Source organism: Hyla sarda, chromosome 3 (assembly GCF_029499605.1).
Source record: "Hyla sarda isolate aHylSar1 chromosome 3, aHylSar1.hap1, whole genome shotgun sequence".
Taxonomy (NCBI): Eukaryota; Metazoa; Chordata; class Amphibia; order Anura; family Hylidae; genus Hyla; species Hyla sarda.
Window position 1 is genome coordinate 118,942,653 of NC_079191.1, and position 72,089 is coordinate 119,014,741.

Below are 72,089 nucleotides of genomic sequence, written 5' to 3' on the forward strand. Positions count from 1 at the left end.
TATGCAATTACCCACCAATAATCCAAGTCATGAAACAATGTTTCTTTCTATGCTAAAGCATTTGATAAAATTATGCTAACTATGGGCCTCATCAAACATTATTGGTTTTAGACCAGTTTTTATTTCTTGGTATTTCTTAGTGTAAATAAATGCCTACCTCTTTTGTCAAAAAAATTAGGCAGAAAGAATCTAGACAAATATATAAATAGATTGATACCAGAAAATATTTATATATCAATATCACACTAAACAGCAAAATCTTCATTTCCCAACGTACAGTTTTACTTTGTTCATTTAGTAGGTAAACTCAACGGTTTATACTACTTTTAACCAAACAGACTTAATCAGATCTACAATGACAATAATGCCTCCCTTTTAATAATGCCTTCAACACTTTCATGTTTTGGCACGTAACAATATCCAAGAGGAGCTTTGTCAGTGAACTTTGTGCAGTTTATCTGGGGTTTGCCCTTAACAGCAACATAATCTAACAGGGCAATAACACTTCAAATGAGCAGAGACAATGGCCTCATTCCTCTGTAATCTCTTCTAATTGAAGTGACCTTGTATGAGGTCTGAGCTCTGCTTACCAAGACCTTTTTTTTTTTTTTTTTACTTTCCTTAAATTCTCTAATCAGCATTCTATTTTTGTAACCAGCGGTGAAACTTTTTCATTGACAGAGCTCAGGATAAACACCTTGTATATAACACAATAACTTATCTACAATGCATCCATAAAATGTGCTCTTTCTTATATAAATAAAACTATTTTTAAAGTAGAACTATCCAGCCCCTTATTGTAAAGATCTTTATATGAGCTTTATTTACATACTTACCGTATTTATCGGGGTATACCATGCACCGGCCTATAACACGCACCCTCATTTTACCAAGGATATTTGGGTAAAAAAAGTTTTTTACCCAAATATCCATGGTAAAATGAGGGTGCGTGTGTGCGCGTGTATACCCCGATCCGATACATCCCCAGGAAAGGCAGGGGGAGAGAGGCCGTCGCTGCCCGCTTCTCTCCCCCTGCCTTTCCTGGGGTCTAGAGCCCTGCTGCCGGCCCTTCTCTCCCCCTGGTTATCAGTGCCGCTGCCCGTTCTGTCCCCCATCCCCGGTGGCATAATTACCTGGGTCGGGTCCGCGCTGCTCCAGGCCTCCGGCGTGCGTCCCCTGCGTCATTGCTATGCACGGCGCGGCGCACTGACGTCATGCGCCACGCCGTGCAGCGCATAGCAACGACGAAGGGGACGCACGCCGGAGGCCTACAGCAGCGCGGACCCGACCCAGGTAATTATGCCACCGGGGATGGGGAGAGGCAACGGGGCAGCGGCGCCGGCAATGGGTGCCGCTGCCCCTTCTCTCCCCCTGGCTATCGGCGCCGGCAATGGGGCGCCGGCACCGATAGTCAGGGGGACAGAACGGGCAGCGGCGCCGATAGCCAGGGGGTGAGAAGGGCCGGCAGCAGGGCTCTAGACCCCAGGGAAGGCAGGGGGAGAGAAGCGGGCAGCGACGGCCTCTCTCCCCCTGCCTTTCCTGGGGCGGTATCGGCGTATAACACGCACATAGACTTTAGGCTAAAAATTTTAGCCTAAAAAGTGCGTGTTATACGCCGATAAATACGTAAATTCTTTATTTACACCTAAACCAGATTTGTAGTTGTAACTTTTCCCGACTTTCTAAGCTGCTATTCAATGGGTTTTCCCATCTAGCAGTCCATTCCCACTACGATTTGGGCATATGGCTGCCTAAACAGAACAGAAAAATGAACCTGCACCAGTGTTGTGTCCTGTTGTAACATGTCTTGTTTTAATGGTAAATTTGCCAAACAAAAAAAAACAGAACATTTTATCCAAATAAAAAAACATGATGTGAACCCAGAATTATACTGTTAGGGGATCACGGTAAAATCAATTTCCTACAGGATATGCCAACAGAAAGGGGGGGGGGGGGGGTTAAATGGAGGATTGCAACAAACATGCACTGCCACTCCTCTAATAATTTGCCCCTGGATGTAACCTCTGAAGACCATCTCTCCTAGGGACCTCAACCTCTCAGATATTTAAAGCATATGCCCAGCAAATTATTATAAACTTTTAAGGCTACATTTTCACTATGATTTAGGCATACGGCTGCCGGAGCCAGTAGGGAAATGTAAAAACCGTCCGCTGCCATATCCCTGCCAGGCCCGCACCACATCCCATTCATAAGAATAAGCCGATAGTTACTCCGGTCGGCTTATTTTGCACTGTATCAGTTTCATTGGCGAACTAAAAACCGTGGCATCCCATGGTTTTCACTCGAGTAAAAAAAAACTGTAAACGGTCTTAAAATTAGCCCCCCAGAGTCTCGATCTGACTCTCTTCGGCTCATTCAAATGAAAGGGATGGGGTGCGGGTCTGGCAGCAGACGGTTTTTAACCCCTTAAAGACTCAAAAGGAGATTTATCAAGCTCCATAGTAGATTTTGTTTACATGCTGCAACATTTCTTTTTACATGCTGCAACTTTTAGATTTTTGCTTATTCCAAAGCACATTTCCGAAATCTGTTCACGTAATCATTTTTTTTTTTACTTTGCAGTGGCCATGTATTCTTCAAATGCGATAGTAGCTATTTATGAAGAAAAAAAGTTGCATCTCCATTTAAAAGTTGCACATGTATTCCAGGTCCAACCTGGCTTGCAAAAAGTGCATATGTCCGCAGAAAAGGACATTTACACCCACTTTAACAACTGTTCTCGTTCTGCATCATGAAACAAAGCTACTAGATTATTGTTAATGTTATAGAATAAATGTATTAATAACTCTATTAATTGTATGGTTGAAAATACACAGTGCAGACCTTCTTAATTGCAGGACACGTATATGCTGGCGTACCCACTAAGTTTTAAAATTAATGTTGTGTTAAAATAGAATAAGGCACAAAATAATTGTTTAATAATTTTTACAGACTTAGTCTTTAACCCAAAAGTGGCACTAAAATTTTTCCTTAACCCGTTAACGACCGTGGACGTCCATGCTCGTCCAATGGCCGTTAATGGGGTATGACGGTAAATGTCCTAACTATAAAAATATATAAATTAAACCGTACGGTCAATGGCATATGCGTCCAAAATAGCGTATTCTTGGACACTTTTTATACCATAAAAAAGGAAAAAAAAGCGATCAAAAAGTCCAATAAAAAAAAGGATACCGATTAAAACTTCAGATGACGGCGCAAAAAATGAGCCCTCATACCCCCCTGTAGGCAGAAAATAAAAAAATTATAGGGGTCAGAAGAGGACAATTTTAAATGTATTACCGTATTTATCGGCGTATAACACGCACTTTTTAGGCTAAAATTTTTAGCCTAAAGTCTACCTGCGTGTTATACGCTGATAAGCCGCTGCAGTTCAATGATTTAAAGCGGGCGCTTTAAATCATTGAACTGCAGCGGCTTTGCAGGTGCAGAGACCTGCCGTCGCTGCTGGCTTCTCTGCCCCTGCCTGTCCTGGAATCTAGAGCCCTGCTGCCGGCCCTTCTCTCCCCCTGGCTATTGCTGCCGCTGCCCGTTCTCTCCCCCTGGCTATCGGGGGGCGTCCCCTGCGTCGTTGCTATGCGCTGCGAGACGCAATGACGTCACTCGTCATTGCGCCGTGCAGTGCATAGCAACGTCGCAGGGGACGCACACCGGAGGCCTGAAGCAGCGCGGACCCAACCCCGGCAACAAGTAATTATACAACCGGGGATGGGGGAGGCAACAAGGCAGCGGCGCCGGCAATGGGTGCCGCTGCTCCTTCTCTCCCCCTGGCTATCGGTGCTGCTGCCCCATTGCCAGCGCCGCTTCTCTCCCCCTGGCTATCGGCGCCGGCAATGGGGCGCCGGCACCGATAGTCAGGGGGAGAGAACGGGCAACGGCACAGATAGCCAGCAGGAGAGAAGGGTCGGCAGCAGGAATCTAGACCCCAGGAAAGGCAGGGGGAGAGAAGCGGACAGTGACGGCCTCTCTCCCCCTGCCTTTTCTGGGGGTGTATCGGGGTATACGCATGCACACACACGCACCCTCATTTTATCAAGGATATTTAGGTAAAAAACTTTTTTTACCCAAATATCCTTGGTAAAATGAGGGTGCGTGTTATAGGCCGGTGCGTGGTATACCCAGATAAATACGGTAATTTTCGTGCATGTAGTTATGATTTTTTCCAAAAGTAAAACAAAATCTAAACTATATAAGTAGGGTATCATTTTAGCCATATGGACCTAGAGAATAAAGATAAAGTGTCATTCTTACTGAAAAATTTAGGACGTAGAAATGGAAGCCCCCAAAATTTACAAAATTGTGCTTTTTCTTTAATTTTGTCGCACAATGATTTTTTTCCCCGTTTTGCCATAGATTTTTGGGTAAAATGACTTATGTCATTACAAATTAGGATTGGTGGCGCAAACAATAAGCCCTCATATGGATTTTTAGGTGCAAAATTTAAAGGGTTATGATTTTTAAAGGAGGAAAAAATGAAAGTGCAAAAGCAGAAAAACGCTTGGTCCTTAAGGGGTTAAAAAAGGAAACATCCATATCACATTTTGTGGTAGGTAACGTACTGAGCCGTTTTTTTTTTTTTTTTCTTGTGACTTCACTATTGTTTATGTGCCTGTTGGTGCTGCACTGTCTTCTTTCCTGATGTAAAATCCAGCCTCAACACAGCGACGCAAGACTCCGCCCACCAATGTCACAATATGCGGGCTCAAAATTAAACAAAAAAGCCTCCAGAGTACGGATATTCATGGTGTGGCATAGTATGTTTTTAATATTTTTTTTTATTTCTGAGGAGGGTGGATGGGTTGTTGCAGGATAGTTGGAGGGCAGCTATTTAGTGCCAGGCAGGCCAGTCAGGGTGTCACCAGATGCAGTACACCCACCTCCTCGTCACTCTCTAGCAACACTACTGGTAATAAAGGGTAGATAAAGAACTTTGGCTATTAACATAAAACTTTTCTGCTTTAAAAAATGCTTTTGTAAGTGGGTTTCCCTGGTTTTGTTTGCGTGTAATTTATTTATAAAGGTCGTGCGACTATTTGATAAATAGGTTGCACATAAGCAAAAGTAAGGTAAAAAAAATTGTCATATAAAAGCCATACATTTGAAAAGAATGATAAATCTCCTCAGTGTTTTTTCATTTTTGCCCCTTCGTTTTTTCTTTTTGTGTGTTTTTCCCCAAAAAACGCCAAAACGGCCCCATATGTGATCAGATGATAGCTGTAAGTCAATGAGAAATTGCAAAATTCTTTTTTCACTTTGTGTTTTTCTGTTTGGCTTTTTTTTTTTTTTATCCTTTTGGCGTTTTTTCACTCTTTTTTGGCGCTTTTCAACTCCTTGGCGCTTTTGCAAAGTCACAGCATGTTGAGCTTATGGTGTTTTTTTTCCCCCTGAAAACGTGGGAGTCTATGGGAGAAAAAAAAAACCCAAGAAAAACGACTTGTGGGTTTTAATTTTGGCATTTTTACAGTTGTTTTTTATTCTTTTTTGGACCTTAGTGATCCAAAAATAGAGATACATTTTTGAATAAAATTTCGTAGGGTACCATTAAAAATAATAAAGATACAGTAGTGATGGAAAAAATAGTATTTAACAAAATTTATCTTTTTTATAACAACATTTTTATTAATTTTTAAAACTAGTAGTGCCTGTACTAATTAACCGATCGCCCCGGGTCCGTTGCGATCCTTCTGTATAATTTATAGATGCGGCTGGCCCCTCTTCTATGGTCCCCTGCACTGCCGTATATATATATATATATATATATATATATATATATACACCTATTCATATTTCCCGCAGAGAGCTGTGATGGGCCAGATGGTTCCAGCCAATCCAACTCTCTTTGTGAAATATGAATAGGTGTACAGTGACCCCTCGACTTATGATGGCCTCGACATATGATCATTTAAACATATGATGGCCTCTCAGAGCCTATCGTATGTTAAAGGCAGCCTCGACATATGATGCTGCTGTCTGTCGGGGCCATCGTACAAACAGCTATCTGACAGCGCTGACAACTTCAGCATCTGACAGATAGTTGTTTAATGTGCCCCGTGTGCCCCGTTCTGCCTCCTGTTACTCACATGCTGTCCTGCTAACTCACGCAGGCTTCCACTGTGAGCTCCGTGTAAGCCCCCCCCCCCCCCCCAGTGCCGCCATAGCCAATAGCCTGCAGCATCTTGCTGCAGGCATCCAATGAGCTGCTGGCTGCCCTCCCCTTCCCTTATTAAGGAGCTGTGGTCGGCAGGATCGTAATGGAGGACATTCTGTCCCCCCTGAAGGTATTTAAAGAACTGTACAGTACTGTATGCGATGTCACACATCACATACAATACATATACACACTATACACCCCATACATCAATGTTTCCCTATCAGTTTGCCTCCAGCTGTTGCAAAACTATAACTCCCAGCATGCCCAGACAGTCAATGGCTGTACATGCATGCTGGGAGTTGTAGTTGTGCAACAGCTGGAGGCACCCTGGTTTGTTAAACACTCCCCATACACTCCACATACAATGGCCATCCCAGAACCAATTGGCAGTTTTCCATAGAGATATGTATTCAACATACAATGGTTCCGAGGCCCCAGAACCAATTACCATTTTTACATAGACATATGTACTCGACATATGATGGTTTCAACATATGATGGTTCTCCTGGAACCAATTAATATCATATGTTGAGGGACCACTGTATTTATATACGTCAGGGCAGGGGACCATAGAAGAGCAGCCGGCCGCATCTATACATTATACAGCAGGATCAGAGCTGGTGTAAGGTGTGACATCCGCAGTGATCTTTCCTTAACTGCAGGTACTACTACTCCCAACATGGAGTACACTCTGCTCAATGCTGGGAGCTGTAGTGTTGCATTAATAGACAAATCGCAACAGGTGTCAGAAGTTACACTCGCTGCAATCTGTCTATTAATGCAGGTACAACAGCTCCCAACATGGAGCAGAGTGTGCCTCATGTTGGCAGTAGTAGTACCCGCAGTTAAGGACAGATCATAGCGGGTATCACTCCTGACACCTGATGCGATCTTTCTTTCTATTGCAGAGATGCGGAGGGGCTCTATACAACGCTCACATCTCTGTACTATACTCTGGCCAGTGATATGAATAGAACATCACTCATTCATATTTCCCTCTTAGAGCTGTGATTGGCTGCAACCATCCGGCCAATCCCCCCTCTGGGCGCAAAATATGAATGTGTGATGTTCTATTCACATCACTGGCCAGAGTATAGTACAGAGATGCACGCTCTGTAAAGAGCCGCTCCGCATCTCTGCTCTATTATGGACGATCACATTGGGTGTCAGGAGTGACACCCGGGGCAATATGTCTATTAGTTCAGGTAATATTACTCCAATCATGGAACAGCCTGTTCCATACTGGGAGTAGTACTACTACCTAAAAAATGTAAAAAATAGAAAAAAGTGAAACACACATACTTTATTAAAAATTTATTAAAATGTTGTTATAAAAAATAAATTTTGTTAAATAAATTTTTTTCCATCACTAATGCATCCTTTGTTTTTTTATTTTATTTTTTTATTTTTTGGTACTCAGCAAATTTTAAAAAAATGTCAAAGGGGACAAAAATGCAATTTCCACCCAAAGGCAAAAAACACCAGAATTTTTTTTTTCTACTTTGGCTACCATTAATGTCCGTTATTGTAACGGAGCATAACGGGAGTTATAATGGGAAAAGAGGATCCTATTCACTTGAATGGGAATCCTCTAATGTCCGTTATAAGTCCCGTTATTGCGGGCAAAGATAGCGGGAAAAAAAGACGTGTCATGCACAAAGTTTTCTTCGCTATCTTCCTAACGGACGTCACCTACCGGACAAAAACGGTAGTGTGAAAGAAGCCTAAATTGGTTAATAGCGTATAAGTAATTTGGTCATGAGTATGAAAGAGGACAGTTATTTAGCAACTGTGACAGAGTGTCTGGAGAAGTAGTGGATGGAGTCTATGTGTGCCCGAGGTTCCTCACTTATGTAATTTAAAGCAACCAGGGAAATGTTCAGCAGAGGTCTATGCAGACATCTCTGCAATTTGGGTTTGTATAAAACCTGTGTGTTTTTAGGGCCTGTGTTGCTGGAGTGGGGAGAGAAGGGTGGGCCCCCACTCCATCCGGACAGTCCGGGTTTTGGGCTGTCAGGTAATCACTCCTCAGGTGTGCTGGCCTGATATAAGGCTGAGAATTCAGACACATCTCTCTCTCAGCCTGGGAACAGGTTATCTGCATGGAGCCTGTGAGAGCACTACAAGTGGTATGGACTTTGCTATATTGTTTGGTGCCCGGTATTAGGCCGGCACTTGGTTAGTGAGGTTTCCTGTTGTTAGTTAGAGCCGGACAGGCTTAGGATTTTGTTTTTTATATTTTATGTTCTGTACCTCAACCTGTCAATAAAACTGGCTGAGGTCAGTTAAACGAATCCCCTGCTGTTTGGACTGCAATTTATACAGTGTTCCTGCAAAACTGTGCCTGTCTACCCAGGAGACGTTATCCCCGTTACCTAATCCCTTACACAACATATATGACAACTGTACTGTAATGTGGAACATCTGGAGTTGCAAATATATACCGTATTTTTCACCGTATAAGACGCACTTCTGGGGGGAAAAAGTCGGTGCGTCTTATACGGCGAATACACCCCTATCGCGGCGGTCTCTGCGGCCATCAACGGCCAGGACCCGCGGCTAATACAGGACATCACCAATCGCGGTGATGCCCTGTATTACCCTTCAGACGCGGCGATCAAACTGACCGCCGCATCTGAAGGGAAAGTAACTCTAATCCGGCTGTTCAGTCGGGCTGTTCGGGACCGCCGCGATTTCACCGTGGCGGTCCCGAACAGCCCGACTGAATAGCCGAGTTAGTGCTTACAGGACACCGGGGGGGGGGGACCTTACCTGCCTCCTCGGTGTCTTCTCCGTTCAGGGATCCCCTGTATGCCGGCACTCTCCTTCCTCGTCATCACGTCGTCGCGTACGTGCGTCGGTGTGCGTAACGACGTGATGGCGGCGACGGAGAGCGAGGATACCCGGCCGGCAGCAGAGACGTTCCAGAGCGACGGGGACACGGCGACAGCGATGGAGCGACATCCAGGGCAGCGGTGACGGGTCCGGAGCGGCGGGGACACGTGAGTATTACCATCTCCTGCAGTGGTCTTCAATCTGCGGACCTCCAGATGTTGCAAAACTACAACTCCCAGCATGCCCGGACAGCCAACGGCTGTCCGGGCATGCTGGGAGTTGTAGTTTTGCAACATCTGGTGGTCCGCACGTTGAAGACCACTATCGGGTTCAAAATCTTTATTTTTTTAGATTTTGCCCCTAAAAATTGGGTGCGTCTTATACGCCGGTGCGTCCCATAGGACGAAAAATACGGTAGATTTTTGTTTTAGAGCAATGCATGCCAGCCACAGGATTTCTTCCCTATGCTTCTGCCATCTGTAGCTATACATGAATGATTTTATGAAGTACCTTAGTAATGTCATGAGTGTACTTGCAAACCAGAAAGTGTGACAGTACTTTATGTGCACCTTGGTTTCTGTGATAACTATATTCCAAGCTGCCTCTGAACTGCACATTCCAGGAGATAAGAATTTTGTATTGTACTGTTGTGGTTTTATATGTAAGTGCATTCCCACAACTAAACCTTAGGCGTTATAAAGTTTATTACAGAAATTTTGCATCCAGTATTTGGTTCCTGAAAAAAAACAACTTACTCACAAAAGCATAGCCTTGAGCAAACTCTAAAAATGAGTTTTCCCACCTGCCTACAGTTTTGCTTTGCTTTTGTCCGGAGTTAGAATATTACCGGAAGAGTCCCACACTTTAATATCTCTTGACCCCCATTACTGCCCTTTGCCTGTAGCTGAAGGCTGTAATTACCACTTGCAGTAGCAGACATGGATGTGATTAGTTAAATTGTCGAAAGAATCTCTGAACATTCAGGGAATGGCTGACAATGTTGTCTTCCATTTACAGAAATATTTTGCATAGTTTATTTTTATACTGCCCTTATTATAATTCTTTGTGATTCTTCGTTTTTTTTTTTTTTTTTTTTGGTCTCGAGTATATATAAGAATAGCTATCGAGTGTTTATTTTTCTTTTCGCAACCAGACATCATACTGACATTACCATCAGGGATTAAAGAAATCTAAAAAGTTCAACAGGCCATGGCACCTCATAGAAAGATATTGCATTTCTGATTCGTGATTTTAAAGGGAAACAGGCGGACACGGGAGAACAACTTCACTGAATAATAGAAGATGATATCCTGTGACCTGGGAGTGCCAGATTTAGCTCCTGTGTGATAGGTCATCATCTTACACAACTGCCATAAGGTCACTTGCATATCCAGTACCAAATGGTCTGCAGATTGTTTTTGGCAGACAAGGGCTGGTGTCAACCGCAGAAGTTTGTGATTCCAGGTGCGGCAGGAGTTTGCAATTCTGGTGCATTCTGGATAGGAATATCCAACCTGCGGCTTGCCAGCTGTTGTGAAACTAGCTTTGAAACAGCTGGGGAGCTATAGGTTGGAGACCCTGCCCGAGAGAATATCTCTGATATGTATTTGTAGGAAATAGCAAATTCCTCATCTTATGTAACAAAAATAGCTACCTTAAAGGGGTATTCCGGCCCTGAGACATCTTATCTCATATCCATCTTATCTCCTATAAGATGTCTCACCTGTTAAAAGGGATATTCCGGCTTTATACATCTTATCGCCTATCCAAAGAATAGGGAATAAGATGTATGATCCCAGGGGTCCCGCAGCTGGGGACCCCCGCGATCTCAGTGCAGCCCCCCGGCATTCCCTGCCGGGTGCTCCCTCCAAGATGGGACCCCTCCCAGCGATCATACATCTTATCTCCTATCCTTTGGATAACATGTAAAAAGGCGGAATAACCCTTGAAGGTTCCAATACCCATAAGAGCAAAGTTGTCCTAACCTGCCAGTTTTGACTATCTCATATGAGTGCGCTGACTTGGATTTCCACCTACCCAATCTTTTGTTCACGCGTTAGATAAGCCATCGCTAGAGGATCTGCCAGTAATTTATTTCCTTCTCCCAATTGAGAATATATGCATTGTCACGATTCGGCAGGCTGGAGGTGGATCCTCTGTGTCAGAGAGGGATTGGCGTGGACCGTGTCGGTGGACCGGTTCTAAGTAGCTACTGGTTTTCACCAGAGCCCGCCGCAAAGCGGGAGGGTCTTGCAGCGGCGGTAGCAACCAGGTCGTATCCACCGGCAACGGCTCAACCTCTCTGACTGCTGAGATAGGCGCGGTACAAGGGATAAGGCAAGAGCAAGGTCGGACGTAGCAGAAGGTCAGGGCAGGCAGCAAGAATCGTAGTCAGGGGCAACGGCAGGAGGTCTGGAACACAGGCTAGGAACACTCAAGGAAAGGCTTTCTCTGGCACAAGGGCAACAAGATCCGGCAAGGGAGTGCAGGGGAAGTGAGGTATAAATAGGGAGTGCACAGGTGGAAACTAATCAGGGAGATTGGGCCAGGCACCATCATTGGTGCACTGGCCCTTTAAATTGCAGAGACCCGGCGCGCGCGCGCCCTAAGGAGCGGGGCCGCGCGCACAGGGACAACACAGACGGGAAACGGGTCAAGTACGGGAGCCGAGATGCGCATCGCGAGCGGGCGCGTCCCGCATCGCGAATCGCATCCCGGCTGGGAGCAATATCGCAGCGCACCCGGTCAGCAGGTCTGACCGGAGCGCTGCGAATAAGAGAATGCTGCGAGCGCTTCGGGGAGGAGCGGGGACCCGGAGCGCTCGGCGTAACATGCATGTTTATAGGAAGGAATCCTTGGCTGGGTAAGAATTCAGACAACAGCTATTGAGGGTACATGTCATTGGCCCTCATTTACTATTGCAAACCCGACATGTTTTGTCGGGTTGTGTGCCAGATTCTGGCGCATTGTGCCCGAAATTCTGTCTGCGCCAGAATTTACATCAAAAATTAGAAAAACCCGACTAACTCTCCATTTTACTGAGAAAAACCGCAAAAAAGGATGTGGTCACAGAAAAGGGGCATGTTCCTGACATTTTCACAAAAAAAAATAACATATTTACTATGGTTTCCACAGAAAATGTCGTGGATTTGAGCTGAGGAAAACCCGACAGATCTGAGCATGTGTAAAAAAAAACATTAAATATATATATATATATATATATATATATATATATATATATATATATATATAGGGAAAAGTGCAAAATGTAGGGAAACCTTAGTAAATACCGTGAAAAAACAATTTAGGGAATTAAAACCCACAAGAAAACTCCACTCCACTCTTAGTAAATCAGGGCTAGTTTCTACCTTTAGAAATGGGAGTGAAAATGCATTGCTCACAGAACCAACAATACTCAAGGCCTTAGATTTAATCCACTAATATTAATCTTCCCTGTAGTTTTTTTCTACAGACTTGCATGTCTTTTTTACATTTCGCTACAGAAGCGTTTAACATAATTTAAATTATGCAATGTTCTTTTTATAATAAGGAGCAAAGCATCTCATAAGATAAGGATGAGAGCAACTTAACAATGTAATTATTTGTCTTTAAATAGCTTAATCATTCCGACCTGACAACTGCTCAGTGCAGCATATTATTATCATTGAAGGGTTTTTTCAGATTAAATAAATTAATTCTTTCCGCTATCAGGCATTTTCTTACAAATTTATTAATCTGCTTGATATAGACGCTGGACTGTAAGTATGAAAGTAGAAGGAATTAATCCATCTGAGGGAAGCCCTTGTGAACATTCCTTATCATCACTCGGCTGCTAAATAAACCCGTAATAGGGTCAGTGCACATTGCATTCGAGCCAGAAGTTAAAAGTATATGCCGGAAAAAGCTCCCAAAGATATATTCATAGGGCTCCATTTAGTCAGGCTGAAAGAGTGTCCTTGTGGTCCATTGGTGGGCCAATGTGCATATTTTTTTAATTTATATAGAAAATTCCAGCAGGTTGTGCCTTTATACTGTTGACTGGTTGGGTTTTATGTAGCTAGTGTTGTGTTTTTTATATTTGTTTTTACCATATTGTATACTGTAACTGCATTGTGCCAGGCTTGCCTGGGAGCTGGAGAGTAAATATGTGCTTAGCCATAAAGGAAAGGTGGAAACTAGCTCTTAGCCAGCCTCTCTGCTGAGAGGAACAGTAAGCTAGAAGTAATTTATTGTAAAGTGTACATGCGAGAACAGCACAGTAACCTTTCTCCTTGTGAGACTTTGCCAGAAATCTAGGATATCTAGGGGCAAAATCTGCTTCCATAGAACACGGTCTTGAACATTGCCATAGCCTGGTTTCAAGAGGAAAAGAGAAGCAGAGAGAGTAAAGCAGTGGAAGGAGTCTCAGCTTCTGAGATAAAGCTGCATAGCAACCCCATAGCATTAGATCTCAGTGGACTTCCAACCAGGTCTAGGATCCTGTGGCTGCCAAGCTCCAAACCCTTGCACCTTGCCGTTGGGTCCAAAGTGCATGCTTTTTTTTTATTTATTTATTTTTATAGAAAAGCATACCATATCACATGTAACTCACAAATATAGAAAAAAGAGCATGGCTGTACATCCACAACTTGTACTATGATCTAATTGCTTCTCAGCATAATTTCAAAATGTGCAAGCCCACTTGCCACGTCAAAGCCACCAGATAAGTGATAAAAGTAAGTCATTGAACTAAAATTAGCATAGTGTTGGGTGGTGACCACTGTCGCTGTGACTCCAAGCCCAAGTAAAACCCATAATCAGCAGGAGACTGTATAAGGGTTTCCTCCTAGCATTTTCCCAGCCCCCAGGCAGGGAGCACATGGTAGGTGTTCACACTGGTGTGGTGCTTTGTGGCTGCAATTGTTGCTGTGAGGCTTTATCTGTGGAGTGGTGTGGCCCAGAGCCAAGGGTTTGGTCGAGCAATGATGGGGCTGCCTGGCCACTGGGTCGTTTCCCCTGTAGGCCTGGTGTCGCAGAGGTGGTGGTCACCACTTGGCACTACCCCAGTGTTAGTTTAAGGACCTACACTTATCAGGTGGTCTTAATGTGGCGAGTGGGCTTGCTCATTTTGATCAAAAGTTAGGTTGGTCTTTTAAATTGTGCTGAGAAGCAATTAGATCATAATACAAGTTGTGGATGTGCGGCCATGTTCTGTTTCTCTATTTGCGAGTTACATACCACATCACACTTTTATGTCCTTCAGAAAAAAAAGTATATATAAGTCATTTTTTTTATACATTTCAGACAATGGTAAATGCTTGGAACCATAAAGCCTTATGTTTCCATGTGTTTAAAATATCTGTTTTTCATTGTCAGCCATGCACAGTTAGAGGGAAACCAACTTTATTTACAAGATATAATTTTTAATGAAAAAATATACGCTTTTATAAAAAAAAATATAACAACTTTACAAATGTATAATGATACGTTTAACAATTCATTGTAAAAAAAAATATATATTTGTGTGCAGAAAATAACAATCCTCATACACTTGTCTATGTTTTTAAAGGGGTACTCCGTTACTCAGCGTTTGGAACAAACTGTTCGGAACTCTGGAGTCGGCAGTTCGTGACGTCACAGCCCTGATGACATAATTCCCCGCCCCCTCAATGCAAGTCTATGGGAGGGGGCGTGACGCCCCCTCCCATAGACTTGCATTGAGAGGGTGGGGCGTGATGTCATCAGGGGGCGAGGCTGTGATGTCACGAGCTCCCGGCTCCAGCGTTCGGAACAGTTTGTTCATAACGCTGAGCAGTGGGGTATCCCTATAAGGTACTGCCATATGAGCCCAGCCTAAAAATAATGACATGTTTTCTTCTTCAATCTGTAAAACGTAATGGGTTGTTCGTAATATGGGATTATTGTTCCTGCTGTCTATATTTTCGGGTGAAGGTTGGGGCTGCGAATATTCAGAAGGGGTTAATTCGTTGCTGTCCAGGCTATGACATAGAGCAGCAACTTAATAAAACTTCAGTAGATCTTAGGAAAGCAATTTAGTTCACTGTCATAGTCTGCTCTAACTGAATGACTTCAGACAAGGCATCTTCACAAAGTGGCCGCCACACAGACCCCCTGTGCACGGACGGCATAATCTGATCAGCACTCCTTCTGTTCCCTTTAACAGGTGAACTTTCCATTCTGCATATCACTTCACGGTGGCACCAGGGATCAGCGATTCTCTATCGCTATATAGGCCAGTTGAAAGGGATACCTGTAATAACAGAGTGACATCCCATTGTTTTCTGATAAGAGCAATAATTGCCTCTGTTACAAAGAGACCTTTGAGCCAAACCTGCAGAGGACAAGGCTGAGTAATTAAAAAGCTCTGGACTGTTCAGATCCCTGCACGCTTTACTGAGCTTCCTGTGACCACCGCTCCTCCAAAATAACCTGTACGCAGCACCTGAGGGGAAGTCCAGACAGGAGTGTAATATCGGCTCTCTGAAAAGAAGAGCTGGGAGGACACAAGACAATCAGTGGGAGCAGGTTAGGGGATCAGGCAGTGTAACTGATGCCTCATTGTACAAGTCCGCATTCTTTACAATAGGGTTCCAGCCATTCATGGGCACAAAGCTGACACCGCAAGTGAGATCACCGCAGGACTCTTTTCTATGATATGCTAAAAATGTGCGTAACTGTTATTACAAGGTGTATTTACAAATAAAATGACCCATAGGAAGCAGGAATCTAGCTTTGCTTATTTGCGGATCATGTTACCTATAATATTTGGTTTTTCTAATTTTGGGATAAAGCACGTTTGCCACATTTTAAGCTTCATTGAAAAGGTATCATTAAAGTCATACAAACACGGATCCAGTGTTACTCATACTATTTAAATCGAGCACAGTGTAGACCAGTGTTTCCCAACCAGGATGCCTCCAGCTGTTGCAGAACTACAACACCAAGCATTTTGGCTGTCTGGGCATGCTGGGAGTTGTAGGTTTCCAACAGCTGGAGGCACCCTGGTAGGAAAACACTGCTGTAGACTAAGGGCTTGTTCACACTAGGTGAATTCAGTGCAGATTCTGTTTCCAGCATTGCTCCCATTGATCTTAAAGGGGTACTCCGTTGAAAACATCTTATCCTCTATCCAAAAGATCTCCTATCCAAAGGATAGGGGATAAGATGTTAGATCATGGGGGTCCCACCACTGGGGACTCCCGCGATCTCCGCTGCGGCACCCCTGTCATTTGATGCACGGAGCGACTCCGTGCCCGATAACTGGCGATGCCAGCCGCCATGCCCAATCCATTCATGTCTATGGGAGGAGGCGTGATAGCTGTGCACTAGCCGCCGCTGCCGGCCTGGAGATCCTGGGGGTCCCTAGTGGGGGGGAGACCGCCACGATCTAATATCTTATCCCTTATCCTTTGGATAGGGGATAAGATGTTTTCAGCAGAGTACCCCTTTAACGAGATTCTGCTGCTCTGTTCATGTCAGAAGTTCTGCGACAGAACACCTGATGAGGAAATGTTCAATCTTCCGCTGAAATCTACCGTGGCATGGGACAGATTGCAGCAGACATAAATGCCGAATTCAGATAATTTCTGCTCTATGCTGGAAGATCGCATATCCGCTATGGGAATGTTGTAATGTGAACATACCCTAAGACAAGACAGTCTAAAATACTGATAGAATTTTCACAGTGGCTCAGGCTGTTTACTAAATGTGTTTATGAAATACATTTTCTGATAAGTTCAGATCACTTTTTTTTTTCTTACTTTATGCAAAAAAATCGCAAGCCACAATTTTGGTATATTTTTGGCTTACATGTCACATTTTAAGCCATGCCCCTTTTCCGATAAACCTCATCCTTTGTTGAGCATTTTTTCATTGCTCGATGATTATCATGCACCACACTTCTGTCGGAGATGGAGCTACATTTTATAGATGCTAAGCAAAGTAAAATGAGGAACATGAAGTTCTAAGTCTTCCTTTTGGTCAGACTGTATAGGCCCACTTGTCACTTCATGGTGACCCCTTTTAGGGTGGGCCACATCAAGGTTTGTCCCCACTGTTTTCTATCAGGTTCTCAAGTCAAAACCATATTCCTCAAAACTGGACAATACTGCATGTAACCATATGCATAAAAAGAACATGTAAACGGTTATTAACCGTATATGGTTTGAATATTTTTTGTCCGGTTGCATACGGTTTTTAACACCTTAAGGACCAAGCCCATTTTAACCTTAAGGAGCAGGCCAATTTTATTTTTGCATTTTCGTTTTTTCCTCCTCGTCTTCTAAAAATCGTAACTCTTTTATATTTTCATCCACAAACTAGTATGAGGGCTTGTTTTTTGTGTGACCAGTTGTCCTGCATAATTAAATCACTAATTTTACCATAAAATTTATGGTGCAACCAAAAAATACTATTTGTGTGGGGAAATTAAAAAGAAAACCGCAATTTTGGAAATTTTGGAAGGTTTCGTTTTCACGCCGTACAATTTACAGTAAAAATGACTTGTGTTATTTATTCTGTGGGTCAATACGATTAAAATGATATCCATGACTATATACTTTTCTATTATTGTTGCGCTTAAAAAAAATCGCAAACTTTTTAACCGAATTAGTATGTTTAAAATCCTTCTATTTTGACTACTTATAACTTGTTCATTTTTCTGTATAAGCAGCAGTATGAGGGCTCATTTTTTGCACCATGATCAGAACTTTTTATTGATATCACATTTGTGGTTATAAAACTTGTATTCATTTTTTTATTAATAAAAATGTGACAAAAAAGTAGAAATTTGCGCTTTTTTATTTTTACGTTCACGCCTTTCACCGTACAGGATAAATAACATTATATTTTAATATTTTGGACATTTACGCACGCGGTGATACTAAATATGTGTATTATTATATTTTTTTTTTACACTTTATGGGGGTAAAATGGGAAAAAGTTTAAATTTTTATTGGGGGAGGGGATTTTTCACATTTTTTTAATTTTTTTAAACTTTTTTTACTTTTATTTTTACACTTTAATAGTCCCCATAGGGGACTATCTATAGCAATCCTTTGATTGCTAATACTGTGCAGTGCTATGCATAGGACATAGCACTGATCACTATTATCGGTGATCTTCTGCTCGGGTCTGCTTGGTCTCAAACCAGAGCAGAAGACCCTGGGAAACGGCCGGAGCCAGGTGAGGGGACCTCCGGCCGCCATGCTGGATGATTGGATTGCCGCGGCAGCGCTGCGGGCGATCCGATCATCCATTGAAAGTACCGCACTGCCGCAGATGCCATGCTCTGTATTGATCACGGCATCTGAGGGGTTAATGGCAGACATCCGTGCCATCGTGCTGATAGCTGCCGGGACCTGCCGTGCATGACGCGTGCACCCGCCCGATGCTCGCAGTAATGGTGGCACGTAAATGTACGTCATGGTGCGTTAAGTACCACGTCATTATGATGTACATTTACGTCCATTGTCGTTAAGGGGATAACAATTACATCAAATCCGGTTTTAAGATTTTTGTTCTTTTTTAAATAATGTTTTAATTGTTCGGTGGGTGGGATTTTAGAATCGCAAAGTGCATGTGCAAAGTTAAAAACCGTATAGAGAAAACCGTATTGAACCGTAGACACATACGGTTCACTACGTTTCTCATTGACTTCCATGTTCCAAGAACCGTATACGGTTACAATACAGTTTTTCACCCGGACCAAAATCCGTGGTAGAACCGTACATGAAAACCTTGGGGACCAACCGTGATGTGAACCCACCCTTAAGTTGGTCACTACTCTAGAAGTACTTAACAAAAGACCAATATATGATGGGTATAATTGACAATTGAACCTATAGATCACCAAAGGCGAACCGAAAGTACCCAATTTTCCATACACATAACCCTATAACTTTATTAATTTTTCACACCAAAAACAAAAGATTAAAAAGCCAGTGTTATTCACTCCATTATGTAGCCCTAAATGTCATGTGGTGTTAATCAGGCTTCCTACCACTTTTTGACTATATTTTGCATGCAACTGCAGTGTGCAGTGCGGACAGGAGTGAACACTGTGTTTAAAATCAATTCCCATCCCCCCTCGACATGTCTCGCTGCAACACGCAACTTTGTCAAGAGAGCAATGGGGACTGAGAGCAATAACGCCAGTCTGGGGGTTTTGAAACCTCCCTTGATGACATCATAGGAAAGGAAGTTCTGGGTGCGGATTGGCTACCACACTATCCATCCAATCCACATCCCATCAATCAAGCTGACATTAGAACTTACCTATCATGAAGTCCGTATTCCAGCGAATCAAATCTGACCTAATGTAAACATCCAGTGATACGTACACGTGTCCTCTTACGTGTCTGCGGAGTAACCCCTGCGCTGGCACTTAAAATAATTTGCCGGCTTTTCCCCTCCGTACATTCACTGCCCAGTGACCCCTGCGCTAACACTTAGGGAAAATACTAACGTGCTCGATAGTATCATACTACTTGCTGTGCATATCAAGATGCGCCGACACTTTGTCTCATAAGGTAGGTATCGGATTTAGTATAATGTGAAGATCAAGATGCGCCAACACTTAGTCTCATAAAGTAGGTATCGGATCTAGTATGATATAGTTCCCATATGCATATATACTGAATAATCTTATTGTAGAACACTTATATAGAAATAAAAATGCTTTGCTGTGAACATTAATGTAACTACATATTTCAACGTGAAAATCACCATCACCTGCATCAGTTACTAATGATTGATATCTAGAACCTCATGAAATTAGTTGGGTTAACTCTTAACTACCCCTCTCTTAATTCATTTACTTCAGCATTTCATTAACACTTCAAGGTGCATATATATTGATAATCTTTCCTTACATATCTGAGTAGTGTTGCTCGCGAATATTCGCAATGCGAATATTATTCGCGAATATCGCATATTCGCGAATTCGCGAATTTCGCGAATATAGCGCTATATATTCGTAATTACGAATATTCGTTTTTTTTTTTTTTTTTTTTTTTTTTTTCTTCACAGTACACATCACAGTGATCATCCCTCTCTGCTTCCAGCTTATGTGGTGTAAAGAAGGCTGTAATACCACTGTATGAGACTGGCGTGCGAAAATCCGCATATGCGAAAATTAGTACATGTTAATTTACGCATATGCGAATTTTCATATACACTAATTTTCGCATGCGCGTATTTTCGCATATGCGAAAATAAAGCGAGAATATAACGAATATGCGAATATTCGCGAATATATGGCGAATATTCGTCCATATATTCGCGAATATTCGCGAATTCGAATATGGCCTATGCCGCTCAACACTATATCTGAGTCATCACTGGTTAGCTACATGTGAGTATCAACATAACATCTTAACAATTAACACAGTATTTCCTGCAGGAAATTTCTTATTATATGAATGCAGAGAAGGTAAATCCCTCATTCAGCCCCAAAGAACTCAAACTTTTCAACCGCTGAATCCACTTAGCTTTTTCCTGAAGCACTTTTTTTTCCAAATTTCCTTATCAGGGGCCTAATGTCCTTTTAATAAGCCCCCAGAATTTGAGGGTTGTGGCATCTCCGCCATGTATTTCATGAATATGTCTCGCCAGGGGGGTATCTGCTCCAGTGCGGATAGTCCTCAAATGCCTGGAGATCTTTCTCCTAAGTTGTTGTGTGGTTTTCCCCTCATACAATTTGGTACATCCGCACAAGTTCAAACAACAACAAAGACGTGGTCTCAAATGGCTGGAGGTGCTCAACCCCAACTGCGGTTGTGCATTTATACTGGGGGAGCAGATCCTGCCCTTGTAGTCCGTTGCTAGGGGCGATCCCCAGCATAAAAATTCATACAATGGAGGATTCCTGCAACAGACTACAAGTGCCACAATAGAATCCTACACCAGATAAACGGTGTGGATGTGTAACAATTAGAATAATACAATACATAAATTTAGGTGCACTACTGTGGTAGATGTATACAATGACATTGGCTATCCCTTAACACTGATGTTAAAATTGAGACATTCGCCAGTATATCCTAATATGAAGGACATACCAGAGCCTGCACACCAACAATTAGAATAATACAAATTCTAAATTCTTGCACCTAAATTCTTGTATTACATCCGCACTAGGCAATATATACGACTCATACCGTCTAACAGTTGAAAAGATCTCTGATCACATAGTTGTGATTATCAACAGGGTTTACAAATTCTTTAACTCTTGGTAGGAATCTGCAAAAATTACAATTACCACAGGGATGAGATCTCTTAACCATAGATTGTAATCAGGTACCCTCCTGCTTTTCATGGAATAAGCCGTGAACCAGATGATCTTGTATATTTTTCCCTCTTCTGTATGTGGCAGATGGAAGAGGCATGATTACTTCTTTAAGATCCCCATCTGCCTGGAATAAAGGCCAATACTGGCCCAAGATGTTCATCACTTGTCTGTTGTTCTCAGCAAATGTGCCATACAGCATACCATTTTTGAGTGTTAAATTTGAGGAGGATTGTTTCACAACAATTCCTGCCTCGGGGTATCTCTTGCCCTCGCAACAGCTCTGGGAAGGACCTTTTTAGGATATCCTCTCTTAATGAATCATTGGTATAATAGTTGGCTCTCCTGTGTGAATTCCTAGTGAATTACTAGAGCAATTTTCTTCGCTCTAAGATATTGACCAACAGGGATTCCTCTCTTGAGGGGGGCCAGGATAGTAACTGCTCCACTCAAAGAAACTGTTGGTGGAGGTAGGCTTTCAGTATATATAGGTTTTGACACTGCCCCCAGGTTCCAATGCAGGGCTCTCTTATACCCCTACACCCCTTTACGGCTCATTAAAATGAATCAAAGATGTAAATCTTTTAGAGAGGAAGCTCGCATTACATAAAGTTCACAAGCAGATCGAATCTAATTCCAATCAGATATCTAGACACGACGTCCAGGTGCTGACTGACTTACATATTCTTATGAGGAAAACGAAAGTGGGGTTAGTAGACCCGTTCCTCCCTTTTCAAATCTAAAACTGAGATCTCGGACCACCCCTAACTTTAGTCAGTTTGACAATATAAACATCTTTGTTCAGATGGTGAGTGCACAATTGGTGGATTTGAGACCTAAAAGAAAGTGTAATAATCTCTCTCCTGATGAGAATCGTGTTCTCATGGAATTACAAAACAACAAGCAAATTATTATACAGCCCTCCAATAAGGATTGCAATATTGTATTAATGGATAAAATGTGAGCATGGTTCAGAGATTATTACAGGATTCAACTACTTGCCAGCATCTAGACTCAAATCCAACAGTTTATAACTCACAAAGGCGAAAATGATGAATTAATCACAGAGGATTAGTTTACATTATGTTCTCAAAACCTACATTGGCAACAATTGCCCAAGATTCACAAAAGGAAAATCCCTATCCCAGGGCGCCCCATTATATCTGAGAACTAAAACCTTACAAAAGGTATCAGTCTATATGTGAACCAGATGCTCTCCCCGTTTGTTTCTACATTGCCATCCTACATCAGAGATACAGGTGATGCTGTCTCCAAGTTACAGGAAATCTCCTTTCAGCCCTCCACATACATTGCAAGCCTCGATGTTGAGGTATTGTACACTAATACAAGACATGGTTTAGATTTGAGGGCGGTTGAACACTTTTTATGCACCAGAGGCACACAGTTCACAGAGCACAACAATTTTATATTACTTTTAATCACTTTTATTTACAACACAAAGGCACAGCAATGGGCATGACATTTGCACCTAATTTTGCAAACGTATTTCTTAGGTGTGGGAAGTCACTATAGTTTTCACAGATACCTACAACAAGTACACTTGGCACATTTTATTTTGGGGGCGATTTATTGACAATGTTTTGTTATTCTCGGATGGCACAGTTGCACTTTTTAATGAATTTGTTTCGGCACTCACCACAAACACTATTGGCATGTTATTTACTTTTGAAATACATAAGAGTACATTACATTTTCTGAACTTGTAGATTGCATTGGAACCTTGGGGCAGTGTCAAAACCTGTATATACAGAAAGCCTACCTCCACCAACAGTTTCCTTGAGTGGAGCAGTTACCATCCTGGCTCCCTCAAGAGAAGAATCCCTGTTGGTCAATACCTTAGAGCTAAGAGAAATTGCTCAAGTAATGAGGCATTCATACAGGAGAGCCAACTATTATACCAATGATTCATTAAGAGAGGATATCCTAAAAAGGTCCTTCACCGGGCTTTTGCGAGGGCAAGAGATAATTTTTGCGAAACAAACCTCTTCAAATTCAACATTCAAAAATGGTATGCTGTATTGGCACATTTGGTGAGAACAACAGACAAGTGATGAACATCTTGCACCAGTATTGGCCTATATTGCAGACGGATGGGGATCTTAAAAAGATAATCACGCCTCTTCCATCGGTCACGTACAGAAGAGGGGAAAAATAAACAAGAGCATCTGGTTCACAGCTTATTCCATGAAAAGCAGGAAGGTACCTGGTTACAATCTATGGTTAAGGGATTTCATTCCTGTGGTAATTGTAATTTTTGCAGATTCCTACGGAGAGTTTAAGAATTTGTCAACCCTGTTGATAATCACATATATGTGATCAGAGATTTTATCAACTGGAGGAGATGGAGGAGATTCCACAACCCTCAAATTCTGGGGGTTGTAGTTCTTATTAAAGCCCCAGACAAGGAAATTTGGATAAAAAATTCCTTCGGGAGAAAGCTAAATGGATTCAGTGGTTGAAATGTTTGAGCCCTTTGGGGCTGAATGAGGGATTTACCTTCTCTGCAATCATATAATCAGAAATTTCCTGCAGGAAATACTGTGTTAATTGTTAAGATGTTATGAAGATACTCACATGTAGCTAACCATTGATGACTCAGATATGTAAGTAAATATTATCAATATATATGCACCTTGAAGTGTTAATGAAATGCTGACGTAAATGAATTAAGAGAGGGGTAGTTAATCCAACTAATTTCATGAGGTTCTAGATATCAATCATTAGTAACTGATGCAGGTGATTTTAACAATGAAATATGTAGTTACATGAATGTTAACAGCAAAGTATTTTTATTTCTATATACCGTATATCCTGGCGTATAAGGCGACTTTTTAACCCCAAATTTTCTTCTGAAAAGTCGGGGTCGTCTTATACGCCGGGTCTTGAGGTCCGGGATAGGAAAACTTCTGATTATCTGCCCAGCGCAGTTGTAGCGTATTTTGCATAGCGTAGTGTTAGCGCAGTTGTAGCATATTTTGCATAGCGTAGTGTTAGCGCAGTTGTAGCGTAGCTTAGTGCTAGCGTACTTTTAACATATTTAGAGTAGTGTAGTGTTAGCGTAGTTTTAGTGTATTTAGCGTAGCTTAGTGTTAGGGCGGTTTTAGTGTATTTAGCGTAGCTTAGTGTTAGCACAGTTTAAGTGTATTTAGCTTAGTGTAGGGTTAGCGCACTTTTAGCGTAGAGTAGCTTAGTGTTAGCGCAGTTTTAGTGTATTTAGCGTAGAGTAGTGTAGTGTTAGCGCAGTTTTAGCGTACTAAGCGTAGCTTAGTTTTAGCGCAGTTTTAATGTATTTAGTGTAGTGTAGTGTTAGCACAGTTTTAACGTATTTAGCGTAGTGTATTGTTAGCGTAGTCTTAGAGTAGTGAGCGCAGCGTAGTCTTAGAGTAGTTAGCATAGTGTAGTGTTAGTCCAGTTCTAGCATAGTTGGAGTAGTTTTACACGGGTGTAGTGTAGCTAACTTAGTTTTACAGGCAGATAAACTGTAGTTTAGAGAGTTTAGCGTGGGCTGTAGCTTAGCTTAGTCATAAAGTGAAGGGGCTTCAACTCCCAGCATGCCAAAGGCCATCCGGGCAGGATGGAAGTTGTAGTTTTGCAAAAGTAGCAGAGGCAGTTGCGCTCTGCTACATTAATGCAGTATACAGCCATCTGTATAGATGGCTGGATACGGTGATCAGAAGGCCACTTACCCACCTCCGTTCCTGCTCCGTCACTGGACTTGTAGTAATGCAGGAAGATGACGGAGACGGAACAGGGGTGGTAAGTTAGGCTCTCCAGGTACTAACCCATTTTTTTGTGTTTTTCTTCTCTTTTCAGATACGTGAATGCGGAGGACTACATCGGAATCGGTGGACTACGACGATGACCTGCAGTTTTTTCTTTTCTTTTAATAAAATGGTTAACGAGGGCTGTGGGGGAGTGTTTTTCCTAATAAAAAATTTTTAACTTGTGTGTGCTTTTTTTCTTTGTTATTACTTTACAGGCTTAGTAGTGGAAGCCGTTGTATAGACGGAGTCCATTACTAAGTCGAGGCTTTGCGTTAGCCCCAAAAACAGCTAGCGCTAACCCTCAATTATTACCCCGGTACCCACCGCCACAGGGGTACCGGGAAGAGCTGATACCAACAGGCCTAGAGCGCAAAATATGGCGCTCTTGGGCCTAGGCGGTAACAGGCTGGCGTTATTTAGGCTGGGGAGGGCCATTAACGATGGTCCTCGCCCACCCTGGTAACGTCAGGCTGTTGCTGTTTGGTTGGTATATGGCTGAAAACGAAAAGACGGGGAACCACACACGTTTTTTTTTTTTTTTTTTTAAACATTGAAAAAAAAAATATGTGTGGTTCCCCGTCTTTAGCACTAAGCTACGCTACAACTGCGCTAACACTACGCTATGCTAAATACGCTACAACTCTGCTAACACTAAACTAAAGCTATGCTAAAATTGAGCTAACGCTACGCTAACTACGCTAAAATTGCGCTAACACTACGCTAACTACTTTATACCTGTGTAAAACTACAACTCCAAGCATGCCTGGGCAGCCTTTAGCTGTCTGGGCATGATGGGAGTTGTGGTGACTTCACTGCACTACAATTACCAGCATGCCCGGGCAGCCTTCAGCTGTGTGGGCATGCTGGGAGTTGTGGTCCCTTTGCTGTCTAATCTAAGCTAAACTACAACTCCCAGCATGCCTGGGCAGCCTTTAGCTGTCTGGGCATGCTGGGAGTTGTGGTGACTTCACTGCACTACAACTCCCAGCATGCCCGGGCAGCTTTCAGCTGTCTGGGCATGCTGAGAGTTGTGGTCCCTTCACTGCACTACAACTCTCAGCATACCCGGGCAGCCTTTAGCTGTCCGGGCATGCTGGGAGTTGTAGTCCTTTTGCTGTTTAATCTAAGCTAAATTAACACTTCCAGCATGCCTGGGCAGCCTTTAGCTGTCTGGGCATGCTGGGAGTTGTAGTCCTAAACTACAACTCCCAGAATGCCTGGGCAGCCTTAAGCTGTCTGGGCATGCTGGGAGTTGTAGTCCCTTCACTGTCGAATCTAAGCTAAACTACAGTTCCCAGCATGCCTGGGCATCCTTTAGCTGTCCGGGCATGCTGGGAGTTGTAGTCCTTTTGCTGTCTAATCTAAGCTAAACTAACACTCCCAGCATGCCTGGGCAGCCTTTAGCTGTCTGGGCATGCTGGGAGTTGTAGTCCTAAACTACAACTCCCAGCATGCCTGGGTAGCCTTAAGCTGTCTGGGCATGCTGGTAGTTGTAGTCCCATCGCTGTCTAATCTAAGCTAAACTACAACTTCCAGCATGCCTGGGCAGCCTTTAGCTGTCTGGGCATCCTGGGAGTTGTAGTCCTAAACTACAACTCCCAGCATGCCTGGGCAGCCTTTAGCTGTCTGGGCATGCTGGGAGTTGTTGTCCTAAACTACAACTCCCATGCTTGGAGTTGTGGTGCCTAAACTATGCTAAATTACAACCTACACTAATCTACCTACCTACGCTATTTGCGTAGTGCTGCGCATGCGCAGTACTACTTTAGCTGCGCTCGCTGCTCTACTTTCTGTTCCCCGTTCCCTGAGAGTTAGCAGCGGGAGGGGAGGCAAGCGGTTGACAGTGCTATCGGGCATAGGGATACCGATAGCACTGTCGACCGATGGCGCTGGCGGGAGGCAAGCAGATGACAGCGCTATCGGGCATAGGCATCCCGATAGCGCTGGCGATTGAGCGCACTGGTGGGTGACAATAAAACAATAAACGTTGGGCCACAGAGGCCATGAGAGCTCCGTGCAGCTTCAGTTATCACAGGGAGAGGAGATCCTCTCCCTGTGATAGCCAAACTGAGACTGCTGTGCACGTCAATGCGTGACGGTTAAATATGTCACATGACAAGTGTGAGCCAATAGGATGTCATGGAGGCGGAGAATCTTATTCTATGGCAAATTTCATTCTATGGCACTGCACCGGCCCTGGTGGTAGGAAGCCTGATTGGTACCACATGACATTTAGGGCTACATAATGGAGAGAATAACACTGGCTGTTTTTGGTGTGAGAAATTAATAAAGTTAAAGGGTTATGTGTATGGAAAATTGGGTATTTTTGGATCACCTTTGGTAATCTATGGGTTAAGCTACTCTAGATGTAGCACTGTATGGTAAGACCCTTGGTTTTGGGCCACCCCACTCCACAGTAGGGTGGCCACCTGACCGGATGTCACTTGTTATTGTTCACCAGAGGTGCCGAAACGCTGCCTGCACCTGAGCCTGCTGGAGTCACAGGCCAAGTGAGTATTGGTACAGTACAGTGCCAGCAGGGTATCAAAGTGTGTGTGTGTGTGTGGGGGGGATTGAAATGGCATAGTAGGGATCAGATGGGGGGAATTGAAATGGCAGAAGGGGATCAGAGGGGAGGGGATTTAAAAGGCACATGGAGGATCAGAGTGGGGATTGAAATGGCACAGGGGGGATTAGAGACCAGATTGAAATGGTACAGGGAGGATCAGAGGGGAAGATTGAAATGGCACTGTATTCGCTGTACATTTTGTGGTAAATTGAGTAACATCCTTACAAAGTACAATTAGTCCCACAAACAACAAGACTCCTATGGGTCTGTGAATAGAAAATTATAGCTTTTTAAAGGTGAGGAGGAAAAAATTAAAATGTCCACTGTATATGTAATGTATTTCTCTTATATCACTTCCTGTGATGTCATGCATATATAATTATTTATGCTAATTAGCATAGCTGGTATTTTTTTTTTCAAGAAAGATGGCAACCCTACACCCCACACATGGCCACCCAAAGACGCAATGGCTGCCACATAGCACCTTATAAACAGATCACAAAAGGTCATCCTTCCATGGTGTCTCGGACAACAGTCTGAGAACAAATGTGTACTGTAGATAGCCTTGTATAAATCCCATGGGCCTAATGGTTGTAATGCTGATACCAAGGCAAAAAAAAGACAAAAAAAATAAAAAATGAGGGGGAAGAATATGCAGATGCATGTATACAATATGGATGTTGCAGCCTGTGTTTTTCTTATCCACAGCTATGGCTTATTTATTCTGTGTATTAGGGCGCAGCCCAAGCCAGGAAGCACTACCCCATAAATCCTTCATTCATCATTCATTGCATGAGGACATGATATACAGAGGAGGATTTCCTGCACAATATACAGTACATCAAACAGCTAGACAGTGATATGGGATCCGGATTACATGCCTGAAGCTCTATTGAGAGACAGGCAAACAGATGAAAGGTATAAATCATCTTCTTCTTAGTTAAAGTTTCATACGGAGGAATTTCTTTCTATATAACTGCCTTAAAATGTTCATAAAAGGTTAAATTTTACCTTAAAGAGTGTAGGAGAACATAATGTGTAGGCATATGCCCTATTGACAAAGTGAATGCCTGGTAATACACTGCTTTATATTTATTCATAGATGTCAAGGGGAAATTACATAGGAATAGCATATGCAGAATTCATGCTTTGAATGCAAGTATTTATTAACCCAGACATGTCAGGAAACGTAAAAGTACTTTAATATATTAAAGGCAATTCATACAATTTTCTGACTACTTCAAACTGCAAACTTACCATATTATGGTCAGCAATAATAGCATTAAAACCAGTGACAGGTTTATTATTTTAATTATTTATATAGTGCCTACAGATTCCGCAGCGCTTACAATTATGGGGTACAAAGACAAGTGATCAACTTGTGACAATGAGGGTGCTCTAAGGCTATGTTCACACGGCAGAATTTGAAATCCGCTGGAAATTCTGCATGTGTTTCAAACCTATTTACTTTAGTGGGATTTCACAGTCCAATGCAAACAGCAGAATTTTCACAAAAATTCAGCATTCTGCGTTCCGCAAAAATATAAGTCATGTCTTATATTTTTGCTGAATTCGCCTGCAGAAGCCTTTTAAAGTCAAAAGGGCTTTTTGTTTCCGTTAAATGCAGAATTCTGCACAAAATTTTACATTTACAATGAATACAAGCACTGTTTTTACGTGCACTCTGTATTCATGTGGAATACATGCAGAAATTATGCATAAATTCTGCATATGACTGAAAGATGCTGAATTCCGGCATAATAATTGCCGAATTCAAGCATCTATGTGGAATTTCTGCCGTGCGAACATAGCCATACTCATAGCTTTACCAATGGTGGCTAGTGCTTGCTGCAGGCGGGACCCGGACTTGTCATTTTAACCAAGGTGCCTCTAGATCTTCAAAACTACAACTCCCAGAATGCCCGGACAGATGTTAGCTGTCTGGGCAGGTTTAGAGTGGTAGTTTAAAAGAAAAAAAAACAGCTGGAGGCACCATTGACAACTGCTACCCTGTCGTATTTTTCCGGTATTTGCAACTCCACAACCTGGTGAGGGCTAAGTTTGGCCCACTGAAGAATTCCCTGTTTATGACCAGCTTGGAATCTCTTCTGTACTCAGGATTTGGCAAAGTCTTTTACTAATATTTATGCCCTGTGACAATCCTGGGGTCAGAGGCCCATATATTGGCTGAATGGCACTGCCTGGAGTTGGCTGAAGCATGAGGAGACCATACAGTGTCTGAATGACACAGCCTGGAATTGTCAACAGCATGAGTAGACACTAGGGCTTCACAATCCCTAAGATTAAAAGATGAATTCTGAAATTTAAACTGAAGATTTTGGGTAGCTAGTGCTATCATAACAAAATGTTTATTCCCAGACCAAGCCCAGCAGCATAAGTAAACCATATATTGCCTGAATGACACAGCCTGGAGTTGGCTGAAGCAGGAGGAGACTATATTTTGTCTGAATGACACAGCCTGGAGTTGGCAGAAGCAATTTAAGATTTTTCAAATGAAATTGAGGATTTTGAAATTGAACTTTTAACTCCCAAGTTTTACTGTCGCGGGCCCCGGCTTGTGGGTACAAAAGACCAAATCTAACAAGGAGTCACATTGTCACGATGCCGGCTGGCAGGAGGTGGATCCTCTGTGCCAGAGAGGGATTGGCGTGGACCGTGCTAGTGGACCGGTTCTAAGTCACTACTGGTCTTCACCAGAGCCTGCCGCAAAGCGGGATGGTCTTGCTGCGGCGGTAGTGACCAGGTCGTATCCACTAGCAACGGCTCAACCTCTCTGACTGCTGAAGATAGGCGCGGTACAAGGGAGTAGACAGAAGCAAGGTCGGACATAGCAGAAGGTCGGGGCAGGCAGCAAGGATCGTAGTCAGGGGCAACGGCAGGAGGTCTGGAACACAGGCTAGGAACACACAAGGAAACGCTTTCACTGGCACAATGGCAACAAGATCCGGCGAGGGAGTGCAGGGGAAGTGAGGTATAAATAGGGAGTGCACAGGTGAACACACTAATTAGAACCACTGCGCCAATCAGCGGCGCAGTGGCCCTTTAAATCGCAGAGACCCGGCGCGCGCGCGCCCTAGGGAGCGGGGCCGCGCGCGCCGGGACAGGACCGACGGAGAGCGAGTCAGGTACGGGAGCCGGGGTGCGCATCGCGAGCGGGCGCCACCCGCATCGCGAATCGCATCCCGGCTGGAGGCGGTATCGCAGCGCACCGGGTCAGTGGATCTGACCGGAGCGCTGCAGTAGCGAGAGTGTAGCGAGCGCTCCGGGGAGGAGCGGGGACCCGGAGCGCTCGGCGTAACAGTACCCCCCCCCTTGGGTCTCCCCCTCTTCTTAGAGCCTGAGAACCTGAGGAGCAGACTTTTGTCTAGGATATTGTCCTCAGGTTCCCAGGATCTCTCTTCAGGACCACAACCCTCCCAATCGACCAAAAAAAAAGTTTTCCCTCTGACCTTCTTGGAGGCCAGTATCTCCTTTACGGAGAAGATGTCCGAGGAGCCGGAAACAGGAGTGGGAGAAACAAGTTTGGGAGAGAAACGGTTGATGATGAGTGGTTTAAGAAGAGAAACGTGAAAGGCATTAGGAATACGAAGAGAAGGAGGAAGAAGAAGTTTGTAAGAGACAGGATTAATCTGGCACAAAATTTTGAAAGGACCAAGATAGCGTGGTCCCAATTTGTAGCTAGGGACACGGAAGCGGACATATTTAGCGGAGAGCCATACCTTGTCTCCAGGAGAAAAAATGGGGGGAGCTCTTCTTTTCTTATCAGCAAACTTCTTCATGCGTGATGAAGCCTGTAAGAGAGAATTTTGGGTCTCTTTCCATATGGTGGAAAAATCACGAGATATTTCATCCACAGTGGGCAAACCAGAGGGCAAGGGAGTAGGGAGGGGGGGAAGAGGGTGACGGCCGTACACCACGAAAAATGGGGATTTGGAGGAAGATTCAGAGACTCTGAAGTTATACGAGAATTCGGCCCATGGTAGAAGATCTGCCCAGTCATCCTGGCGGGAGGAAACAAAATGCCGTAAATAATCACCCAGGACCTGGTTAATTCTTTCTACTTGCCCATTGGATTGAGGATGATATGCAGAAGAAAAGTTTAATTTAATCTTGAGTTGTTTACAGAGAGCCCTCCAGAATTTTGACACGAATTGAACGCCTCTATCCGAGACGATGTGCGTGGGCAACCCGTGAAGACGAAAAATGTGTACAAAAAATTGTTTTGCCAACTGAGGCGCTGAAGGAAGACCAGGAAGAGGAATGAAATGTGCCATCTTGGAGAATCGATCAACGACCACCCAAACAACAGTGTTGCCACGGGATGGGGGTAAGTCTGTAATAAAGTCCATACCAATCAGAGACCAAGGCTGTTCGGGGACAGGCAGAGGATGAAGAAGACCAGCGGGCTTCTGACGAGGAGTCTTATCCCAGGCACAGACAGTGCAGGCTCGCACAAAATCCACAACATCCGTCTCCAGAGTCGGCCACCAATAGAAACGAGAGATGAGTTGCACGGATTTCTTGATGCCCGCATGACCTGCGAGATGGGAGGAGTGACCCCATTTGAGGATTCCGAGGCGTTGGCGTGGAGAGACGAAGGTCTTCCCTGGAGGAGTTTGCCTGATGGAGGCTGGAGAAGTGGAGATCAGGCAGTCAGGAGGAATGATGTGTTGCGGAGAGAGCTCTACTTCCGAGGCATCCGAGGAACGAGAGAGAGCATCGGCCCTAATGTTCTTATCGGCAGGCCGAAAGTGAATTTCAAAATTAAATCGGGCAAAGAACAGAGACCACCTGGCCTGGCGAGGATTCAGCCGTTGGGCAGACTGGAGATAGGAGAGGTTCTTGTGATCGGTGTAAATAATAACTGGAAATCTTGATCCCTCCAGCAGATGCCTCCATTCCTCAAGTGCTAATTTAATGGCTAGAAGCTCTCGATCCCCAATGGAGTAGTTCCTCTCCGCCGGAGAGAAGGTCCTAGAAAAAAAACCACAAGTAACAGCATGCCCGGAAGAATTTTTTTGTAGAAGGACCGCTCCAGCTCCTACTGAGGAGGCATCAACCTCCAATAGGAAGGGTTTAGATGGGTCAGGTCTGGAGAGAACGGGAGCCGAAGAAAAGGCAGACTTGAGCTGTTTAAAGGCGTCTTCCGCTTGAGGAGGCCATGACTTAGGATTGGCATTCTTTTTGGTTAAAGCCACGATAGGAGCCACAATGGTGGAAAAATGTGGAATAAATTGTCTGTAATAATTGGCGAACCCCAAAAAACGTTGGATAGCACGGAGTCCGGAGGGGCGTGGCCAATCTAAGACGGCAGAGAGTTTGTCTGGATCCATTTGTAGTCCCTGGCCAGAGACCAAGTATCCTAGGAAAGGAAGAGATTGACATTCAAACAGACATTTCTCCATTTTGGCATAAAGTTGATTGTCACGAAGTCTCTGAAGAACCATGCGGACATGCTGGCGGTGTTCTTCTAGGTTGGCAGAAAAAATCAGGATATCGTCCAGATATACAACAACACAGGAATATAAGAGATCACGAAAAATTTCATTAACAAAGTCTTGGAAGACGGCAGGGGCGTTGCACAGGCCAAAGGGCATGACCAGATACTCAAAGTGTCCATCTCTAGTGTTAAATGCCGTTTTCCATTCATCCCCCTCTCTGATGCGGATGAGATTATAAGCACCTCTTAAGTCCAGTTTGGTAAAGATGTGGGCACCTTGGAGGCGATCAAAGAGTTCAGAGATGAGAGGTAGGGGGTAGCGGTTCTTTACCGTGATTTTATTAAGACCGCGATAGTCAATGCAAGGACGTAGGGAGCCATCTTTTTTGGACACAAAGAAAAATCCGGCTCCGGCAGGAGAGGAGGATTTGCGGATAAAGCCCTTTTTTAAATTTTCCTGGATGTACTCAGACATAGCAAGAGTCTCTGGGGCAGAGAGAGGATAAATTCTGCCCCGGGGTGGAGTAGTGCCCGGGAGGAGGTCAATAGGACAGTCATAAGGCCTGTGAGGAGGTAGAGTCTCAGCTTGTTTTTTGCAAAAAACATCCGCAAAGTCCATATAGGCCTTAGGGAGACCGGTTACAGGGGGAACCACAGGGTCACGGCAAGGAGTACTGGGAACCGGTTTAAGGCAGTCCTTGAAACAAGAGGGACCCCAACTCTTGATCTCCCCAGTGGACCAATCCAGGGTTGGGGAATGGTGTTGAAGCCAGGGTAGTCCAAGGAGAATTTCGGAAGTGCAATTGGGGAGGACCAAAAACTCAATTTTCTCGTGATGAGGTCCGATGCACATTAGGAGGGGCTCCGTGCGGAAACGTATGGTACAGTCCAATCTTTCATTGTTAACACAATTGATGTAGAGGGGTCTGGCGAGACTGGTCACCGGGATGTTGAACCTGTTGATGAGAGAGGCCAAAATAAAATTTCCTGCAGATCCGGAATCCAAGAAGGCCATAGTAGAGAAGGAGAAGGTAGAGGCAGATATCCGCACAGGCACAGTAAGACGTGGAGAAGCAGAGTTGACATCAAGGACTGTCTCACCTTTGTGCGGAGTCAGCGTACGTCTTTCCAGGCGGGGAGGACGGATAGGACAATCCTTCAGGAAGTGTTCAGTACCGGCACAGTACAGGCAGAGATTCTCCATGCGGCGTTGTGTCCTCTCTTGAGGTGTCAGGCGAGACCGGTCGACCTGCATAGCCTCCACGGCGGGAGGCACAGGAACGGATTGCAGGGGACCAGAGGAGAGAGGAGCCGGGGAGAAAAAACGCCTCGTGCGAACAAAGTCCATATCCTGGCGGAGCTCCTGACGCCTTTCGGAAAAACGCATGTCAATGCGAGTGGCTAGATGAATGAGTTCATGTAGGTTAGCAGGGATTTCTCGTGCGGCCAGAACATCTTTAATGTTGCTGGATAGGCCTTTTTTAAAGGTCGCGCAGAGGGCCTCATTATTCCAGGATAGTTCTGAAGCAAGAGTACGGAATTGTACGGCGTACTCGCCAACGGAAGAATTACCCTGGACCAGGTTCAACAGGGCAGTCTCAGCAGAAGAGGCTCGGGCAGGTTCCTCAAAGACACTTCGAATTTCCGAGAAGAAGGAGTGTACAGAGGCAGTGACGGGGTCATTGCGGTCCCAGAGCGGTGTGGCCCATGACATAGCTTTTCCAGACAGAAGGCTGACTACGAAAGCCACCTTAGACCTTTCAGTAGGAAACTGGTCCGACATCATCTCCAAGTGCAGGGAACATTGAGAAAGAAAGCCACGGCAAAATTTAGAGTCCCCATCAAATTTATCCGGCAAGTATAGTCGTAGGCCTGAAGCGGCCACTCGCTGCGGAGGAGGTGCAGGAGCTGGCGGAGGAGATGATTGCTGAGGCTGTGGTAGTAGCTGCTGTAGCATCACGGTCAGTTGAGACAGCTGGTGGCCTTGTTGCGCTATCTGTTGTGACTGCTGGGCGACCACCGTGGTGAGGTCGGCGACAACTGGCAGAGGAACTTCAGCGGGATCCATGGCCGGATCTACTGTCACGATGCCGGCTGGCAGGAGGTGGATCCTCTGTGCCAGAGAGGGATTGGCGTGGACCGTGCTAGTGGACCGGTTCTAAGTCACTACTGGTCTTCACCAGAGCCCGCCGCAAAGTGGGATGGTCTTGCTGCGGCGGTAGTGACCAGGTCGTATCCACTAGCAACGGCTCAACCTCTCTGACTGCTGAAGATAGGCGCGGTACAAGGGAGTAGACAGAAGCAAGGTCGGACGTAGCAGAAGGTCGGGGCAGGCAGCAAGGATCGTAGTCAGGGGCAACGGCAGGAGGTCTGGAACACAGGCTAGGAACACACAAGGAAACGCTTTCACTGGCACAATGGCAACAAGATCCGGCGAGGGAGTGCAGGGGAAGTGAGGTATAAATAGGGAGTGCACAGGTGAACACACTAATTAGAACCACTGCGCCAATCAGCGGCGCAGTGGCCCTTTAAATCGCAGAGACCCGGCGCGCGCGCGCCCTAGGGAGCGGGGCCGCGCGCGCCGGGACAGGACCGACGGAGAGCGAGTCAGGTACGGGAGCCGGGGTGCGCATCGCGAGCGGGCGCCACCCGCATCGCGAATCGCATCCCGGCTGGAGGCGGTATCGCAGCGCACCGGGTCAGTGGATCTGACCGGAGCGCTGCAGTAGCGAGAGTGTAGCGAGCGCTCCGGGGAGGAGCGGGGACCCGGAGCGCTCGGCGTAACACACATGTCACATGGCAGCACAATGAAAGAGCCTGGAGGTGGCATCAGTAGGAGGAGACCACATAGTGGCTGAATGGCACAGCCATGGCTGAAGCATGAGAAGAGACAATAGTGGCTGAATGAGACAGCCTGGAGTTTGTGGCAGCATGAACAGACCATATAGTGGCTGAATGGTACAGCCTGCAGGTGGCTGATGCATGAGGAGACCATATAGTGGCTGAATGAGACAGCCTGGAGGTGGCATCATTCTAAGGAGACCATATAGTGGCTGAATGGCTGCCTGGAGTTTGTGGCAGCAAGGGGGGACCTTATAGTGTCTGAATGGCACAACCTGGATTTGGCTGAAGCATGAGGAGACCATATAGTGGCTGAATGGCAAAGCCTGGAGTTTGTGGCAGCATGAAGAGACCATAAAGTGGCTGAATGGCACAGCCTGGAGTTGGCTGGAGCATGAGAAGAGACTATATAGTGGCTGAGTGAGACAGCCTGGAGGTGGCAGGAGCATCAGGAGTCCTTAAAGTGACCCGGTGACAGAGTAGTGTGGTGGGTGGCAATACCAGTGCCCGGTGACGAAGGTGGGTGAAAAAAGGTCTGATGCGGAGGAGTGTTTGTAACTGGCGTGCAGCGCCTTAAATCTGTTTGGCACTATCCATATTTGTGAAGTGTTGGTGTGGGACCATGGTCAATCTACTCTGATGCATCTGGCATTGGTTGTTGGAAATCCTGGCTGATCCATGCCTGATTCATCTTCACAAAGATCAGTCTCTCCACATTTTTTGTGGACAGACGAGTTCTCCTTGAGGTGATGATGGCCCCCCGCCGCACTAAACACCCACTCTGATGGCAAACTATGGGCCGGGCAGGACGGCTTTTCCAGGGCAAACTCTGCTAGTTGCGGCCACAAATCAAATTTGGCTGCCCAGAAGTCCAGTGGATCTTCAAGGTGTGTTGGCATGGGCATGTCAAGGTATGCCACCACCTGCTGGTCCAGGTGTACCTGCTGCTGATGAGTTGCTTAACTATGCGGGTGAAGAAAGCTACTCATCATTGACTGTAGACTCAGGCTGCTGCTGATGGAGCTGGTACTGCTCCTGCCACCCCACCCATCCCCAGCAGCCATGGCAGTGGAAGGTGAATGCAGGCCCCCCCCCCCAATTCAGACCTGTGAGAGGATGGACGATGGCACTAATAGGCATCGGCCAACTGACTACATAGGATGCCTCTGTAGTAGGTCAGTTTGTCTACCCTCTCAGTGGGTTTAAAAAAGGCCCCAATTTTGTGGTGGTAGCGAGGTGTACAATAAGGTGGAGATCCAGAAGTCATCCCGCTGCCGAATGGTGACAATTCAGCTGTCACTATGCAATCAAGTGCAATATGCTTCACTACACTTAAAACAGTATTTGTTTAGAATAGCAGAAGGTGTGTACTTTTGCCTCAACTTTCACAGTATCTAGATTCTTGACAGATTAACAGGTAAAAAATAGTACACTACTTAGATGTACGCATTTGGTATGCACTTATGAAGGCAGAAAAATGTACTACAGTACACTTAAAAAGTATCTAAGTACAACACCAGCCGGTGATTACTTTTGGCTGTCCTTTCACAGTATGTAGGCCCTTGACAGATGAAAAGGCACAAAATAGTACACCACTTAGATGTAGGTATGTGTCATGCACTTTTGAGGGCAGAAAAATGCGCTACAGTAAGCTTAAAAAAACATATTTTAGTAAAACAGCAGCCGGTGATTACTTTTGGCTGTCCTTTCACAGTATGTAGGCTCTTGACAGATTAACAGGTACAAAATATTACACTACTTAGATGTACGTATGTGGTATGCACTTTTGAGGGCAGAAAAATGCGGTACAGTAAGCTTAAAAAAAAAAAAATTAGTTTTGCACAACTCCAGCATAACACAACAGTGCTGCAGCACAAAAAACTGTGTACAAGATACAAAATTTTACTCTGCCAAAGACTATTAGGAATGGACTGCTGGGTATTATACCATCTACAGACTTGTATAACCAGCAGATGAACAAAGACACAGAATTGCGCTGTAAAATTCTTCCTGCTTCCTCTGCTACGGTTTATGAACTTGAGTCAGCTTGTTGAAATGTACTGCAACACACTGCTATCTGCCCCTCTCTGAAAAAAGGGACTGGGAGGTTAATCGGTGCAGTAAAATTCTTTTTCAGGGAAAAAAAAACACTGCTCTCTGTCCACCATAACACTGATGTGACTAGGATGTGAAATGTTGCTGGAATGAGCTTTTCGGTGTAACACACACAGCGATGTCTGTCCCTATCTGTGTGCAGTGTAATGAATGATATGATGAGCTGCAATATGGCTGCCGAATATATAGGGCTGTTACATCACAGGGGTGACTGGCTGCTGATAAGCTGCATTCTGCATGTGATTCAGGGTCATACCTCCTACCTGCCTTCTGCCTTCCCAGCGTTCCTTGCCCCATGTACTGACATGTGGATCCCCTATCGGCGTGGAGCCTGGACCGCAGGAAATGGAGTTTAATTAAGTGATTTGCGTGATAGAATTACAGTGATATTCGCATTCGTTGCAAATCGAATATTTCATGAAATTCGTAACAAATTTGGGTTCATCAGCTTTGATTCGCTCATCTCTATCCCCCCCTGTGGGCATGGTGTCTTGGAAGCAGTGGTCGCCGCCCAGCGCTACGCCAGTGTAAGGTTAGGGACCCGCTAGGTGGCCTTGATGTGGCGAGTGGGCTTGTACTTTTTGATCAAAATGTATACTAACAACCTGTAAGTTTTGAAAATTATGCTGAGAAGCAATTAGATCAAAATACAAATGGTACATGTGCGGCTATGTTTCTCTATTTGTGTTTTAATAATAATTGAGATTGCTGCCTCTTTTCTCTGGTCTATATGATGGTTTTTGACTCCTTACAGAATTTTGGTCTACTTTTACATTTTGTGGACTTTATTGACCTTTGAGATTGTATTTTGATTGTTTATCTTGTAAATTGTTAACAAAAATCCCCTTAAGAAAATAAAAATGGTTTATCAATAGATTTTGGCTTGCCTTACCGGTAAATACAGGGCTGGTTCTACAGATACAGTAAATTTCCTGCTTAATAGGATTAGGGTGGCAATAATAATGGAATTTTCCTATGGAACCTGATAAGGTTTTATTATGATGTTATATCGTGATTTATAGTGAGGGCTTTATTTTGCTAGTGGAATGCAGGAGGGAAAGGATTACAAGTATCTTGTGATGAATTATGCAGTATACAGCCTCACAAGAAAACTCATGGTATAGGCTGGTGATAACAGAAAAAGTTGTTGGCTGCAACATAATCCTTCACTTATCTGTCTGACTTCCAGTGATAGTAGTTACTCTGTGCAACCTCATCTGTACTTCTTTCTATTTATTTTATTATGGTATTTTCATGGCTCATACCAGCCAGTTGTACTAGATCACCCTGACATCTGCGGGATGACTTTCTTATCAGTGCCTTGATTTACACTGCCCAAGGACAACGAGCATATTGTACCACCACCCACCTTATACTTATACTCTGACCTTGAGGCTTACAGTCTACACTGACCTGTATGATTTACTCTGACAGGTTTATGTTGGCATAATATTGGGCATAAACCCACATATCTTGAATTACAGCTCTATAACACAGCTATCAGGCTGAGGCACACAATTACTTTAAAAAAGCATGTCTTATGGAACCGGTGGCACCAGGAGATAGAGACGTATGTGATGATTTGGAAAGAATAGTTTAAAGGTTTTGTAAACTCTAATGCAGAGGTGAGTGGACGACTGTATGAAGAACTGCAAAACTGAAGCATTAATGTGATGAAAAGATAGCGGGCAGAGATCTAAGACCCCAGCTCTAGATTATACATCAATCCTACTGACTGAGGAATTATGTCATTTCTATGCTTCCTCATGGTTCTTCTCTTTGATACGTCTTTCTCTCTTTATATGAGGTTTTATCCCTTTTTGCTAATGGAATAGTGTGGTTTCAGAAAATAAAGCTATTTTCTGTTTCATGAAGAGTTCAAGAAACTTTCCTTATTGATTTCTCATAGTTTTCAAGCTCTATGCTTACAGTTACTGAATAGGAACCCTTAAGCTAGGTTCAGACTACTGATTCAGTCGGCGCTAGGACCGTGCGGAAACTGCAGTCTCCAATAAACTGCAATGTGTTCCGCAAGTATTTCCGCCTGAAGAATGAGCAAAGCCATTCTTCAGGTAGAAATTTCCAAGCGGATTTTCCGTTCACAAATTCCGCTTCACAAATTCCGAAGTGTGAATTTTTGAAGGGAAACCCATTCACTACACTATACAATTTAGCAAGCGGATCTCCTAAAAGATCTACGCAGAAATGCATTGCCGTCTATGGGGATGGCAATGCAGTCCGTGCGTTCCTAGTGCCCCCGGCTAAATCTCAGTCAGAAATTCTGCCCAGAGATTCCGTAGTGTGAACCTAGCCTTAGGCTAGGTTCACACTACGGAATTTCCACCTGCAATTCCGCTTTGAAATTGCAGGCGGAAATTCTGTAGTGTGAACCTAGCCTAAGGCTAGGTTCACACTACGGAATCTCTGGGCAGAATTTCTGCCTGAGATTTAGCCGGTGGCACTAGGAACGCACGGACTGCATTGCCATCCCCATAGACGGCAATGCATTTCTGTGTAGATCTTTTAGGAGATCTGCTCAGAAATGCATTGACATCTATGGGGACGGCAATGAAGTCCGCGCGGTCCTAGTGCTGCCAGCTAAATCTCCGGCAGAAATTCTGCCTAGAAATTCCACTGTGTGAACCTAGCCTTAGGGTCTATTCACACGACAAATTTTTGCCTCAAATTAAAGCCCATAGACTTTTATGGGATTCCCCACTCCCATTCACACTTCTGAATTTCTGCTTGCGGAATTCTGCTACCGGAATTCCGCAAGTGGGAATTTAGAAATGTGAATGGGAGTGCGGAATCCTATAGAAGTCTATGGGCTTAAATTTGAGGTGGAATTCCGCAAGAGGAAATTCTGCTGTGTGAATAGACCCTTAGGCTAGGTTCAGACTATGGAATCTCCGGGCAGAAAATTTCCGCCCGCAGATTCCAAGTGGGGCCAGCGCTGACTGAATCAGTCGGTGCTAGGACCGCGCGGACACTGCAGTCTCCAATAGACTGCAATGTGTTCCACGCGGATTTCCGCGTGAAGAAAGAGCAACCCCTTTCTTCAAGCGGAAATTTCCAAGCGGAGTTTCCGTTCACAAATTCTGCTTCACAAATTCCGAAGTGTGAATTTGTGAACGGAAACCCATTCACTACACTATACATTTTAGCAAGCAGAATTTCCGCCTGCAATTTCAGAGAGGAATTGCAGGCGAAAATTCCGTAGTCTGAACCTAGCCTTAGGGTAGGTTCAGACTGCAGAATATCTGGGCAGAATTTCTGCCGGAGATCGAGCTGGTGGCGCTAGGACCGAGCAGGCTGCATTGCTGCTCCCATAGACTGCAATGCATTTCTGGGTGGATCTTTTGGGAGATCTGCTCAGAAATGCATTGACATATATGGGAACGACAATGTAGTCCACATGGTCCTAGTGCCGCCAGGTAGATCTACAGCAGAAATTCTGCCCAGAAATTCCATAGTGTGAACCTAGCCTAAGGCCAGGTTCACACTATTGAATCTCTGGGCAGAAAATTTCCGCCAGTAGATTACGAGTGCGGCCAGCGCCGGCTGAATCAGTCGGTGCTAAGACCGCGCGGACACTGCAGTCTGCAATAGACTGCAATGTGTTCCGCAAGTATTTACTCCTGAAGAATGAGCAACGCCATTCTTCTGGCGGTAATTTTCAAGCGGATTTTCCGTTCACAAATTCCGCTTCACTAATTCCGAAGTGTGAATTTGTGAACGGAAACCCATTCACTACACTATACATTATAGCAAGCGGAATTTCTGCCTGCAATTTCAAAGAGGAATTGCAGGCGGAAATTCCATAGTGTGAACCTAGCCTTGTGATAGTAACCATTATTTTAAAGGAAAATTGGTTCTGAGCATGTGATCAGGTGGTAGACTAACAACAGTACATGGACTCCTTGATTTCCATAAGTTAATATGACACTATATATGGGTGGTCCACCCGGAGATTACCTTATTGACACAGAAGTCTACATAACTGATTGACACTCGTGATGTCACATGATACATGCCTAAATTCCACTTGTGATGTCACAGTGGTTTTGCATTAGCATATTTATGATGTGACAGGAGCTGACAGTTTATTTACCAAGATGGAACTTACTTGTGGTGTCGACAGAGACAGAGTTGTGATATCACAACAGCCTACCTGATGGAAATAAACTTGTGATGTCACAGCAGTTTACCTTTCTGAAACCCACTTGTGATGCCTTAGCAACTTACCCGACATAAACTCACTTGTGTTGTCACATTATATGGGCTTCTTCAGGGTGCACTCACATGTACAGTATCATGTGCATATATCATGAGCAGGATTTAAAGCTGCAGATTTTACGTAAACTAGATGACTGAACATAGCTTCAAATCCTACGCATCAAATGTGCGCAGGATACCGTACTTCTGAATACACCTTTAGGGTCAGGGCCGGTTTTAGGCTTAGTGTGGCCCTAAGCAAAATCAAAAGAGGGCCCCCAAAAGTCGTAATAGTGCACTAACCAGATTTGCACATTTTTGGTCACTTCAAATACCATAAAAAAAATATCTAAAAAGTAATTGAAAAGTCCCATCAAAACAAAAATGGTACCGATAAAAACTACAAATCAAAGCGCAAAAAATGACCCTCATACATCCCCATGTACAGAAAAATAAGAGATATAGGGATCAGAATAGAACAATTTTATATTTTTGTATAGTTCCCCCACATTAGGTTGGCAGTATAGTTCCCCCACATTAGGTTGTAGTTCCTCCCACATTAGGTAGGCAGTATAGTATCCCACATTAGGTTGGCAGTATAGTTCCCTCCCATTAGGTTGTAGTTCCCCCCATATTAGGTAGGCAGTATAGTTCCCCGACATTAGGTTGGCTGTATAGTCCCCCCACATTAGGTTGCCAGTATTGCTTCCCAAGATTAGGTCGGCAGTATAGTTCCCCCCCCCCCCACATTAGGTTGTAGTTTCCCCACATTACAGTAGGTTCAGTATAGTTCCCCACTTTAGGTTGTCAGTATAGTTACCCCACATTAGGTTGCCAGTATAGTTCCCCCACATTAGGTTGGCAGTGTAGTTCCCCCACATTAGGTCCCCCCCCCCTCTCCCCCTGCATTTTCTATTTTTCATATTTCCTTACCTGGCCGCGCTCGGCAGGCTCAGGTAATACGGTGGGTCTAGTGGGCTGTGTGGATAATATGAAGAGTGTCTAAACCAGAAAAAGCCATCACTGATAAATGGTAGCACACCCAGTATGATTAATTATAAATGTTTATTCATACAAAAATACATTAGAACATGCAATTGCACACAAGAAAGAGTTTAAAAACAATAAAATCTCTGGCTTACTAAAGCCAGCACACAACTTAGGGGAGGGGCAATGAACCCCCTCTCCTACCTGACACCCATCCTCAATAATACAATGAACGACCTGAGTGTCGGGTCTGTGGATCATATACAAATAACAGTAATGCAGAAAACAATGATATCAATATGGGGTACGTATTACAATAATCATGTAGCCAACCATGCACTAACTGACTGCAACTTTGCACTGTGCTAGGTTACCACAAAGACCAGACATCAAGGGCCAAATGAAGATGGAGGAGTAAAGGAGGACCGGGTCACCAGATCCCCACGCGTTTCATTGCCACACAAGGGCAACTTCCTCTGGGGTTGCCACCCCCTGATATTGATATCATTGTTTTCTGCATTACTGTTCTTTGTATATGATCCACAAACCCGACACTCAGGTCGTTAATTGTATTATTGAGGACGGGTGTCAGGTAGGAGAGGGGGTTCATGGCCCCTCCCCTAAGTTGTGTGCTGGCTTTAGTAAGCTAGAGATTTTATTGTTTTTAAACTCTTTCTTGTGTGCAATTGAATGTTCTAATGTATTTTTGTATCAATAAACATTTATAATTGTTCATACTGGGTGTGCTACCATTTATCAGTGATGGCTTTTTCTGGTTTAGACTTTCTGTTGTTTTTTCACTGGGTAGCACCCCGCTTGCACTAGGTTGAGCCCCTCCTGTCTTTTTGTGTTTCTGATAATATGAAGAGTGACGTCTTCTGCCGGCTCCTCTGTGCGGCGTCAGAAATGTCACTCCTCATTTCCTGCAGCCGCGGCCGGACTGCTAAACTTAAGCAGCCGGCGCTGCAGGGAATGAGTAGTGAGATGTCCCTGACGCTGCACAGACGAGCCGCAGAGGACGTCTCTCGTCATATTATCCACACAGCCCACAAGATCCGCCGAATTACCTGAGCCTGCCGAGCACGGCTAGGTAAGGAAATATGAAAAAATAGAAAAAACAGAAGTGTCCAGGCCCGCTGCTGTTTTAAAGTGGCCGCGGCCAGGCTGCAGTGGACTGCTGATCCGCTACTGAGCAGCCGGCAGGGGGGCCCCTGGGGGATGGGGGCCCAAGGCAATTGCCTTGTTTGGCCCGCCCTAATGCCGGCCCTGCTTAGGGTCTATTTACATGTACAGTATCCTGCGCATATTTGATGAGCAGGATTGGAAGCTGTGTTCAGTCATTCAGTTTACATTGAAATCTGCAGCATCAAATCTGTGCAGGATACTGTATGTGTGAATAGACCATTAGGGATTTTTTCTGTGTGGACATTTGTGGCATATCCACAAGATGTCTGATAGATTTGGGTTTCACCTTTAAAGCCTGCACCTATTTCGAGATTAAGGGCCCCCCAGGACCCTCAGACCTGTTTTTGGCCACCAGAGGTGGTGTAGAAACCGAAAACAGCCAAGAAGACCGTTTTACACAATTTGCATAACTTCCATTGATATTACTGGTAGTTGTATAAACAGCATAGCACTGTAAGCTAAGATGTTTCCAATACTCCCAAATTGTTAGAAACAGTGTAACTCATGGAGCTTTGCTCTGTACACAGCTCCTAACAATGTCTATACGTGACGTAAATGACCATGAACAGACTTGAGGGGGTTGAGAATTCTCAATCGTGAAATAAGTGCAGGTCCCAGAGGTGGGACCCAAATGTATCAGATATTTGGACATGCCATACATGTTCCAGATGGCTAAAGTGTGTAAATAGGCAGTACCATTGTGGTGGTAGAGCAGTACAATGCAATGTGGCATGCAAAACAATGATACTAGCTGTATATTGTGCTATACTAATATATAACATATATATATGTGTGTGTGTGTGTGTGTGTGTTATAATGCCAGCTCAGATGAGGGTTTTTTATGCACTTTAAAAACTAATTTCATGTTCTCAACTCACAAAAGTTATCATATACCACGCTATAGCTGCTTTAACAGATATAAGGTTGACAGAGAATTTGACATTCTGTGGTTCAGTACCCCTTTAAATGTTTACCAGGCAAGAAAATATGTAAAAGCAATTTTCGTTCTTCACTGCCCAAAGTCTGGGGATGTTTGGTGTTTGTGCCTTCCATTCAATAGGTGGTAATTATGAGGTTGTCGCTGTGTGTTCAGGAAAACACAGGAACCTATCTATCTCATTTGTGCATAAAGGTGATATTCAATTCATTTTTGTGAGATGATATAAAATTCTTTAAAGATGACTGAATCTTTGTATACAAACTAATTACATGGAAACTGAAAGATATTCCTTACTTGTCACAGGCCACTTCTCTCTTTAACAAGCAAGAACCAAGAATCCACATGACAGAGAAAGAATGTTCAGTTTACTATATAATTACATATAATTTACTTCCATGACTGGTTCTTTTTGTAACTTTCCCATGCCCGGTGGATATAACAGAAAAGGAAATGTTGGCTTATAACATTTATTGCAGTTTCCATAAAAAAAATCTATTAAAGTGAAAAAAAAAATAACAATATCACAGGGATATGTGTGTGTGTGTATATATATATATATATATATATATATATATATATATATATGTATATATATATATATGTATATATAAATATATATATATATATATATATATATATATATATATATATATATATATATATATATATATAGTCATTTCAATCACTTGTAGATCTTTCGGTATTTCATATATTTTGTATCCAATAGCAAAGTGCCATTATAACACATTGGTGGGCCTAGTGTACAGAGCCCCCCATCAGAACATTTTTACCTGTCATATGAAGTCCACATTACATCAAACATCATAAAAGCATAAGCCTTCTAATAGCCAAAATGCTTTCTATTTTCCACCTATAGACCCATATGAGTTTTTTGCACCACCAATTGTACTTTGTAATGATATAATTCATTTTACCACAAAATCTATGGTAAATAAAAATAAATAAATAAATAAATAAATAATAATAAAAAATAATTATTTATATATATATATATATATATATATATATATATATATATATACCGTATTTATCGCCATATAACACGCATTTTTTAGGCAAATTTTTTTTGCCTAAAGTCTACCTGCGTGTTATACGCCGATAAGCCACTGCAGTTCAATGATTTAAAGCGGGCGCTTTAAATCAATGAACTGCAGCGGCTTTTGCAGGTGCAGAGACCTGCCGTAGCTGCCGGATTATCTGCCCCTGCCTGTCCTGGGGTCTAGAGCCCTGCAGCCCTGCTGCGCTGCTTATGGGCTATGCGCTGCAAGACGCAATGACGAGTGACGTCACTCGTTATTGTGCTGCGCTGTGCAGCGCATAGCAACGACGCAGGGGACGCCACACCGGAGGCCAGAAGCAGTGCGGACCCGACCCAACAGGTAATTATACAACCGGGGATGGGGGAGGCAACGGGGCAGCGGCGCCGGCAAATCGGGGTATACACATGCACAAACTTTTTTTACCCAAATATCCTTGGTAAAATGAGGGTGCGTGTTATAGGCCGGTGTGTGGTATACCCCGATAAATACGGTATATATTTATGAGACAAACTTGAAAAGCAAAAGACAAAACACATTTTGCAATTTTTGGGGGCTTTCGTTTTACGCAGTGCAGTTATCAATAAATGACACCTTATCTTTATTGAGTAGGTCTACACAATTACTTTTATCTATTTAAAAATCGCAATACTTCCAGTACTTATCATCTGTTGTATACTACAGAGGAAGTTGTGTAATCTTTCCAGTGAGACCACAGTTCTCTCTGCTGCCACCTTTGTCCGTGTCAGAGGTTTGCTATAGGGGATTTGCTCCTGCTCTGGACAGTTCCTGATATGGACAGAGTTGCCAGCAGAGAGCACTGTGGTCAGACTGAAAACAACAACACCACTTCCTCTGTAGCATACAGAAGCTAATAAGTACTGGAGGATTAAAATTTTAATTAGAAGTAATTTACAAATCTGTTTAACTTTCTGGCACCAGTAGGTTTGAAAACATTTCTTTTCCTCCGGAGTACCCTTTAAAAGTCTGGGCAAATTATACAAAGAGGAGCCTTGGATAATGAAGCGGAAGGAGCTGATTCCTAACACAAGCTCATACATAGGTTATATACTGTGACCTCAGGATTACTAAAAGCAAATCTACCCCTGTTCCTCAAGTGTACCAGTTCCTAAATACATGTCCCTTCCTGTCTAAAGCATATAGGGAAGAAGAGGCAAATTCATCTCTACCCAGTTTCTGATTTCAGGTAAACGTTCCTACTAGGAACCTTATACAAACTGTCACTTCCTTAGTAATGAAAACAAATGAAGTAATCTGCCCTGAAATTACTATGACTAGAAATCAGCTTAATCTGCTCATTTGGGTGCAGATTGCAGGTAGGGGAGGAAATACTCTAAATGCCTCTTGTCTAAATATTCAGTATCACAGTGGCCGCTCAAGACTGCGACTCTTCATGGTGTGACCTGTAAGTTTAAGGTCACCGTAATGGAAGTTATTGTATATTTATTTTCATAATTTAAATAAGCACAAGTACTTTGTGTGCACAATGTGTCTAATGGATGAATGTGACCATTGCGTGCCTTGTGTGTAGTATGTGTCCCGTAGTGTTTTTTTGTTTGAATGCACCTGAATATGAATACCACTAGTTTTTAGTATGCTCCTTTGTCCAGCCGGACCAACATACACTGACAAATCTAAAATTTAAGCTGTTCTGCTCATAGAAATATGTTACAAAATTCCTTTGTTGATAGTAAGTGCGCCGTTAAAGGGGTATTCCGGCTTTACACATCTTATCCCCTATCCAAAGGATAGCCGATAAAATGTATGATCGCAGGGATCCTGCTGCTGGAGACCCCCGCAATCTTGGTGCAGCCCCCGGCGTTCTGTGCCGGGCACTGCCTTCGAGATGGGGATGTGACATCATTGCCATGCCCCCTTGTGACATCACGCCACTCCCCTCCATTTCTATGTCTATTGGTGGAGGGGGTGTGACGGCCGTCGCGCTCCGTCCCATAGACATGCATGAAGGGGCGTGGCCATGATGTCACGTCCCCACCTTGGAAGCAGCGCCTGGCACAGAATGCCGGGGGCTGCACCGAGACTGCGGGGGTCCCCAGCAGTGGGACCCCTGCAATCATGCATCTTATCCCTTATCCTTTGGATAGGGATAAGAAATATAAAGCCGGAACCCCCTTTAACGTTTACTTTTAAGTGTTTTTTCTTTATTATTATTATTTTTGCAGCACACATTGAAAGATATCATCACTGAGTAGATAGAGATTGGTGGTAGAAGTGAAGTGAAGGTTGTTTTATGATGAATTATATTGACACATAACTGCTCTCACATTGTGGACAGAGGGCTGCTCAGTATGCAGACTGCGAACAGTTGGAAGTGTTTATTTTTATCTTAACTGTACAGCGGAAGGTTGTTTTTTTATCACTTTCTGTACGAACAGAACTGTCTTGAGTGATTAGAACAGCTCCAATGTTCCTATCCTCTAAATCTTGTTGTGTTTAGGGAACAGAGACACAAAGGATTGTTAAACCTTTGAGTTTCAATAAAAATCACAACATATGACCTATACGGGTAGATCTGCTTCAATCGTCTCTTTTCTTCTTGCTTCCTTTTGTTTGCCTGAACACTCCATTGTATCACTTGTACACATATCTTAATGACAATATTAAACTGCATAATGCTATTCTAACAATCATCCTGTCTAGGGATGAACGAATGGAATCTGACAAATCCAAATTCTTTACGAATTTCATGAAAAATTTGATTCGCAATGAATGCAAATATCACTGCCATTTGATCACGCAAATTGCTTCATTAAACTCCATTTAGTGTGGTCCAGGCTCCAGGGCATCTAACATGGCGGATCCACATGTAAGGACATAGGGCAAGGAATTCTGGGAAGGTTGGAACAAGGGTGGGCGGATGACCCTGAATCACATGCAGCACGCAGCCTATCAGCAGCAAGCCACCCCTGTGATGTCACAGCCCTATGTATTCGGCAGCCATCTTGCAGCCAGTCATTTCAGCCTTTTATTACAGAGAGAAAGAGAGAGGGACAAGCAGCAGTGTGTGTTGCATAGAAAAAATTTTTTACAGCAGCGATTCACATCCCAGTCACATCAGCTTTTTATTGCATAGAGGGACAGAGAGCAGTGTGTGTTGCACAGAATTTTTTTTTTTACAGCAGCGATTCACCTCAAGCCCAAATCCAGCCTAGAAGCACTGATAGGGAAGGGAGTGAGATTGAGGGAGAAAGTGCAATTTTGGGTATAGTAGACAGCGACTATGTGCTGCAGCACTGGTGTGTACAACAACTGAAAAGCTAATAGTAGCCAGACAGTTAGGGTGAGCAGGGCACTAAAATCATATTGTCATCTATTAGGTGTAACCTGTATGTACATCTGTGTGGTGTACCATTTTGTTCCTGTTAAAGTCTTAAGGGCCTAGATACTGTGAAAGGCCAGGCAAAAGTACTCACCTGCTGGTGTTGTATACAAATACTGTTTTAAGGCTACTGGAGTGTATTATACTCCCCTCATATACGCACTAAGTATGTCAGGCAGAGAAGGGTCAGAACATGCACAGAGGAGTGGCAGAGGCCTAAATGCATCAGGCAGAGGTCGCAGCAGACTAGGGGCGAGTGGCAGCAGGAGTCGCAGCGAGAGGTCTGAGCTCTCAGTATTACCTAGCTGTCGTGTCTCGACCAGCAACCCATCTGCCGTCGTTAATTGGTTAACTCGGTCATCCACTTCATCCCAAGTGACATCTGACACCCCCAACAGGTCAGTGGGTTTTATAGCAATTGTATAGCAATTATTTATTATTTGTTTAAATGATATTAAATATTATTAAAAAATTTACAAGTCACATGCATGATTACAGGCGTTGCTATTAGAATCACTGACTTAGAGCGTCTGGATGTGGCAGCAGGGTCGGCAGACCAAACGGCGTCACAATTGAAGAGATTAAAGAGATTTTTTTTATTTAATTTTAATTTATTAAAAATTTTTTTAAATCCTTTTTGGAGGACCCATTGGAGGGCAAGTCTGGTGCAAACAGCCGCGGTTATTCCAGCTCCAAGTCTGTGTGCAATGCCGGGACGGGTGATGCTGCGGCTCCAATCCTCGTGTATCCTCCCTCTCCTGTGGAGCACCTCTGGACTCTGGATTCTCCCTGGTCCCTCAGCAGAATGATGTGGATGGAGGGAAGGAGCAGGGGCAGTGCTGACAGAGGCCTATTCAGCTTCAGTTAGTGCACCACCACCCTCCTTTCACTCCTCTACACCTCTCTGTCACCCCTCGTATTCTCTTTGTATCCCCTCAAAACCCCTCTGTTATCCCGTACCCCCCTGTCACCCCTCTATACCCTTCTGTTACCCCTCTAAACCCCTCTGTCACCCATGTTCACACCCCTCTGTCACCGTGTGGGGTAATGCTGGAGGTATTGTATGTTGGTGAGTCAGGAGGCATTGTGCGTGGGGAAGGCTGGAGGAATATGGGTAAGGCAGGAGGCATTGTATGTGATTGTGGGCGGGGGTGGCTGAAGGCATTTGAGTGAGACTGGAAACATTGGGGGAGATTTATCAAAACCTGTGCAAAGGAAAAGTTGCCCAGTTGCCTATAGCAACCAATCAGATTTCTTATTTCATTTTGCAAAGGCCTTGTTAAAAATGATAGAAGCAATGGGCAACTGGTTGCTATGGGCAACTGGGCAACTTTTCCTCTGCACAGGTTTTGATAAATCTCCCCCTTGTGCATTGTGGGAAGGCTGGTGGCTTTGTGTTTGGAGGAGGCGGGAGTTATTTGTAGGGAAAAGGGGAGGATAATTCTGGAAAAGTGCAGAGCCTAATACTAATATGTTTGTGTTGCAGGTTCTGCCCAAGAGTTTTGGCTGGAACAGATTATCCTGATGTCCTGTACAAGATGGGGAAGAAAAAAAAGAGAATGACTCTTATCAGCGAATATGTCATTTGTGAGTCGCTGCATAAAACCGAACTGTAATTTACATAAGAAACATATTTGAAAAATTAAGGGTGTCCTGTGGGGGGGGGAGGGCACAATTTTCTGTTTTTCTCATGAGCAAGAAGAGCTAGCTACAGTTCTGTCTGTAATGCACATCATGTAAAAATGTTTAGCACTTATCTGATCGTTGTTATAAGAGCCTTGTAGTTTGCAGACTTTGTTTAAAGATGTTTTATAATTTATGAAAAGTGACTTGTAAATGCCTTAAATATTCATAATTTAACATTCTAATAGGCTATAGATAAATAAACACTTATTTGCATGAATAAAAAGCTACACAGCTGTCTGGATTGGAGTGTCAATGTGGGAGATTCGTAGGATAGCTTGGAAATGAAGAGTGCTATAGAAGTGACAATAATGTGAAGAAATTTTACAAAAACATCATAGGTGTCCATAGCCATTAAATCAATAAATTAAAGTTCTGATTTGACTCTAAGTAAAGTTTGTGTTTATAATCTGAAAGTGTCCAGAACATTTTTGTTTCCGTAAGGCTTCAGTTTTCGAGAACTTTTATAGTTTGCAGACTTTGTTTAAAGACGTTTTATAATTTATGAAAAGTGACTTGTAAATTTTTAAATAATATTTAATATTTTAATATTTTAAATAAATAATTGCTATTCATAAAAGCCAGGTAAGAAGTCCAGAATGGAAGGTAACTCTTGTCACTACATTCTCATGGCATTAAGGACATTTCCAAAAGAATCTGCATGTCATACTGAATAACAGTATTATTTCACTAACCCAGCACACTCCCTATGCGTGTTACGGCAAGGCAAAGTGTTCTACACCCCTATTTAGGCTCTCTCTGTTGCCCGGAAATAGCTGTTTTTAATAGTGATTCGCCGCAAATAAATTTGGATCAAACCACATTTTTTCGGAAAATTTGGCGAATCGGCTGAATCGAATATTTCTAAAATTCACTCATCTCTAATTCTGTCATTTTACAGACAATGCAACAACGCTCTTTATCAGTTCCTTGATTTTAGAAGTCAATTGATGGAGAAAAAAAAAATCTGCCCCCAAGTTATTAGGACAAGGTATGACCAGCATATGCGCACGTACCCTTTACCCCTTGAACTTAGCAGGAATTGTATACTGTATATCTGTATTATGTAAGCACCCCCTGTGGCATCTGTAGGCTGCCAAAAACTTTTTATTTAATTTTAATAGAGCTGGGGGAAAAAAAACAAGACTGTCTTCAATTCAAAATGATATATGCACTGGTTAAAGCTTCTACTGGACTGGTTGTGGAGATTATTGTTCAACTGAGGTCACATAAGTTCCTTCCTGCAAGGGATATGAAGATATATCTGGGATATAAGGGTTTATCTAACTCCACATGAGACAGCAGATGAACACTAATCTCCAAAACCATCCAACCTATAGCTGGCCCTTGTTGTCAAACTGACTAAACTACTTATTTGAGATCTATGTAGATCTTCTGAATTCTTGATCCAAATATAGGCCACTGCAGTGATGAACAGAAAAGTCCTTTTTAAGTGCATCTGTCAGCTTCAGATTATGCTTAGAGCTCAAGTGTCCAAGAGGTGGAGCTAAGCCACAGAATGAAGACTCCACCCTCCCTACCCCTCCCTACCTTGACTGATCTATGTACATGTATCAGCTTCTAGCACTGAGCAATCAGTCCAGACAGGGGGTGGAGGCTGCATCCTGCAGCTCACACAGCGTTATTGATACTTGAGCTGGGAGCATAGTCTGGAGCTGACAGATTACCTTTATATGAGGTAGAAGATGCAAAAATTGCCAATTTCTCTAAAGCATTTACCCAAAGCAGTAACAGATGATGCCAGGAAGTACATCAACAAAACCTTCTTCTATCATGCAATATGTTTTGATGCAGGACTTGCATCTTTTTCAAGCACAAAATGGAGCCAAGAGATTGCTGATGGCTGCACTCATACCCTGGATGCATAAGTGAACCCTATGAATATATAATATAACTTATTGTCCACAGTCATATGAGTCCTAGGTTCTCTCTGCTTTTGCTTCATGCCAAGTTTTATTCTCAATATCTTCTCCTCAAGTGGTCAAGTCCTCAATGGTGATGTCCACGTAAGGTGTTACTCAAATTATCCGTATGACCAGAGCAGTGACCATAGGAGACATCTCTATGGGCTTTACCATAGCATTGCATGTAACATACACAACCTTCCGAGGTGAGCACAGTTCCATTGTTACATCAGTGCCTGTTTCCTGGTGGCTATAGTATTGCACTATGGATGTATTTTTGCAGGTGTAGTGATGGCTCTTTGATTTCTAATGTCACGGTAACCTCCTGTCCTCTTACACCTGTTGTTTGTCTCTTTGAGGACAAAACTGGGTCCATGCATTATTCTACCTTTAAACTTACACATTGCATTGTGATATGCTGTATTGTATCCTTCATTTGTTTTAATAAATGTATATTTTGAAACTAAAATGCGCTTAAGACGTTTGCAGTTTGTGAAACTACAGCTCTCAGGATTAACAGTTAACAATGGTAAGGATCATTTCGCTGCTGATCATACAGGGACTATAGTACTGAGTAGTGTTGCTCGCGAATATTCGCAATACGAATTTTATTTGCGAATATCGCATATTCGCGAATTCGCGAATATTCACGAATATAGCGCTATATATTCGTAATTACGAATATTCGTGTTTTTTTTTTTTCACAGTACACATCACAGTGATCACCCCTCTCTGCTTCCAGCTTGTGTGGTGTAAAGAAGGCTCTAATACTACTGTATGAGACTGGTGTGCGAATTTTCGCATAAGCGAAAATATGCATATGCTAATTTTGCGCATATGCGAATTTCCTTTTATGCTAATTTTCGTGTATGCTAATTTTCGCATATGAAAATTTTTGCATATGCGCATTTTCGCATATGCAAAAATAAAACGAGAATATTACGAATCTGCGAATATTCGCGAATATATGACGAATATTCGTCCATATATTCGCGAATATTCGCGAATTCAAATATGGCCTATGCCGCTCAACACTAGTACTGAGGAGATGTAATCAGAGGCAGAATTAACAATGACTCACAGTGACCCACATGCTGTCCAGATGTCTTTATATCCTTACCCTCTGTATTTGCTCAGAATACATACACTGTGCCCCAAATATGATACTACAACACACTGTACCTCTCAAAATCATAACTCCAAACACTTTGTCTGCTGAAATATATAATAATCGCAGCTGATGCCCCAGAAGTAGACAATAGCTATCATTGTTCCTCCTCTTCCTGAAGTATAAAGTATCATTTATTATATCCCCTAAAGAAAAAAAAAATATATATTAAATTATCCAGGAAGAATGATTCTTAAAGCCTCCATCACACAGCAAGGGTAGAATGGCTGGACATGGAGCCGAGGACTTCCTTACATCCACCACCACTTATATATTCAATTTTACCAGCAGCCTACCGTATATACTTGAGTATAAGCCTTCCCTAATATAAGCCCAAATTTCACCCCAAAAACCCAGGAAAAGTTATTGACTCGACTATAAGCCTAGGGTGGGAAATACATCATCCCCCCTGTCATCATCCAGAACCCCCTCGTCATCATCTCCGCCTTTCAATCTCTTCTCAGTGGTCTTCATCCTGGGGACCTCCAGATGTTGCAAAACTACAACTCCCAGCATGCTGGGAGTTGTAGTTTTGAAACATCTGGAGGTCCGCAGGTTGAAGACCACTGCGGCCTTCGTCATCATCCAGACTCCCCTTTTGTTTTCTACTCACCTCCCCTCGGTGGGAAGGAAGGGTGAGCTGGTTCGGGCCATCCATATTCGACCACCTATGCTGCAGGGACTGTCCGGTGGGGAGGTTTAGTCGTTCCGTTCTGTCCATCTTCACCGGGAGGCCCTCCTCTCCGCTCCAGGCCTGCCCCGGACTAGTGACATTGCCTTGACGACGATGCACAGGGACGTCCCTGCGCATAAATGTCCCTGTGCGTCGTCGTCAAGGCAACGTCACTAGTCCTGGGCCGGTCCGGAGCGGAGAAGAGGGCCTCCCGGTGAAGATGGACAGCCCAGAACGACTAACCCTCCCCACCGGATGGTCCCTGCAGCATACATGGCCCGGACCAGCTCCCCCTTCCTTCCCACTGAGGGGAGGTGAGTAGAAAACAAAAGGGGGGTCTGGATGATGACGAAGGCCAGTGGTCTTCAACCAGCGGACCTCCGGATGTTGCAAAACTACAACTCCCAGCATGCCCGGACAGCCAAGGGATTGACAGGCGGAGATGGATGTCCGGGACCATCTCCTCACAGCTAAAGCCAGAAACATTTTTTTGTTCTCTTGGGTATAAGTCGAGGGGGGCGTTTTCAGCACGAAAAATTGTGCTGAAAAACTTGGCTTGTACTCGAGTATATGCGGTAAATATGTCAATGCGATTAAACAGAGAATTTATTTGGGAATGCTTATTTTACTTGGTTCCAACCAGGTGTCACTGATGGCACTGATACTTTCCTGGTCCCGTTTCATGCTCTGGTTATTTCACAATCTTCTGCCGTATCTTCCATTCCAGGGCTGACTTGGAGCATGGACAGAGCTTTGTGATGTCACCGCTGCTGTTCTCTGCTGGGTCCCGCTGTTAGCAAACAGCAACGGTGACATCGCAAAGCTCCATCCATGCTCCAAGTCAGCCCCTGAATGGAAGATACGGCAGAAGATTGCGGGAGAACCAGAGCAATGAATGGGACCAGGTAAGTGTCATTGTCATCAGTGTCACCTGCACTACATGTCTGTCCTAACTGGTTAGTGCAGATAAAAATGATTTCCTTTAAACAAAAAAAAACAAAAAATGCTGCCAATAAATGAAAATTAATTCCATGAATATTATGAAGAATCCACCATAAGCTTCTATTGGGCCAGATGCAGCCCAGCAGAAAATGACTTTTAGCTGACCTATGCCGAGTGGGCGGAGCTTGATGCTGAGGGGGTCTGTCTTTGTGTGGATGGGATGTGGCCGCCACACACTCCATATTTACTCAAATTTACACCTGCTAGTAGGCGTAAATAATAGTGGTGATCTATACCAGCTCTGAGCATAAGCATCCTCACAATCCAGCTCCACTGTTCATTGCCAGGGGTTTACTTAAAGGGGTATTCCAGGAAAAAAAAAACTTTTTTATATATCAACTGGCTCCACAAAGTTAAACAGATTTGTAAATTACTTCTATTAAAAAATCTTACTCCTTCCAATAATTATCAGCTGCTGAAGTTGAGTTGTTCTTTTCTGTCTGGCAACAGTACTCTCTGCGGACATCTCTGCTTATCTCGGGAACTGCACAGAGTAGAATAGGTTTGCTATGGAGATTTGCTTCTACTCTGGACAGTTCCCGAGACACGTGTCATCAGAGAGCACTTAGACAGAAAAGAACAACTCAACTTCAGCAGCTCATAAGTACTGAAAGGATTAAGATAGAAGTCATTTATAAATCTGTTTAACTCTCTGGAGCCAGTTGATATATAAAAAAAAGTTTTTTCCTGGATAACCCCTTTAAGACTGTGAAATACCAGTCTTAATAAATTACCTTCAGTGAGTTAAAAAATAAAAATGGATACATCTCTTTGTTAAAGGAAAGTATTGATTTAACATAGAGATGTATCCATTTTTGGAAAAACTAGAAAATTTAAGATTTTTTTTCTGTGAATCGGAAAGTAAATTGAACTGCACATTCCAGGGATTTTTCATGTAGAAAGCATATTAAAGTGTGTGTGAGAATATGTTTGTGTGTGTGTGTGTGTGTGTGTGTGTGTGTTACATGATGAGAAACGTTATATTATTCTTTTTCCTTGGATTCTTTTTGACTAATTAGTACAACTATTAATGAGAAGAACATTTAATCCTCTACAGCAGGAAACCCTTATACACTGTTACATTTTCAACGATGTGTTCTGCTATTTTATGGATGAAGAATCACCCATTTGCTATCTATTAATTATCGTGAATAATGACAAATTAATAAAACAACATATTAAAACACTGGGAAGGCATCAGACTTTATGACTGTGTTCTCTATGAAATTTATCTTTTAAGACTTCTAACACCTGTTGAGTGTTTTTATTAGAATCTATAAAAGTGTAAAGACGATTAATAATTATTAGCTGTGATAGATGAAGAGATAAGGCTGAATTATGACTAGACCTTGGTAGTTAGTATGTTAATCCATTCAGGACCTAGCTACTTTTGACCTTTACCACTTTTGCATTTTTTTTTCCTTTCCACATTTCCATCATAACTTTATTTTTGATCTGTCTTGTTATCTGAGTTGTATTTGAGAGGATATCAGTTTGGTGTTCCATATGGTCATTTTATTTTGGCAAGTTTATACAGTATGATTTACGTAGTTATATAGTCCACAAGGCTGAAAAAAGAGTCAATCAAATTCAACCTAAAACCCTAGTGTGTCCCTATCATGCTGATCCAGAGGAAGGCCCTTCTTTAAACCCTCTTCAGCTCCACAATGGTGCCCAGTACTGTACACAGTATTCAATGTGTGATCTGACAAATGATTTGTACAGTGGTAGAATTATTTCCTTGCCATGGGCATCTGTGCCCCTTTTGATGCCTCCCCGCTGCCTGATACTGGTTGCCATAGTTAAATGTAATGTCAACTAAAACTCCTAAGTCCTTTTCCATGTCAGTGATCCCCAGTGTTTTCCCATTTAATACATATTCCCATTGTGGATTTTTCCTCTCCATGTGCATAACCTTACATTTATCAGTGTTGAACCTCATCTGCCACTTCCCAGTCCAAGGCTCCAACCTATCCAGACCCATTTGTAACAGTGCACTGTCTGCTATTGTGTTAGCTTCATTAGTCATCTGAAACAATGTTATTATTATTATGTGTTTTTCAAGTTATATATATATATATATATATATATATATATATATATTCTTGTGTATATATATATATATATATTGTATTTACTTTCTATGAACCACTATTTTATTACATTTTTTAACTGTTTTTTTATTTTAATTTTTTTGTAATATGCTAGTATATTACCCTGGGATCCTGAGCAAAGATCATGTAACCTAGATTTGTCTACCTGTACCCACATATTTTCTTATTTTTGGCTTGGTTTGTGATCACAGGATTTTTTGTGTTTTTAATATTAAGTGTTTGTCTACTTTTTGTACCAATATAGATTTCTTGGTGTGATCCTAAATGTCGTTGTGAGATGCAGTCTGTGTACATGCTTTTTTTTTCTCTTTTTTTGTAAGTTGCTGACTAAAGATTATGTCAGATAGTGCATGTGACAGAAGATGTCCAGTCTGTAATAAAACCTTGCTGTGAAGGTACAGTATAAACCTTTTTCCATGGACATAGTATTAGACTAGATTTCTGTTAGATTTTTCAAAAGTTACATGCATTAAGATCTTAGTGTGTGTTCTCCCATTCAGGTTTTAGATGAAGTTTTTAAATTCAATGGCAGGATTTGAATTAAAATAAAGAAGCATATCAGTCCTTTCTGATCCATTTCTCATCCGTTCTTGGCTTTGACTTTAAAAATTACGTAAAAAGAACCTGAATGTAAGAGCTCACCCTTAGGCAGCTGCTGAAAATTCAAGATAAATGGCCAAGTTCCTGCAAGTATCTCTATTCATATTGATTAGATGATGAGGCTTAATTAAAGAGAAAATCCACTACAATCATCTCCTGACACGACATATGGACTTGTGGGTATCACTGGTGGGGTTGGTGTAATCAAAACCAAGGAGCTGCAAAATTTGTGACTGGTGGAAAACATTATTTTTTTTTTTTATAAATCAACTTGTGCCAGAAAGTTAAACAGATTTGTAAATTACAATATAACTGCAGGAAAGGTAAGAAGAAAACAGAGCACAGACCTTTAGTTGTTGAAGTTCAGGAGCTTCTTTATTGAAGTCTAGGGGACACCATGTGCTGGGGGAGCAGGACGCCGGACAGCGCTTCATCTGGCCCTCCGTGAGTACGTCCATGGGAGTGTTTAAAAATGATCAAGGTGGCTCTCATTGATGCGAGCAACCAACAGGTAACTAGGTAGGAGGTGCATAGTGAACACAGAGTGAAACATTAACCTATAATATACCGGGGAATATACAAACACATACAGACATAAATACGTAACTCCTAGCAACTAGAAAAATTTTAAAACAACCATTACTGCAAGACGGAATGCAAGTTTAACAGGCAATTATTGTATGAACACACTCATTTCGTTGTGGTCATTGAGACCGAGCGGTCCCGTAGCGTTTGTCCGCAATATCCAGCGGCACTCCTTAATCAATAGTGTTCTATGCCTGTCATTGATTTCAGGGGACTGTCCCAATCTCTCTAAAGCTGTGAACTGCATGGCTCTAGGATTACTGTTATGGAAGGTCCTCATATGGGTAATGAATCGTAAAGAGCCTTTGCCGGTCTGTATAGATCTAATGTGTTCCCTCACCCTATGATAGAGTGGGCGTATGGTCTTTCCTATATAATAGTGACCACAGTCACATTTGAGGCTATACACCACGAAATTCGATTTACATGAAATGAACTGTTTTATCTCAATACTGACACCTCCTAAGTTTATAACTTTAGCCCGAGAATTATATATGCAATATGGGCAGCATCCACACGGGAAATTTCCCGTTGGTCTGCTAGCCGTGATCCAATCTTTCACCTTTGAACTCTTTTTGGACTGTTGTTTTTTAATATATCCTGCAATAGTTATATTTTTTTTCTATGTGACTATTGGATATTTGGTGACAAAGTCAGATAAAGCAGTATCGCCCTGTAACATATACCAGTTATTAGTGATGGCTTGTTTAATTTTAGTATTTAAAGGTGTATTACTGAAAGAAAAAAAGCATCTATCAGTTGTGTTAGTTTTTTTCAGCATTGTTTTGTAACAGTTTGTGAAGGGAGACCTTTTCAATTTGTTTCTGTGTGGCACTTATGATGGATGCAGGGTATGATCTTGCCGCAAATCTGGCACTAACTTCTGTGATTTGTTTCTGACACATTATGGGATCATTATTAATTCTTTTGATTCTGACCATTTGGCTATATGGGATACTATGTTTTAATTTAGCAGGGTGGAACGATGAGTAATGGATCAATGCGTTTTTGGACGTGGATTTTCTAAATGCAGAGGTGACTATTTTATTGTTCACTATGTCAATGTGTACATCTAGGAAGTCCAATGACTCTCCACCAAATTGATACGTGAATAACATGTTCGCCGCGTTGGAGGAATTTAAATAAGCAATGAAAGACTCAAATTGGTCAGCAGTACCGCTCCACACGACGAACAGGTCATCCACGTATCTAAGTAATAATTTAATATACCTGATATACGGGTTGGATACAGAGAAGATACAATTTATTTCTACAATGGCCAGAAAGATATTTGCGTAGGCACAGGAGATGGGGGTGCCCATCGCTGTGCCTCCGACTTGTCTGAACCATTGTTCTTTAAACCTGAAAACATTGTTGGTGAGGACGAGGTGAGTTGATTCCACAATGAACTGTTTAAAGTTACTTGTCCCCTCTGTGCTCTGCAGAAACTCGCCGAGAGCCTGTATCCCCGCATCGTGTGGGATGCGAGTATACAGACTCTCGACGTCTACAGAGCACAAGGAGAATCCCTCCTGCCACTCAAGATTATCTAGGGCCATAATTAAGTCTCCTGTATCTCGCAGGTAGGTAGGAATAGAGGACAGGAGTGGGGACACCAACCAATCCAAATAACTGGAAAGGAATTGCATGGGGGCCCCAATCCCGGCCACTATGGGGCGACCGGGAGGGGGGTAACCCCTTTGTACACTTTGGGTACAATGTACCACTTAGCTTTACTAGGTGAAACCGGCAATAATTTCTCTGCACTTTTTTCACTGATTACTCCTAGGTTGGTGTATTTCCTCAAATGTGTCCTAAGTTTTTCCATGACCTTAGGGGTGGGATCGTGGGTAAATCTCTCATAAACTTATTTGTCATTCAAGAGTTTATATGCCTCTCCGTCATAGTCAGTGGTTTTCCAAACAACGATAGAACCACCCTTATCAGCTTTAGACACAGTAATGTCTTTTCTCCCAGCCAGCCAGTTCAGGGCCATTTTCTCTTTGGCAGGTAAATTATTCTCAGGGGCTGGATAAACCAAAGCCCTCACGTCCCTATATACTGCCTTGTGGAATAAATCAATGGCACTGCCTGGCTGTGTGGGAAGATTAAATTTGGAGGGGTTGCCACCATTGAATGAACTAATCTTAGTGTCACCCATGTCAACCTGCTCATATGTGTCCCAAATAGCACATGCAGCATCTTCATCTAGAAGAGAAGTTAAAATTTTTCTAGTTGCTAGGAGTTGCGTATTTATGTCTGTATGTGTTTGTATATTCCACGGTATATTATGGGTTAATGTTTCACTCCGTGTTCACTATGCACCTCCTACCTAGTTACCTGTTGGTTGCACACACCAATGAGAGCCACCTTGATCATTTTTAAACACTCCCATGGACGTACTTACGAGGGCCAGATGAAGCGCTGAAACGCGATACGGTCGTAGCCCACGAACTGTCCGGTGTCCTGCTCCCCCAGTACATGGTGTCCCCTAGACTTCAATGAAGAAGCTCCTGAACTTCAACAACTAAAGGTCTGTGCTCCGTTTTCTTCATACCTTTACTGCAGTTATATTGTGATTGGATTGCTCCACACGTGTCAACACAACCCTACTCAGTTGTTTGTATGGGGATAGCCCGACCCAGCACACCCTGATCTGTTGCCACAGGTCAGGAGATTTCCGTTTAGCTTGCACCGCACCGAGGGAGGGTGCCCGGCCACGCTTCTTGTGTGAACTGAGATTTGTAAATTACTTCTATTTAAAAAAACTTTTACAGAGAAAATTATTTTCTTTCTGAATTTCTTTTTTGTCTTGTCCACAGTACTATCTGCTGACACCTGAGGCCTGTATCAGGAACTGTCCAGAGCAGGAGAAAATCCCCATTGCAAACCTATTCTGCTCTGGACAGCTCCTGACACGGACAGAGGGGTCAGCAGAGAGCACTGTGGACAAGACAAAAAAAGAAATTCAAAAAGAAAATAATTTTCTCTGTAGCATACAGCTGCTAAAAAGTACTGGAAGGGTAAAGATTTTTTTAATAGAAGTTATTTACAAATCGGTTTAAAGAGTACCTATCATGATCTAAACTCTCCCTAATCCCCCCCTCTCATGGACACTATACCTGTGTTTCTTTTCATTCAAAACCTCCGTGCCTATTTTGCTTGGGGCCCCCAAATTCCATCAAATGGCCCTGGAGTCAGGAGTATGCCCTGCTGTGCAATGAGCACAGTGCTGGCTCCTGCCAGTCTGATCGACAGGCAGGGAGCAGTGCTGAGCTTGTCTGTGTCCCGGACGCAGTTTAAGATTTAGTACTCCAGCATTAGCCTGAAATCTATAAAAAGGGGCTTGCAGCCAGGACTGATAAGGAGACCCCTAGTGGTCATTTTTTTCAACGTGGACAATTTAATAGAAAGAAGCATATTTTTTAATAACATGCAATTGGAAAGTCATTCTGCATGCATTAATCTATAATATATCAAAAGTTTTGTTGATGAAAGGCACCCTTTAACTTTCTGGCACCAGTTGATTTAAAAAAAAAAAAATGTTTTCCACCGGAGTACCCCTCAGCGGCAAAAAGGGTTAAAATAAGCTTATGGCTAGATTGGGCTTCTTACTAGAATTGCAGGCATACTATTTTTTTATTTTTATCCTCATAGTCCTTTAGTCCTTCCCAACACTGAGGATGGAAAGGACTACAAGCCTTTTATATTTTTTCTTTAACCCATTAACAACAATGGACGTAAATGTATGTCATGGTGACGTGGTACTTTGCGCACCATGACGTACATTTACGCACCGACATGATCGCGAGAACCGGAGCGGTGCTCGCTTCATGCCCGGCAGGTCCCGGCTGCTATAAGCAGCTAGGGAACCGCCGGTAATGGCTGGCATCCGCGATCGCACGGATGTCCGCCATTAACCCCTCTGATGCCGTGATCAATACAGATCACGGCATCTGCGGCAGTACGGTATTTTGAATGGATGATCGGATCGCCCGCAGCGCTGCCGCGGCGATCCGATCGTCCAGCATGGCAGCCGGATGTCCCCACACCTTGCTCCGGCCATCTCCCCGGGTCTTCTGCTCTGGTCTGAGATAGAGCAGACCAGAGCAGAAGATCACCGATAATACTGAGCAGTGCTGTGTCCTATACATAGCACTGCACAGTATTAGCAATTAACTGATTGAAATGAATATTCCCCTATGGGGACATAAAAAGTGTTAAAAAAAAGTAAAAAAAATGTAAAATAAAAAAGTTAAAAAATTTGAAAAATCCCCTCCCCCAATAAAAAAGTAAAACGTCCGATTTTCCAATTTTACCCCCAAAAAAGCGTAAAAAAATAATTAATAAACATATTACGCGTGCGTAAAAGTCTGAACTATTAAAATATATTGTTAATTATCCTGTATGATGAACGGCATAAACGTAAAAAAAATTTAAAATGTCCAAAATTGCTGCTTTTTTGTCACATTTTATTCCCAAAAATTTTTATAAAAAATTTATAAAAAGTAAAACCTAAGCAAAGGTGGTACTGATAAAAACTACAGATCATGGCGCAAAAAATGAGCCCTCATATCGCCGCATATACAGAAAAATGAGAAAGGTGGTCACAATAGGGCAATTTCAAACATACTGATTTTGTTAAAATGGTTTGAGATTTTTTTTAAGCGGTACAATTATAGAAAAGAATATAATCATGGTTATCATTTTAATCGTATTGACCCACAGAATAAAGAAAACATGTAATTTTTACCGGAAAGTGTACAGCGTGAAAACAAAACCTTCCAAAATTTACCTAAATTTCGGTTTTCTTTTCAATTTTCCCACATAAATAAGCCCTCATATGGGTCTGTGGATGGAAAAATAAGAGAAATATGATTTTTAGAAGGCGAGGAGGAAAAAACGAAAAAGCAAAAATAAAATTGGTCTGGTCCTTAAAGGGGTTCTCCGGTGCTTACACATCTAATGCCCAAAGGATAGGGGATAAGATGCCTGATCGCAGGAGTCCCGCAGCTGGGGATGCCCGTGATCATGCACGCGGACCCCCGTTTGTAATCAGTCCCCGGAGCGACTACAGGGTGACTACAGGGCCGGCGGCGTGTGACATCACGCTCCGCCCCTCAATGCAAGCCTACTGGAGGGGGCGTGATAGCTATCACGCCCCCTCCCATAGGCTTGCATTGAGGGGCGGAGCGTGATGTCACAGGAGGGCGGAGGCGTGACGTCACATGCCGCCGACCCTGTAGTCACCCGTAATCAGGCCCAGAGCGAACACGCTCTGGGGACTGATTACAAACGGGGTGCCGCGTGCATGATCACGGGCGTCCCCAGCTGCATCTTATCCCCTATCCTTTGGATAAGATGTGTAAGCACCGGAGAACCCCTTTAAGGCCAAAATGGGCCTGGTCCTTAAGGGGTTAATAAGTAAATAAGGCTTAAAAGCCCAGGATATGTTCTCTAGCACAGCAAGAGCCCAAGGTTAGCCTAGTGTTTGTCAATCAATGTGGGGAAGGTGCATGCAGAAGACACAGAGGTGGAGAATAACAGGATATGGACTCTTGCCATGCTAGGGAACACCCCCCTGGACACTTGAGCCTTATTTACATATCAACAAAATGGCATATATCTTGGTGTTGGAAAGGACTATGGGAATAAAAAAGCATGCTCAGAATCCTGATGACTAACCCTAGCTAAACTAAATATGAGCTTATTTTTCCTCCTGTTTAGCTGCTGACAGGTGCACATTAAACATGTAAGGTGGGGCTTGGTGGGAGGGTCAGCTGTACTATAGTTACAAGTTTATATCATAATGTTGAAAAAAGACAAGATTCCATTTCTTAAAGGGGTACTCCGGTGAAAACCTTTTTTCTTTTAAATCAACTGGTGGCAGAAAGTTAAACATATTTGTAAATTACTTCTATTAAAAAATCTTAATCCTTCCAGTGCTTATTAGCTGCTGAATGCTACAGAGGAAATTCCTTTCTTTTTGGAACACTGATGAAATCACGAGCACAGTGCTCTCTGCTGACATATCTGTCCATTTTAGCAACCATGCATAGCAGATGTATAGCAGATGTATGCTAAGGGCAGCATGGTGGCTCAGTGGTTAGCACTGCTGCCGTGCTGGGGACTTGGGTTCAAATCCCACTAAGGACAACAATAAATAAAGCGTCATTATTATTACAATAACGTCAGCAGAGAGAACTGTGCTCGTGATGTCATCAGAGAGCATTCCAAAAAGAAAAGAATTTCCTCTGTAATATTCAGCAGCTAATAAGTACAGGAAGGATTAAATTTTTTTAATAGAAGTAATTTACAAATATGTTTAACTTTCTGCCACCAGTTGATTTAAAAGAAAAAAGGTTTTCACCGGAGTACCCCTTTAAGATGCACAGCACTCTAGATAAACTTGAGTATCTTCGCCTGCATTTACTCTACACACTGGACTCTATGCCAGCTATGATGTGGCATAGTTTTCCATTGTAATTTGCATCAATTTCTGGTGTAAATGATAGTAAGGCTATGTTCAGATGATGGAATGCCTGCATGGAAAATCTCTGTGCGAACATTCCTCTGACAACAAAGTGCAAGCAGAACAAGCCATCGCCAGGACCACTCGGAAATGCGCTGTCTCACAGACTGACACCATGAATTAGAATTTCCATACCAAAAACATGTGTGTAAATCCTACTGTGTGAACATTGTAGCAGAATCCCATTGATTTTAATGGGACTCTGCTGCTGCGGGATCTAATGCGGAAGTCTGCACAGAAATTCAATTGTGAGAACATACCCCAAATGTTTTAAGCTCTAAGGGGCATTTCTCTGTCCTACTAAACCCTTTTTTTTTTTTTTATATAAATAGTTAAGCATGACCAAAAATACACAAATTTAGCACAAATGTTGCTCATTAAAACTGGTTACAACTGGTGTAATGACTGAACTTCATAAATTTGTAATTTTATGTCAGAGCCTACGTTCTACCTGCTGTTAAATCAAGTCATTTGGTCCCATATAAAAGGGACATCCTCTTATGTCATAGAAGTAAGGGCCTGGATTCCTTATACAGCACAGATGCAAACAAGTCATTGGGAACTCATATAATCTCGTGTGTCTTCCCTAACCCTTTAAACATGCTTATCCTTAAGAACAGTAAAGTTGAGTAAGATGCCAGTCATAATACATTTATATTAATAGGATTCATGTGTCATTCATAAAACACATTCCAACCTGAGGAATTTTTCCTATGTGTGAAACTTTTAGGTAACCTTGGCTCCATCTGTCATATGCAAGAAATTAAAACACAGTCCATTGAGATGATCTTGAATGTTTTCATCTTGTTAGTGTTTTAGTGATGCCTCTGGGCTGATCTGTTTCTTCTCCAGTTTTCATGTAACCGGCAGATGTCTCTTCTGAAAGTGTGGCTATTATTTATCTAGTGGCATGTGTTGTTTCCATCACTATATATATAATAAATAACTCATATACAAAAAGGCATGGTATATCACATAAATGTGAACTTTACGATGAATGACATATGAAAACTTAATTTGGAAATTCATTTTAATAATGGGTGGAAGCTGCCATATTAATCTTTGACCTGATGGTACATGGTCTACATCACCAAAAAGGACTAAAGTCTACATGACAAACATAAAACACGTACATACATGCATAATAGAAATGATAAGGATTGTAAGCGGAAGCCATTTGCTTTTTTTATACTTCACAGCTGGACTCACTTCGGCTACACAAATTTTTTTAATAGATGCCGGTGTAGCCAACAAATTTGTCGACCTTATATTTCTTATGTGTACAGGTAATGGAGATGATGTATACTTAACTCTGCAAGAAAGTCTCACTTATTTTTTTTTTTAATTCCCAGCATGCCTAAGAATGGGTTCACACTACAAAATTGTGTAATTCCGGTTTACAGTGCAGCAAAGTCCTATTGCTGTCAATGAGATTTTGCTGCATTGCGCACACTATGATATTTTAGAGGCAGAGCTTTCCATTGCTTAAATGCCTATGGATCATACAGCAGCTGATAAGTACTGGAAGGATTAAGATTTTTTTTAATAGAAGTAATTTACAAATCTGTTTAACTTTCTGGTACCAGTTAATTTAAAAACAAATGTTTTAATAATAATAATAATAATAATAATAATAATAATAATAATAATAATAATAATAATAATAATAATAATAATAATAATACTTTTATTTATATAGCGCCAACAGATTCCGCAAGCACCAACAGTTTTCCAGTGGAGTACCCCTTTAAAGAGAAACTCAGATTCTTTTTATGCTTGGTAGTTTATTTTTGTCCTACCTATTATCTTCCTCTGTTCAGAAATATACTTTATATAGCTTGCTGGAGGAATGGACCTAACGAATGATCAGGGGACATTTTGATATCTGACAAGTAGTTGTTAGTTTCCAAACTCATTCATCCATAGGCCTGACAAATTGAATTTCTTTTTCTACATGTATTACTATAAAATTTCATTCTATAGCTTGTAATCCAGAACAGTTTCCCTATACTGTGTTTCCCTAAACTGTAGACAAAAGTTGACTGAACCTGCCTACTTCAGCAGACCAACAGAAGAGACTTCAATAGACCAACAGTAGGCTTACAATGGCGCTGACCGAACCAAACGGCACAACTGGAACAGTAAACTTAAAGTTTTATCTACCAGGATGCAATGTGTTTTTTGCTGCGCATGCACAGCGAAACGCGATGCAATCTGGTAAATAAAACTTTCTGTTTGCCATTCCGGTTGTGCCGTTTGGTTCGGTCAGCACCATTGTAGTCCTGCCGTTAGTTTATTGAAGCCTGTTCTGTTTATCTGTTGTTCGGATGCTGAAGGCTGCAGATGGGACCATTGTTGATTCAGCATTACGCACATATCATTGTTGTGTATGACGGAATACAACCAAAACGGGTAACTTGGTATTTGATCATTCTTACCCTTCCTCGGGTGTGTTACACTATGGAGCACTTTTCTTTCTTTTTCTAGATACTTCAGCAGGCCAACTGTCTAAAGAATATGGGGGCCCCCAACTCTCCCCTAGCAGGTTAAATCAGGAGAGAGAAGGGTCAGGCATGATGGATTTCAACTGCCTAATCATATGCGGGGAGATTTATCAAATCCTGTCCAGAAGAAAAGTTGATGAGTTGCCCATAGCAACCAATCAGATCACTTCTTTCATTTTCAGAGGCCTTTTCAAAAATGAAAGAAGCAATGTGATTGGTTGCTATGGGCAACTGAACAACTTTTCTTCTGGACAGGTTTTGATAAATCTCCCCCATTGTTCTCAGAGCAATGTTTTCAGTAGTCTGGCAGCAGCTTACCCTTCCTCTGTCCATGTTCAGCTGTGCTGAATGATCAGTATTTAAATTGTTTGGCCACATTAATGAATGCTTATAATTTTTTACAAACTTGTACAAAGTCAGACTTTTGATTAGTGGGAGTCAAGGGTACTGATCCCCCTCCGGCCAATTACTAGGGCTCAGAAGTGGTCAGCTAAGCACTATGCCTCTTGGTTTCTGCTCTTCTCTGTATGTCTTTCCTTCCAGAGTGGAGCTTAGTGAGTCTTCATGGCAGGCAGAAGCCACTGGGGACCACTCCAAAGCCTCATAGTTTAGGTAACATGAAGGGGATGACAGGTTCACTTTAAGATTATGATGTAACTAAAAGTGGGTGTGCACTTGTATATAGAGCCTGGGCCCTCAAATAACTTCCTCTGTTTGGTCCCAAGGAGCCTCAGTCCTTGAGTATATAGTTGAGTATATAGACTAGAATAACAGAGAATATAACCTTAGACATGCATGCTTTACTGTTCCCAAACTGCTTACTATTTGTATTAATAATTCTCATAATCCTGGTAGCAGTGCACTAGTGGAGCACCACAATGAAGAAGTTCTATATACTAGTGCATAAATCATTCCCTGATGTTTTACCAATTCATTAAATATCCATCATTCATAGTGAAAAATCAAAATGAAAGGCATGGTGGTCTAGAAATCAATAGGTGGACCCTGGCATGTGAACACCCAGAATCCTTTTCACCTACACTGTTTTGAACTTAGGCATCTGGAAAAAGTTAAAAAGGCTCTAGTGAACTCTGGAGACCTCATTCTGCTTGTTTCTCTGCTATACGCTTAAGAGGAATGGTTAAATTGAGGTGTGGGAAGAATAAAGATGTTTATAAAGCTAGAGGAACGGCCAAAGCAAGACGTTTTCTTTCAGCACTGCACATTGCCTAATATTTGACCCTTTTATACATGTAGAGTTTGAGTAGTATTCCGGTGTGAAGTTACTATAGTCAAATGTATTTGGATACATGGCCATAGAGCCCTAGCCTTAATAATTGCTAACCAGAAATCTGATCCTCGGAGCACCTCTATTCACACCAACACTTTCCTGATACACTACATATTCTCAGCAGAGCTATGCTACAGAACCTGGAAATGCTTTTAAATGACATTTTGCAATGTGTTGCCGTACAACATCTGCATGAAAAGTCACTTCACTGCAAATATTTTGCTTTATTTTCTTGGAACCGATTTTTTGATTAGTTAATTGATGTTTTCAACTACATAAAATACAAAGGTAAATTCAGAATGTTGTTGCTGGATTTATTTATTACCAGAGAGCTGTGCATTATGGGAATTCAGTTAAAGCGGTCATCCAAAGAAGTTCTTCCCTCTCCAGGGTGCTCAGCAATGTTCAGACGCCCCATAATAAAATAAATGGAGTCATAGCAGCAAAGACATGTTGTGCTTCCTAATTTGGTGGAAAATTGTCCTCCCTCTCAGGACCTGTGGGGTTCCCTGCAGACAAAAGCATCAGAAGGAGAAAAATAGGTGCTGCAGGACCAATGGAGCACCAGGAGTTGGCAAGTATATATATATATATATATATATATATATATATATATATTTTTTTTTTTTTTTTTTACAATTTCACCACAGTCCCAACACTCTATTATTTTGAAAGCACCAGAATTCCCCTTTAAGTATGGTTAAAAGACTTGTCTGAGATCTGTAAAAAAAAAACATCATACCCTGTTAGGGTGACAGAATAACAAAATACATTATACACTGGAACTCTCTGTCATATGATATTGTACTAGTTGTTAACAACACACACACACACACACACACCAAGCCCGCGATCCCTGAGATCAGACTTTTATCCCTTAACCTGTGGATAGGGGATAAGTTTTACAAAACTGGAGTACCCCTTTAGCTGGAGGATAAGTGCCATTCTTTGCGTGAATACACTTTCTAACTGACAACGGCCCAGATTTAATTTTCTGTCTGAGACAAAAATGTGTATGATTTTTGTCTTAGACCAATAGCAACAGATGATCCATCATCTTTCATTTTACCAGTGCTGACTTTTTTGATTCAGTGCTGTGATTGGTTGCAATCTGTGTAAGACAAAAAATCTGCCATTTTTGTCTCAGATAGACTGATGAACTTGGGCCGGCATGTGTATGTTCCATTTTGCTAGCATCTCTCTGTTCCAGTGTAAGTCAAAAATTGCTTTTAGATCTTGATTTCCTCTTATGAAGACAATGCTGGGGACATTCTATTCATAAACAAGATAGGAGGTATAGTGCTCAGGATGTGCCTTAAAACATAACCTTTTCTAGGTATACATTTTAATACATTCTATACATTCTAGTAAAGGTTATGTTTGAAGGCACATCCGAAACACTATACCTCATATCTTGTCTATAATTTATGCTGGATGATAATTTTGTTATTTGGTGGTTTACGTAGTACCACATACTCTATACTATGTTTCTGGTTACTTTATTGAAATTCTATTTATACTAATAAACAACGTATCCAATAAAGCAACGACCATGTCACTGTGTTTCTTTATTTGTTGGGTTTTCTTGCATCTTGCATCTGTTACTAATCTGAAAAGTAAGTTACAGGTTCAAAGTAATTTAAAAGTAATTTTTTAAGAATTTAAGAGTAAATGATATTGCAGATTCAATCTCCTTCTCTTCATGTGATTAATCTCTAAAATACATTTTCATACAGAGAAATCCACACGCTACCAAATCTCACAGGATGCAAAGGTTAATGATGGGCTGCAAAGCCACAGTTTAATTTTGGTAGAAGTTTCATTTCCATTGACCCGGGTATGGAAACTTTGGAGAATATGGAACAAGATGGATTATAATCAGCAGTGCTAATCATAAAAAGATGAAGCGGATAAAAGAATGGCATGACATTCATGATAATAAACATAGCAGCAAATCTATTTGTCCTGCAGTCTTAAAATGAATGATCAACATACAGACACCAGCAACAAAGCATTACTGCTGTCTGCTTTTGAAGGATTCCTGTGGTTGTTCAATGATAGCACAATTATAGCCTATGCAGGTATATCATTTTATAGGGACTTGTATTATTGTGCAAGGGATAAAGCACTCTCTTAAATCTGTCCCATAATTGTGAGATAATCCAGAGGCGGCTCCTCCGATCCACGGTAATTAGAGCGCC